General features: G+C 38.4%; 1 protein-coding gene across 5 annotated transcripts; it reads right to left on the bottom strand.

Annotated features, from left to right (window-relative positions):
- Positions 1 to 17,977: 17,977 nt before the first annotated feature.
- LOC308692012 (stonustoxin subunit beta-like) lies at positions 17,978 to 51,505 on the bottom strand. Of its 5 annotated transcripts, none has more exons than XM_081367687.1 (8): positions 51,098 to 51,505; positions 39,491 to 39,603; positions 39,263 to 39,359; positions 32,028 to 32,120; positions 26,152 to 27,876; positions 19,068 to 19,106; positions 18,902 to 18,937; positions 17,978 to 18,686 (listed from the first exon to the last, which is right to left on the bottom strand). In XM_081367687.1, the coding sequence occupies exons 2-8, from the start codon at positions 39,578 to 39,580 to the stop codon at positions 18,142 to 18,144; spliced, it is 2,625 nt and encodes an 874-aa protein (XP_081223813.1). In that variant the 5' UTR covers positions 39,581 to 39,603; positions 51,098 to 51,505; the 3' UTR covers positions 17,978 to 18,141. The 5 variants fall into 5 exon arrangements, with proteins under 5 accessions (XP_081223813.1, XP_081223814.1, XP_081223812.1 ...); XM_081367688.1 differs by having other exon boundaries at positions 32,067 to 32,120; positions 51,098 to 51,413; XM_081367686.1 differs by lacking the exon at positions 51,098 to 51,505 and adding an exon at positions 48,195 to 48,307.
- Between the last annotated feature and the right edge of the window lie 20,584 nt (positions 51,506 to 72,089).

Genomic DNA, 72,089 nt, shown 5'->3' with positions numbered 1-72,089 from the left:
TTTTTGCCAACTATCTGATTGTGGCCTACTTTTATCTTTTATCATATTCTTAGTCAATAAATAATAATGCTTTAGGAACATAACAAATAATTCTAATTTAATATGTTTCTCTCTTTTAAAAATAAAATATTTACCAAGAAGCACAATGGTATTTAACAACCTATTTTCTTCTTCATGCACACCCCAAATTATATATATTGGTGACATTAGTAAGATAAGTCCTTGCTCATATAACCAAGCTGCCACCTTGTGCCAAAAACGAGCTACATCTGGACAATACCAGAACAAATGTAAAATGTCTTCCTCTTCTTCTCCACAATATCTGCAATTATTATCCTCCTTTATTCTCCAGATTTTTTAACATTTTCTTTGTTGGTAGAATCTTGTAAAATATTTTAACTTGAAAGGCCCATAAATATGTTGAACAAGATGATTTGTACAAATTCTTAAAAATATTTAACCAAGGAAGTGGAGTATCAAACATACTCTTCCAGTAATCATGAAAATAATATGGAGAAATTGCTGTATTTTTAAATGATACAAAGAAAGTGTACATATCAAAATTAACTTTTCTATGTCCCAACCATTTATAGTTTTTTATTGCCGGACGGCAAACGCCTAGGTGTGTATTTGAGTCAGTTAATATTGTTTTCCAAGCTGGAGGAATTGCTGATATCAACTGCAGATACCGTAATTTTGAACAAAAGTCTCCATATATTGAAGTAAAGGATTCATAGCTAAAGAAATCTCCTTTATCATTCAGTAAGTCATTTACAAAAAGTACATTATTATCTAAAAATGATTGCCAGTATACAGGTTTTTTATCTATGCAAATATTTGAGTTTAGCCACAATATCTGCTGTTTAATCTCTAGTATATTATCTGGTGTAGAAAACTGAAAGCAAAACCACATAGACAAACAATTTCTGAAAAAAAGGGAGAGATCAGGGAAAAAATTATTCAAAGTTACTCTTGATTCTTGATCTAGTTGAAAAAAAGGATAAAGTTTGGCTATTGATGATGCACCACATTGAGCTGTGAATAATTTAGATGAAAACCAGTGTTGGTTATTGTATAATTGTTGGATCCAAGCACCTTTTAAGGCCATATCAAGTATTGCAAGGCTCTTCAATCCTAAACCTCCATTTTCACGTGTATTATACACATATGTACGTTTTATTTTGTCAATTTTACCATTCCAAATCAAATTAAAAATAACCTTTTCATATGTTTTCATAAACAATGTATCAGGTGAAGGCAAGGCTTTATTTGATATATTATTAATCTGGAATATTAAGAATCACAATAGTAACTGGGCTGCACATTTACATTGTGAATCCCCTTTCTGTTCACATAATCCCCTTCATTGAGGACCTGATGACAGTCTATGGTCTATAGTCTATAGTACCAATCACGTTAGTGAAGCCAGAGTGACTTATACTGTAATCGGCATGGTCATGATTGCATGATCTTCATAAAAAATTATGATAGCCTAAAAAAAAAAACTGCTTTACAACATTCACAACAAAACTGGGTCTTAAGTGGCTTGGAAAAGCCACAAAAAAAACCTAAAACTGTTTTTTAAAGCTAAAAGCGCCAGGTAAACTCCGAATGACACGACAGACAGCACTTTCCATCAAGTTCTCCGCATCTCCAATAGTGTAAAGGAAAGAGCCACTCGCAAATAATCTTAGGGCAATGCAAACAGTTTGTGCTGTAGTTTAAGCCCGACTCCGACAAGTCGAAAATAAATGTGCGTTTCCAACAAATTTATAATGTAAACGACAATCTCACGAGTCACGAGAAAAAATATATATCTCAGAAAGTGCACTATCGCGCTGCGCTGGACTTCCGTATCAGCTCCGCTTATGAAGCCGGGATCTAATCCTGTTAACATGAAATAAGCCTGCTCCCGAGCAGGTTTAAGATTGCGCACCTGTTGCTATGACAGCAAGTCCAGGATGAGCATCGAAGAACCAAACAATCCAAGATCATGCCAAATCGCCAACAATCAAATCCAGCAAACTGAGTTAGCGACGTACGAAGAACGGGCCCCAGGTCGACGCAGCTTTTAATGTCGTGGTGTGTCGAAAAATGAAATAAAAGAGAGCATTGCAGTGATGGCTTCTTTGTTGGTGTATTTACTCAGAATGAAGCATAAGAGAATATGCATAACAAAAGCTCAAAACATACATTCTCAACATGTATATCACTTTTTTTTACAGTAATGACCGTTGTAGACATAAGTGACTTTAAACATTCCATCACACTAGAAGGAAAAATATGATCAACAAGCTATTTAACACTCTCTCTGTGCAGTTCTCATGCTCTAGCTAGCCCCGAAATGACGTGTGGCAGCTGGTAGTAACACAAACAAAATAAGACTGAAACAACATCATGTACTCAGTCTCATACACTCAAATAACATCGACATAATGACCAGTTATAATGAATAGCGGGCTATCGCGCTAATTGCGAAACACTCATGCTAACCATGTGCTCAGGCATACTAAACTCATGACACACTATTAATATAGTAAATATTATGTGGTATGTCGCCAGCATGTCCACAATCACGGCACATGAATGTCCTTCTTCAAAGTAAAGTTTAATGTGTTCTACTTTCGCGTAGCAAAACAAAGTTGATCACAAATTTCTTGATTGACAGGTGTCTCGTCCAATCAGTGATAAGTACGTCATTCTCAAAATATACCTACCTTTTCCGTTTTGTATGAATTGTCATTGTGTTTTCTGAATTGTCGTTGTGTTTTCTGAATTGTTATTTTGTTTTTGTAATTGTGAATTGTTTTGCACCTCTCGGCACCCGTAATTGGGTCACCAAAATCTAATTGAAGTTAAAAGTCTCCTTTAATAAAGTTAAAAACATGACATACATTTTATCTTTATATTAGAAATTATCTTGTTGTTTTTTTCAGTTGACACCACCTATTTTGTCATGTCCCTCATGGCCTTCTATGAAAGTGTACTTGGGATATGAATAATAAAATTAGAAAAAAGTCCATAGGTTTTGCCTTTTTGCTTTTTTGTTGGTAAATTATGATTAATCATTAAAATCACATTATTTAGTTCCGTACCTCAGTAACCCCTAAACCCTGTTACACAAATCATTCTCCCCCCCAAAAATAATGAACTGATCCTTATGTGACATCAATAGGGTTAGGGTTAGGGTTAGAATTAGGGTTAGGCGCTAACCCTTGCCAGCAGCCATATCACCCTGTAGCCCAAGACTGGTTGCCCACTGAAGCTAAGCAGGGCTGAGCCTGGTCAGTACCTGGATGGGAGACCTCCTGAGAAAACCAGGTTGCTGCTGGAAGAGGTGTTAGTGAGGCCAGCAGGGGGCGCTCACCCTGTGGTCTGTGTGGGTCCTAATGCCCCAGTATAGTGACGGGGACACTATACTGCCAAAAGAGCACCGTCCTTCGGATGAGACGTAAAACCGAGGTCCTGACTCTCTGTGGTCATTAAAAATTCCAGGATGTCCTTCGAAAAAGAGTAGGGGTGTAACCCTGGCATCCTGGCCAAATCTGCCCCTTGGCCTCTGTCCATCATGGCCTCCTAATCATCCCCATACACTGATTGGCTTCATCACTGTCTCCTCTCCACCAGTAAGCTGGTGTGTGGTGAGCGTTCTGGCGCAATATGGCTGCCGTCGCATCATCCAAGTGGATGCTGCACATTGGTGGTGGTTGAGGAGATTCCCCCATCTATGTAAAGCGCTTTGAGTGCTGAGAAAAGCGCTATATAAATGTAATTAATTATTATTATTATCAATAACAGGAAGTGACATCGTGGAAGTCTTATGAACAACATTGTATGCAGACACAGGCAAGTTACCACCATCTTTTATAACTTCAACTTATTTATATATTGTGATATTGTGGTTGTCAAGCTCAACAATTCAACCCCATTACATAAAATAAAGATAGAAAAGTATGACTTGTAAAAAATGATCTTTGTTACTTTAACAATCTACATGATTTCCTAATATCATGCATCCCATGTGCTCTCCTGTTATTCACTACATGTAGAGCAGTGGCCATTTAGAGCAACAAATCACAACCCAGTCCCACTCAACCCCTGTTACTTATTTGATCACAACGGGTTTATGAGATTGTGATGGGTTTGAGCTTTTAACTCTTTGGTTCTGAAGTTATCCAGTAATTTAAATGAATTATTATATTACTGCCTAGAATTTCAAATCTCAGTGTTGAGTAAATTGCTCTGAAAGAATGTTTGATTTAATGATATCAATTTAAACATCTACAGACATCTATGAGCCGGTGATGGCACCGACAACAGCGGCAGAAAGGCAGAGGCAGTATCGTGCATGTCTAAGGGGCTGTTTACACCTGGCCACTTCATGGGTTTTCTCAGATGGGATAGCTATCCGATCGTGAAAAGACCAGGTGTAAATGCCCTCCGAAACGCATTCGAGACGGATTTGAATCCGATCGCTCAAACCACTTCAGGAGGAGGTCTGAGACGCATTCCAGACGAAACTGGACAAGTGTAAATGCATCTGGTTGTTGAAACCACATATGCAAATTGTACTCCTCCCAGAAATGCTAAAAAAATAAACGTGTGAGAGTGTTATATGCTATATGTAATGTTATAGCCAGATATGACGACGCTATTGGAACACGCGTCACCACAGATGAGAAGCTGAGCATCTGTTCATCAAGACAACGTTCAAACTATCGCAAATCAAAGTGAAAGTAAGTCGCAGACGCTTAACACACAATCATCATCATTAAAAGTAAAGAAATGAAATGATCTTACCAGGGCTGTTGCCGCTCTCTCTTATTGCAGTCTTTGATTTTGAAATTTTAGCTGATGATCAATAAAATGCAGCTCATATCTGTTGCTTTCGGTGACGTGAACTCCATTAAATCTGCATATAGCGCGGGAACTGAAGATCGGATTTAAATCCGTTTCGCAAAAACACATTTATGTGACCAGGTGTAAATGGAATCGTTTTGATAAATCAGATAGCTATCCGATCTGAGAAAACGCATGAAGTGGCCAGGTGTAAACAGCCCCTAAAAGCTGATCCTGAAAAAAGGGAGAAATACCTACAGAATGAACGCCAGAGATGGAGAAAACATTTAGAGAAAAGAAGCAAGGAGGGGAGAGAAGCACTGAGGAACTTAACCACTCCTCTTAAAGTTCAGATCAGTATATCCACGGCCAGGATCTTCAAGGTAGAGCAAAGAGCAGTTAAGAGTTTCAGAAAATGACTAGGCTGAGTGTTAGAAAGTATTAGAAAATTAAAAGTGTAGTTAAGTACCATTAGTTGTTTAGGTTGCATGTGCTAGTTTTACTGACTGAAAAAGCATCCGATTGATGGCTGCTCACTGTTTCCCCCTGCTTTTCCATCATATCTATTTCTCATCATTACTGACTAATTTATGGAATGTGTTTGTAAGCAACATGTGGAGGGGAAGAAAAAATTAAGAGAAGAAAGAAACAGTCCGAAGAAGAAAATAGATCAACTTCAGAAAAAAACTAAAAGAGGTGCCAATGTTTAAAGAAGCATTCCGATTCACCATGGTCAAAGGTGAATGAGCTAACGGCAAATTGCCCCGTAAACCCAAGAATCGGGAAGACGTTGTTGTATTACCAATGACTGATTAAAGACATCAGTAACAAATATCAGCAGACCACCAAACAAAGGGAAAGGCAACTAATTGCAAAAGTGACAACAGGGAGAATTGTCAAAAATACAGGTTACAGAGATTTGCTGAGGATTCCCTCTGCTTTTCGAGTAAGCGTTGATAACGTGAGGAGAGTCTTAACTTTGAAAGGAAGAAGACCAACAGGTTCACTGATGAATTCAAGAACAGAGTGAAGACGTTCTATGTAAGATATGATGTCAGTAGGATCACAACAGGGACCAAACAAACACTCACAAAGAACAAAGTAATGATGCAGAAAAGGTTCCTAGTGGATACCAGTGCACATAGCAGTAAGACAAAAGTGTCAAGGTCACCATCAAGAAATCTGTGGAGGGCACACAGGAGAACCTCACTGCACACCTACCTACAGCGGCTCAAACAGCATCACTTGTCAGAACACGTCAGGGCAAGAACTCTTGATACACATAGACTTTTAAGAAAATAACAGCTGCAAATACGGCTCCCAGATCCAAGCAGTCCACTTTAGGGCTTCACACCACCAGGACACTCTGCATACAGGGGTTGCATGTTGGTGGAAAACCGAGCCTGTGTGCTTCAGCACCATCTCCCCCTGCAGACATAAAGGCCCTCCAGCAGTATGGCAACCCCTCAATCCAGAGCTGGATTACCTTCAGGCCACACTTCCACAAGTGTCTGTGCCGCACTTTTTTTAGCGATGGCCCCGGTGCTCAGGACAAGCAACGAGTCAACTTCATCCTTTTTAGCACAGAATTAGACAGAAGAGGATTCTAGGCTGGCTCTTGGAATTTTTTTGAGGCTAGACATGGCAAAGGAGCATCGGGTGGCGTCGGGGGACAGCTGACATGATGGTGGCAAAGGGACGTGATATCCCAGATGCACACAAGCTGTTCAAGGCCTTGACCAAGACAAACACAACAGTGAAGAATGAGGATGTTGAGAGTGCAATGGAGAAACTGCCAAAGAAAATACCAGCAGTCCCGGGAACAATGAGAATCCACCAGGTGATTACTCTGGCCACAGCCAGCCAGTGAAGGGAATCCACGGCCACAGCCAGAAAAGGAAATCCAGTAGGGGAGTCCAGAGCAGGGATGGGCAGTATTTCAGATACATGTATTTAAAATACATATTTGAAACACAAAATACTATTTTGTATTTTGTATTTTAAATCCTTTGGAAAAAATCAAATGTAATTTGTATTCAAATACATTTAAGATGAGTATTTTTGTATTTTCAAAATAGATTAAAATACTTTTTGCCAATCAACCTCTTTATCAGGGTACTGATTTTGTCAGATCTGTTCAGACCCTTCAGACTCACACATCATTCATCTGTTCAGACCCTTCAGTCTCACACATCATTCATCTGTTCAGACCCTTCAGACTCGCACATCATTCATCTGTTCTGACCCTTCAGACTCGCACATCATTCATCTGTTCTGACCCTTCAGTCTCACACATCATTCATCTGTTCTGACCCTTCAGACTCACACATGATTCATCTGTTCTGACCCTTCAGACTCACACATCATTCATCTGTTCAGACCCTTCAGTCTCGCACATCACTCATCTGTTCAGACCCTTCAGTCTCACACATCATTCATCTGTTCAGACCCTTCAGTCTCACACATCATTCATCTGTTCAGACCCTTCAGACTCGCACATCATTCATCTGTTCTGACCCTTCAGTCTCACACATCATTCATCAGTTCAGACCCTTCAGACTCGCACATGATTAATCTGTTCAGACCCTTCAGACTCGCACATCACTCATCTGTTCAGACCCTTCAGACTCGCACATCACTCATCTGTTCTGACCCTTCAGACTCACACATCATTCATCTGTTCAGACCCTTCAGACTCGCACATCATTCATCTGTTCAGACCCTTCAGACTCGCACATCATTCATCTGTTCAGACCCTTCAGACTCACACATCATTCATCTGTTCAGACCCTTCAGACTCGCACATCATTCATCTGTTCAGACCCTTCAGACCCTTCAGACTCGCACATCATTCATCTGTTCAGACCCTTCAGACTCGCACATCATTCATCTGTTCAGACCCTTCAGACTCGCACATCATTCATCTGTTCAGACCCTTCAGACTCGCACATCATTCATCTGTTCAGACCCTTCAGACTCGCACATCATTCATCTGTTCAGACCCTTCAGACCCTTCAGACTCGCACATCATTCAGCTGTTCAGACCCTTCAGTGTCACACATCATTCATCTGTTCTGACCCTTCAGACTCACACATCATTCATCTGTTCAGACCCTTCAGTCTCACACATCATTCATCTGTTCTGACCCTTCAGACTCACACATCATTCATCTGTTCAGACCCTTCAGACTCACACATCATTCATCTGTTCAGACCCTTCAGACTCACACATCATTCATCTGTTCTGACCCTTCAAACTCGCACATCATTCATCAGTTCAGACCCTTCAGACTCACACATGATTCATCTGTTCTGACCCTTCAGACTCGCACATCATTCATCTGTTCAGACCCTTCAGACTCACACATCATTCATCTGTTCAGACCCTTCAGTCTCACACATCATTCATCTGTTCTGACCCTTCAGACTCACACATCATTCATCTGTTCAGACCCTTCAGTCTCACACATCATTCATCTGTTCTGACCCTTCAGACTCACACATCATTCATCTGTTCAGACCCTTCAGACTCACACATCATTCATCTGTTCAGACCCTTCAGACTCACACATCATTCATCTGTTCTGACCCTTCAAACTCGCACATCATTCATCAGTTCAGACCCTTCAGACTCACACATGATTCATCTGTTCTGACCCTTCAGACTCACACATCATTCATCTGTTCAGACCCTTCAGACTCACACATCATTCATCTGTTCAGACCCTTCAGACTCACACATCATTCATCTGTTCAGACCCTTCAGACTCACACATCATTCATCTGTTCAGACCCTTCAGTCTCACACATCATTCATCTGTTCAGACCCTTCAGTCTCACACATCATTCATCTGTTCAGACCCTTCAGACTCGCACATCATTCATCTGTTCTGACCCTTCAGTCTCACACATCATTCATCAGTTCAGACCCTTCAGACTCGCACATGATTAATCTGTTCAGACCCTTCAGACTCGCACATCACTCATCTGTTCTGACCCTTCAGACTCACACATCATTCATCTGTTCAGACCCTTCAGACTCGCACATCACTCATCTGTTCTGACCCTTCAGACTCACACATCATTCATCTGTTCAGACCCTTCAGTCTCACACATCATTCATCTGTTCAGACCCTTCAGTCTCACACATCATTCATCTGTTCAGACCCTTCAGACTCACACATGATTCATCTGTTCTGACCCTTCAGACTCACACATCATTCATCTGTTCAGACCCTTCAGTCTCACACATCATTCATCTGTTCAGACCCTTCAGTCTCACACATCATTCATCTGTTCAGACCCTTCAGACTCGCACATCATTCATCTGTTCTGACCCTTCAGTCTCACACATCATTCATCAGTTCAGACCCTTCAGACTCGCACATGATTAATCTGTTCAGACCCTTCAGACTCGCACATCATTCATCTGTTCAGACCCTTCAGACTCGCACATCACTCATCTGTTCTGACCCTTCAGACTCACACATCATTCATCTGTTCAGACCCTTCAGACTCGCACATCATTCATCTGTTCAGACCCTTCAGACTCGCACATCATTCATCTGTTCAGACCCTTCAGACTCACACATCATTCATCTGTTCAGACCCTTCAGACTCGCACATCATTCATCTGTTCAGACCCTTCAGACCCTTCAGACTCGCACATCATTCATCTGTTCAGACCCTTCAGACTCGCACATCATTCATCTGTTCAGACCCTTCAGACTCGCACATCATTCATCTGTTCAGACCCTTCAGACTCGCACATCATTCATCTGTTCAGACCCTTCAGACTCGCACATCATTCATCTGTTCAGACCCTTCAGACCCTTCAGACTCGCACATCATTCAGCTGTTCAGACCCTTCAGTGTCACACATCATTCATCTGTTCTGACCCTTCAGACTCACACATCATTCATCTGTTCAGACCCTTCAGTCTCTGACATCATTCATCTGTTCTGACCCTTCAGACTCACACATCATTCATCTGTTCTGTCCCTTCAGTCTCACACATCATTCATCTGTTCTGACCCTTCAGACTCACACATCATTCATCTGTTCAGACCCTTCAGACTCACACATCATTCATCTGTTCAGACCCTTCAGACTCACACATCATTCATCTGTTCTGACCCTTCAAACTCGCACATCATTCATCTGTTCTGTCCCTTCAGACTCGCACATCATTCATCTGTTCAGACCCTTCAGACTCACACATCATTCATCTGTTCAGACCCTTCAGTCTCACACATCATTCATCTGTTCAGACCCTTCAGTCTCACACATCATTCATCTGTTCAGACCCTTCAGTCTCACACATCATTCATCTGTTCAGACCCTTCAGACTCGCACATCATTCATCTGTTCTGACCCTTCAGACTCGCACATCATTCATCTGTTCAGACCCTTCAGTCTCACACATCATTCATCTGTTCAGACCCTTCAGTCTCACACATCATTCATCTGTTCAGACCCTTCAGTCTCACACATCATTCATCTGTTCTGACCCTTCAGACTCACACATCATTCATCTGTTCAGACCCTTCAGACTCACACATCATTCATCTGTTCTGACCCTTCAGACTCGCACATCATTCATCTGTTCTGACCCTTCAGACTCGCACATCATTCATCTGTTCAGACCCTTCAGTCTCACACATCATTCATCTGTTCAGACCCTTCAGTCTCACACATCATTCATCTGTTCAGACCCTTCAGTCTCACACATCATTCATCTGTTCAGACCCTTCAGACTCGCACATCATTCATCTGTTCAGACCCTTCAGACTCGCACATCACTCATCTGTTCAGACCCTTCAGTCTCACACATCATTCATCTGTTCAGACCCTTCAGACTCGCACATCATTCATCTGTTCTGACCCTTCAGACTCGCACATCATTCATCTGTTCAGACCCTTCAGTCTCACACATCATTCATCTGTTCAGACCCTTCAGACTCGCACATCATTCATCTGTTCTGACCCTTCAGACTCACACATCATTCATCTGTTCTGACCCTTCAGACTCGCACATCATTCATCTGTTCAGACCCTTCAGTCTCACACATCATTCATCTGTTCAGACCCTTCAGACTCGCACATCATTCATCTGTTCAGACCCTTCAGTCTCACACATCATTCATCTGTTCAGACCCTTCAGACTCGCACATCATTCATCTGTTCAGACCCTTCAGACTCGCACATCACTCATCTGTTCAGACCCTTCAGTCTCACACATCATTCATCTGTTCAGACCCTTCAGTCTCACACATCATTCATCTGTTCAGACCCTTCAGACTCGCACATCATTCATCTGTTCAGACCCTTCAGTCTCACACATCATTCATCTGTTCAGACCCTTCAGACTCGCACATCATTCATCTGTTCAGACCCTTCAGTCTCACACATCATTCATCTGTTCAGACCCTTCAGACTCGCACATCATTCATCTGTTCAGACCCTTCAGTCTCACACATCATTCATCTGTTCAGACCCTTCAGTCTCTCACATCATTCATCTGTTCTGACCCTTCAGACTCACACATCATTCATCTGTTCTGACCCTTCAGTCTCACACATCATTCATCTGTTCTGACCCTTCAGACTCGCACATCATTCATCAGTTCAGACCCTTCAGTCTCTCACATCACTCATCCAGGGATGGAAATTAACTTTTTTGTCCACAGGCCACTGTGGCTGGTGGATTTCAAAATCTACCAGCCACTCAATGTTTTTACCAGCCACTTTCTTGTTTTTAACCGACAATGTGTAACTGCATGTGAAAATTAATACTACAAGATCTACAATACTTAAGCAGTTTATTTAATCTCAAGTCTCAATGAAATACTGACATTTTTTCTTTCTCTCTTATATATATTTCTCTTTTTTACCTGGATGTGGCATTTGAATGATACGTGGTCTTTTATGGCTTCCAGTTTTAGGTTTTTAGTCCCAACAATGAAACTAGGGCTGGGCGATATGGACCAAAAGTCATATCCCGATTATTTAGGCTGAATATCGTTATACGATATATATCCCAATATTTTTTCCGCAAAGTGAGAGCAAATGTTCAGTCAAAGTCAAAGCCAAATATGACATGTCACAAGTAGTTTTATTGAAACCGGCTATTTTCACACACACAAATACTGTCCCCCTTTACTTAACATAAATTGTAAGAATATGACTAATAGTAAACCCAGCCCACAGACTGTTTTCTCTCCTGCCCTCCGGCAGGCGTTTCAGGTGCCTCCGGACCAGGACCAGCAGACTAAAGAACAGTTTTTTCCCCAGAGCTGTCTCTTTATCATTGATCCCACTCCCCTCATATACTGATTGACTCTCCTCTCCCTCCTCACACCTGCCTCCATTTTGTTATTTGCAATACTATAATGTTCATTTGCACTGCTGACTGTTATTACAGTAACAACTGTTTACATATGCATCTTGCACTACTACCTTGACTGGAATATGCTCAATTTGCACTGCCGACTGTTTATTTACAGTACCGACTGTTTATATATACATTGCAATATCGTACCTTAACTGTAATATGCAATTACTTTCCACTGCACTTTCACTCGGATAGCTTCTGTCCAAACTTTATTTGCACTACCTTAAATCCATTGTTATACTGCTCATTAGCCTAACTTATACATATATCTATTTGTTAAATTCTGTTTATAGTATTAGCCATCTGTATATTATGCTCACATTCTGTTATAGTAACAGCCATCTGTATATATATTCATAGTACATATCTATCTGTAAAATTCTGTTTATAGTAACAGCCATCTGTATATTATATTCAGTACATATCTATCTGTAAACATTCTGTTTATAGTAATAGCCATCTGTATATTATTATATTCAGTACATATCTAGCTGTAAACTCTGTTCACAGTAATAGTTATCTGTATATTATATTCATAGGACAATCTATCTGTAAATTTTTGTTTATAATAGTATTCAACTCTATATTTATTCAGTACATATCCATGTTCTGCACTTATGGAACCACTGTATATCCTGCACTTGCTGCTATTGCACTTCTGGTTAGACCTAAACTGCATTTCGTTGCCTTGTACCTGTACTTGTGTAATGACAATAAAGTTGAATCTAATCTAATCTAATCTAAAGACTAGTACTAATAAATAAACATTAGGCCTATGCTAAAGCTATTAAATAGCAGTCCCAAACTAGTTTTTGTTAATACAATGTTGGTATGAGCCACTAGAGTCATTTAAAAATATCACAAAGAAAAATAAAGTGGCATTTTGGGGTTAATATGGAAACGACAGTTACCATGGTGAATACACAATATTAACAATAACTGTTAATGAACCATGGAAACTGCTCCTGATGAATAGTATGAAAATCATCCCTGCATTACTTTTATTTTGTGTAATTTACAACGTAACGGCGTTGCATGCTCGTAGTTTATTTTGCACTTTATATACAGTGAGGCGATACACAGCGCGCGCCGCCGCATTTGCGCGTGCAGTTGAAGAGTGTGCGCTCCGAGCACAGGATAACGGCTGACGTGACAGGACAAGAAAGTCCGTTTTTCTGAGGTGAAAGACTTTATTTCAGCGTACACTTATGTCCTCTAAAAGTGTCCGCCGTCTGTGTGAAACAGTATATTTTTATTTACCCGCCATGGTGGCCGGTAGGTGAAGCGAGTTTACCCGCCACAACACAAAATCACCCGCATTTGGCTGGTGGCGGGTGCTAATTTCCATCCCTGCACTCATCTGTTCAGACCCTTCAGACTCACACATCATTCATCTGTTCTGACCCTTCAGACTCGCACATGATTAATCTGTTCAGACCCTTCAGACTCGCACATCACTCATCTGTTCAGACCCTTCAGACTCGCACATGATTCATCTGTTCAGACCCTTCAGACTCGCACATGATTAATCTGTTCAGACCCTTCAGACTCGCACATCATTCATCAGTTCAGACCCTTCAGTCTCACACATCATTCATCTGTTCAGACCCTTCAGACTCACACATGATTCATCTGTTCAGACCCTTCAGACTCGCACATGATTAATCTGTTCAGACCCTTCAGACTCGCACATCATTCATCTGTTCAGACCCTTCAGACTCACACATCATTCATCTGTTCAGACCCTTCAGACTCGCACATCATTCATCTGTTCTGACCCTTCAGACTCGCACATGATTAATCTGTTCAGACCCTTCAGACTCGCACATCACTCATCTGTTCAGACCCTTCAGACTCACACATCATTCATCTGTTCAGACCCTTCAGACTCGCACATGATTAATCTGTTCAGACCCTTCAGACTCGCACATCATTCATCTGTTCAGACCCTTCAGACTCGCACATCATTCATCTGTTCAGACCCTTCAGACTCACACATGATTCATCTGTTCAGACCCTTCAGACTCGCACATGATTAATCTGTTCAGACCCTTCAGACTCGCACATCATTCATCTGTTCAGACCCTTCAGACTCACACATCATTCATCTGTTCAGACCCTTCAGACTCGCACATCATTCATCTGTTCAGACCCTTCAGACTCGCACATCATTCATCTGTTCAGACCCTTCAGACTCACACATCATTCATCTGTTCAGACCCTTCAGACTCACACATCATTCATCTGTTCAGACCCTTCAGACTCACACATCATTCATCTGTTCAGACCCTTCAGACTCGCACATCATTCATCTGTTCAGACCCTTCAGTCTCACACATCATTCATCTGTTCAGACCCTTCAGTCTCACACATCATTCATCTGTTCAGACCCTTCAGACTCGCACATCATTCATCTGTTCAGACCCTTCAGACTCACACATCATTCATCTGTTCAGACCCTTCAGTCTTACACAGTCTTGACCCAGGTTTGTTTGATTTTGGTTCATTAACACTGCCAGTGATTTTCCGGAATCAGAGAGTTTTCACACACAATTCGTAAAAAATCCTGTAAAGACACGTATCATCGATGTGACCTGTAATGTCTCAGCAGCATCTTTGCTTATGAGCTGCGACTTCTCTCTCGAGAAACCACGCTTGTGCAATTTTTTCCTTTGATCCGATCATAAACTTGCGCATTACGTACCGTTTCACTAGCTAGCGAACGATCACGGCTTCATTGTCATCACTATGACACAGCATTATTACGGCTTTTGTTCACACAGCGCGCGTTCCGGGACTGAACACAGCAATGTTACTATGTAAATTGCCGGGAATTGGTTACTATGTAACTATGTACTATGTTACTAGTTACTATTTGTTACTATGTAAATTGGCAGAAGGCGTTCTGGCAATTTCCCGGCAATTTGCCGGGATCATCGCGCTGTGTGAAAGGGGCTTTAGTTACCTTTAGATGAAAAGTAGGTCAGTAAACTTAAATAAAATTGCGATATAGACCAGTGTCTGTCAATATTAAACCACATAAAGACCATTTAAATAGGAATCATGCATGTTCTGCGTGTCTCTGTGAATGAATGGTACAGACGCGCTGTTTCATTTACCACACACACACTGAGGCACGTGTGGCGCTTGCGATGTTTTCAGACTATATGAGGACACTAATGCACTTCATCAACACAGCCGCTCTGAGAGTCACTTCAGCAGCATTTCAGCTTCATTTGAGAAAAACTATCGTCATATCATAAAACACAGAGAGACTCAAAGGTCTACACGGCAACCCGTCAAAATAAAAGTTTGGTTTAACCTTTGAAGAAAATTTTGCTTAAATCATTACACTTTAAATAATTGGTTATAACAATTTAATTAAACCATTAAAATGGGTGATGCAAGAGCGAAGTAGTCCAGTGATAATTAACAGGCAGCCATGATGAACGCAATAACCGGAAGACACTGCTTCAGCAATTTTTCGCGTCTACTTCCGGCGTTCTATTGTGATGCGATAAAGGCCTATTTCATGATAACAGATGCTGCTAAGTGTAACACACCGTTGCCATGAAAAACAGAGCGTTGCTATGGACGCAGGATTCTAACCGTAGAGACGGAACAGACAATTTTCTTTAGCGGAAGCAATACAATCGTTTTTAAATCAATAAACTCCTTTTTAAATCAATATTTTGTGTCAAATTATTGATTTATTTGGTAGGTAGCCATGTAATAAGCGGGATAATTTAGAGCGAGGTGGTTGTTATAGCGAATAACTCCCTTCAGGCTTCAAGCTCCGCTTCACGTCGGGTGTACTCGCTATAACAACCGCCTCGCTCTACATTATCCCTTACATATATATAGATAGATATGTGTGTGTGTGTGTGTGTGTGTGTGTGTGTGTGTGTGTGTGTGTGTGTGTGTGTGTGTGTGTGTGTGTGTGTGTGTGTGTGTGTGACATAATGACGCCTCTCATCTCGTCCAAAGGAGCATCATCAGGATCTTCTGTGGTTTTTAACCCTTAACTGGGAAGATCGATCCTCATGAACTTAAAGGGTTAGTTCACCCAAAAATGAAAATTCTGTCAGTAATTACTCACCCTCATGTTGTTCCAACCCCGTAAGACCTTCGTTCATCTTCGGAACACAAATTAAGATATTTTTTATTAAATCTGAGAGCTGGATCACTCCTCCATAGGCTTCTAAGGGACTGAAACTTGCTGGCCCAGAAAAGTTATTAAAGAGATCGTTAATATAGTCCAAGTGACTCCAGTGGCTCAATCTTAGTTTATCAAGCGACGAGAATACTTTTTGTGCGCAAAACCCCCCAAAAATAATGACTTTATGCCACTTTTCATTTCCTTCTCTCTGGGCCTCGAGTGAGTTCACGTAGTGTTTTAGCGCAGCGCATCTGTGTTGCACGTCACCACGTAGGCTCACTATTGGCCGGCGCCGGTCATGTGTGTGATGCGTGTGACGTGCAAAACAGACGCGCTACGCTAAAACACTTTGTGAACTCACTCGAGGCCCAGAGAGAAGGGAATGAATAGTGGCGTAAAGTCGTTTTTTTTTTTTTTTTTTTTTGCACAAAAAGTATTCTCGTCGCTTTATAAACTTAAGGTTGAGCCACTGTAGTCACTTGGACTATATTAACGATCTCTTTAATAACTTTTCTGGGCCAGCAAGTTTCAGTTCCTTAGAAGCCTATAGAGGAGTGATCCAGCTCTGAGATTTCATCAAAAATATCTTAATTTGTGTTCCGAAGATGAACGAAGGTCTTACGGGGTTGGAACAACATGAGGGTGAGTAATTACTGACAGAATTTTCATTTTTGGGTGAACTAACCCTTTAAAGCAGTGCTTTCCAGTATGAGAGAAGTTAGATTCCCAACAGGTGTGTTAAGACTTAGAACTGAACTTACAGGTGTAAACAGAGGTTTATGTGAGGAAACATTTCATCTTAAAGTGCAGTAAACATACAAATGAAAGGGGATTGATTTCTAATCCTAGAGCTGAGAATATCACAGCCGTCATCTATCATTCCCATTGATATAACGGCTGGTGTTTTAAAACTGAAGCTCAGCAAACATCAATCCTCAGACTGTCCTGTTGTGTACTTTTGTGAAGTTCAGAGTCGACTAGTGATGGGAGAAATGAAGCTTTTCAAAGCTCTGAATCAACTGAACAAAATGAATCAGTGTTTTGAATGGTTGGAATCGCCACACGCTGGTGACTCCTGCTGGTCAGAACAGTGGGAATGCAATAACTCAGGCCAAACTTGCACTAAAACAGCTTTTACAAACACATTGCAAATGTTTTATTGAAAGTAAACGATTCGAAACACTGAATAATTTTGTTCAGTTGATTCAGAGCTTTGAAAAGCTTCGTTTCTCCCATCACTTAATAATCCATCAGATGCAGTGAACTAAACATCTAATAAGATTAAATATCAGGTGTCTGTATAATATCTGTTTTTCATGGCAACGGTGTGTTATACTTAGCAGCGGTCTGTTATCAAGAAATAACACACCACATTCTACATTAGAATTCAACCAAGCCATGTAATAAAAACTGATAAAAATATAATAATGTCGCAGCGGCTTCAGTGCTTGAACCCATAAAATACACCTGGATTAAAATACGTTTAACAAATCCCACTTCTACATGATTTATAAATGATTGATGTGAATCTTCATCAACACAAACAGAGCTTGAGAAAAGCACAGATACACACCGTCACACACACTGATGTCTATATGAGGATTTATTACACACATTTATTCTGACATGATATTTCAGTGACAGAAGTTCAGCTGTGTTATTAATGTAATGAAGAGAAAATAAGAGACTCTGTAACATCTCACTGTTACTGATTTATCATGAAGCTCAAAGCATTATGGGTAGAATCTCTCTACAGTCTATTCTCACTCATCAACAGTTTCAGTGATGATCCAGAACTAACCCAAAACCCCGGATAGAGCGGCTGAGTGAATGTGGTCTTCTCTGTGTAGATGAGGCTCATAGTGTCTCCGCTGACGCTGTAGAAGGACAGAGTTCCTGCATTGTGATCCACATACACTCCTACTCTACGACTGGACACTACAGGGAGAGGAGTCGCTTTGCCATTGTGTAGGAATGAGTATCTGGAGGGAAAGCAGTACAAACTCCAGGACTGATCATTATATCCTAACAAACACTCGTAACCGTCTCCCTTCCTGCAGATGCTCTTATATGACACTGATACAGACACACCATCACCACCACTCCACTCAATCTCCCAGTAAGAGCGTCCACACACACTCTCTCTACACAACACCTGAGCATGACGATCAAATCTGTCTGGATGATCAGGATACGACTGAAGCTCTCTGAGAGTGTCAGTAATCACTCTGTTCTCCTCAGACAGACGGAGGCGTTTATGCACTGTGATCGGATCCAGAGTGAGCTGACGGGAATCTGATGGAGATAAAACCCATCAGAATCAGGAATTATGAATCTGGTCTTTTAATGTCTCTGAACTCTTCATGTTCAGTATATCAGCAGTGTCTCAGTGCACTTTAATCATCATTCACATGATCAACTCTAAAACTCTTCTGTCATGTTTTCTTTCAGCTTCTACCGGAAGAACATGAACACACTCAGTGAGTTTCTCTGCTTGTTTTCTGACTTACATTGAAGGAACTCGCACCTGGTCTTGGGAACAGTGGCTGTGGAAATCAACAGACATGAAGAGTGTGATTATCAAGAGAAAGTGATCCTGCATCCATTGCTAACACATGCAGAAATCCTCCAACACAGAAGATATTTAGAAATGTCTCTGCTTGTTTTCTGACTTACATTGAAGGAACTCGCACCTGGTCTTGGGAACATCTGTGGCTGTGGAAATCAACAGAGATGAAGAGAGTGATTATCATGTCGAGAGAAAGTGATCCTGCATCCACTGCTAACACATGCAGAAATCCTCCAACACAGAAGATATTTAGAGATGTCTCTGCTGTTCACAGAGCCCAGATCCTGACACAACCACTTTTGAGGGTTTGATATTATTGACATGTCACCCTATTTGATTTGGCTTCTGTAGACATGAACTGATCACAGATTTGATCAGAGGGAATATGGTTAATCATATTAATCATATACAAAGTAATCATATTGCTTTATAAGACTTGGATTAAAGCTTAACCTCCTTTTTATTCTTTTCAAAGAGACATCAATTGATCAATACATGTCTAATGCTCAATCATTTTAATCATTCTACTGCTTATTATGAGAATTTCTGTGAATACATGAAAGCCACATTTTAGGTCTAATTATTCAAATCATAAAAATGCATCATTGATGTTTGGTTTTAAATGCTGATATCACAAAATCATATCTCTTAAATTCTTAAAAATATATTGTTATCAGATATTCATTCAGCTTTTGGTATCAATAGAATCAGCAGTATTTAAATGTGTGATTTTAACAGTAAATATCAAAAGTTTCCTTCATGTTCATAAATGCATTGTTGTCATAAATAGTGTCTACTTAAAGTCACAGAGTATGGGGATTTAATGTCAGATATCCTGGTTTTAATTATTGGCTTAAAGCACGTTCAACTCGTTCAAGTATTTGCGATAAGACAAACTGGCAACAGAGAATCCGGTGAGTTGTGTTGTCTGTAATATTGCTGTCATGATGTGGTGAACTAATTCATACAGTATATTAAGCTTTAATCTGCTAAAATATTGAATCTGTTCTCATCTTTCTCATTTTATCATTAAACAGCCTGGTCCCATTGTTAATACGTAGGTATTAATACGTCATTTTTCAGAGACACTAAAATTTAAGTTTTTTTGTACATGTGGATAGATGCTAAAATGTATAATGTGGACGTATCTGCAACATTTAAACGTAGCATTATTACATTTTTACAGCTACAGAACGTCACATATTTACAAATCTTTCATAGCATAAAGATATCTGTATCATTTTCCTTTTACCTAAACATACCCTTTTTATACAGAATTTAAACAGAATAAAACGTAATGAACAGAGATGTGGCGGAATTTGTAAAATTACAATTTTAGAAACAATATAGCATTAAAGGAGAACTTGGTAACTTTTTTAACGTAATAAAACTGTCTAGAAATCATTTGGATGGTTAAACAACCTGTTCTGGTGATATTGGTGACTTTCCCCGCTCCCCCCAGCGTTCCCAGGCGGAAAACCAACCTTGCAACTTGGGGACTACCGTCCCGGCAAGATAGAAATTGGAAGTCTCGTGAGAAGCGAGAACTAGAACGAGAACGAGCGCGAAACACAAATTGCTTTACAGCAATTCGACATAAACACACACGCATGTATGATGTATTACCAGATTACCCACCTCGGTAGACATAGCTCCACACGATACAGTTGGCTTGCTCCGATCATAACACACGCTCATGAGCAGCGGTAGAGAGGGGGAGGAGGCGCCGCAAGGGAGTTTTTTACGACCGTGTTGTGAAATATACGCCCCCCCACAGCTGTAGGGGGAGCTCGTGGGGAAAACATGCGACAACAAAAGGGAAAATCAGCGAAGAAGTGAGTAGAGTTCGCTAGAGTTACCGAGTTCTCCTTTAAAAAGATGTTTTGACCCGTTGGATTTGGCCGCTACGCCTAACACATAACCATTACTTCAGACTACGTAACGTTATGAAGAAAAACATAACCGACAGACAAGTGTAATCACAATCATTTATTTATTGTGAAAATGTCAAAAGCGCCACCAAAAGTCGTTCATATGACGATGTGTGTCAGTCGCAGTATGGATTCTAAAGATTTGGATTACAGCAAGCGAATAAAATTGATGTCTTTTGTGAATTTCTGTTGTGTTTTTGGTGTTATACGCTCAGAGGGTTTGGTTAAGCACTAGTAGAAATGGTGGTGGGAGTTTCCGATTAGAGAAACTGGAGCAAGAGAGCAGAAGGGTTTTAGTAGGATTATTTCCTTTACAATGAACTTCTGCATGCTTTGCATTAATAATGATTATTATTAAAGAATATAGATAATGAGATTTGTATTTGTTAAATATATTATTTATATTAATCATAATCATTTTGTTTTCAGGGATGACTGAGGTCTTTCTACATTGGGCTTAAAGGATTAGTTCACTTTCAAAAAAATGTTTCGCTAATAATTTACTCACCCCGATGTCATCCAAGATATCCATGTCCATGACATCTTTGTTTTAATTTATTATTATTGTATTTTTTTAATTTTTTTTTACCTTTCCAACGTGATGACGTAATATGTGGCGTATCTCAGAGATGGTACAAGACCATCTATATATTGTATATATATATATATATATATATATATTTTTTTTTTTTTTTTTTGGAAAATGACCGCTACATAAGACCCGTATTTCTCGTCTGGGATCGTGTCGAGACTTTGAAGCTGCATTGAGACGGACATTTGAACCTTCAAACCGTTGTAGTCCATTATATGAAGAAAAATCCTGGAATGTTTTCCTCAAAAACCTTAACTTCTTTTCGACTGAAGAAAGAAAGACATGGATATTTTGGATGACATCGGGGTGAGTAAATTATCAGCAGAACATTTTTTTGAAAGTGAACTAATCCTTTAAGAGTCAACAATTTTTTTGTTTTAAGTTGATTATTTGTTTTTGTGTGTGTGTTTTGTTTATGATTGTTGTTGTTTATTTATTTATTTTATTGTTTATGTCAGCTATATCATCTGGTGCTCTTTGGTCTGTTTTAGTAAAATTTTCTGTTTTGATTTTTTTTTTTTAAAGTAACAACATGTAGTTTTTCAACCTTCATAATATATTTCCAAGACCCTTGTGATGGTACATCGACTTACAATAGGTTGAATGAGACGTCTGCCAGAGCCTGACGGGGTCTGTATCGCTTTTACTGGCACTATGTAACTTCGGGGTGCGGGTAGTAACCAGAGCTCAAAAAGAACTACAAAATTCGACTGCTTTACGGCATACGTCACTTCGCCCACCACTTCCTCAAATTCGCCCACCACAGGCCAACCAGCGCGTCTGTTTTTGTGCGTCTGTTTTCGTCATGGCTGAAGCAGCAGCGAAACGTAAGAAGTCCAAGGTTTTGTCGGAGTAGAGTCGGAAGAGGAAAAGGGAGAGTGATAAACTGAAAGGCAGGACGAGGATCAATATTGGTTGAGCGTTTGCTCGCTGGCGTGAGCTTATCGTCAGACCGATGCTGACTTGGCCGTCATGCTGTTGAACTAGTAAGTAAATTGCTTGCATACTATCTTTAGTTTTTCTAATCTGTTGTCTGCCTGGCTACGTTAAGGAAACTATCTGGTCCTCCATTTATCTTCATGAATCAGCTAACGTTAGTAGATGAGCGAATGATCAATCTGGTAGCTAGTAAACACTAACATGCTAGTTTTTAGATGGTTAGGATGCTATCGCTATCATTCTCGTTCAGATTTGAGCATTGCAATCGACATGCAAATCGCAAATGTTTGAGTTAAAATGTTTAGTCTACTAAACATGTATAAATTATGAAAGGAGGAAGATTAATAATATTATCATTGCCCATATGAAAAAAACCTGCATGCTTCATAACAGCCCGTTCTCATCCCAAGTCGTCATATACTGACGCTTTCAAAATTTCTTCAATATCTGACGCACAAAGCACCCTTTAGCGTCCATATGAGACGCATAACCCTACCACAGACCTAAACCTACCCATAACCGAAGCGTCTCATATTGACGCTAAGGGTGCTTTGTGCGTCGGATATTGAAGAATGTTTGAAAGTGACGATTTGGGGATGAGAATGCGTTGACAGTAACCGTAAATCATTTTACGACAGCGGTAATGGACAATTCCGCTTCCAACCTGTAGGGCGACCGCAGAGGAAAAGTTCCATGTTGTTGCTTTAAATCACAGCTTCATCGGAATGGTACGAAACTTGGTGACTTTTATGGCATTTGGAATGTGAACACACAAAAAAACTGAGGGCATGGTTCCAGCAGGCTAAGTAGTCATAAAAATGTAGTCACACTTGTGCTCTTCGATCAAAAATGACTGACCATAGGAAATGAATGTGAAATCGACAAAAACACATTTGTACGATTTGTTCAATCAACAAATTGGCCACGATGCAGAAAAAGAGTGCTCAGCAATGAAGGGGTGAAACTCTAAAACATCAATAGTGCAAAACAGACACACCCCCCCCCCCCCCCACACACACACACACACACAGACTGTACAGACTGGTGTGACTGTAATAGAACAAATATGTAAAATGAAATCTATAATTCAACCACAATGCAGTAAAAAAGTGGACAGCAAGGAAGGAATTACATTCTAAAACATCAATAGTGCAAAACAGATCCACCCACGCACACACACACACACACACACAATTATACACACAAATGAACAGGTTGGGCTACTACCATACAGAAAAAATGAGCCAGAAGACTGAAATAAGAGGTTGGAATGAGATCAGATCCAGATGGATTAAGCTGTGATAAAGCATTCCTGTTTATTTTTGTTACATTTTTATTGAATTTTAATGTTATGTGTAACAAAATGTCTCTGTATTCAGGTTTGGCTGTAGTTATAATAATGCAAAAACGTGTACACTTCAAATCAACATAAAAAAAAAGTATTATTTGAGAAATTTAAAAAAAAAAAAAAAAAAAATTCAAATCCTCATCTTAAAGGGACACTCCACCCATTTGCATTAAGCTTTGCATTGTTAGAAACCCAGTCATACTATTGAATGGTCGTGCAACACTCTCTCATTTTCCCCTGAGACGGGAGAAATCCGTTATTTACCTCTTACACTTCCTCCTACAATGACGCAAAAATCGTCATTTTGCGTCATTGTAGGAGGAAGTGTAAGAGGGGGGGATTTCTGTTGAGACTACAAGCACTAGTTCATCATCTTTCCCAGGGGGCGGAACCCGCTCACGCTACAGACCTATTACAGATCAGTGGGTGGGACTTTACTCTCTGAAACTGAAAGCAATATCCTCCATCTTGTTTGAAGCTAAGCTAACAGGCGCTGTGGAGACAGATGTAAAGTAATGAAAATAGCGGAGGAGAGTGCTCAATATGATATAGAAGAAGAGGATTTCGAAAGTCTGATGCTTGAATCAGGTGTTTGTGGCTACCTTTACAAGCCGCATTATAGCGAAGAGCAGCCGAGGCAGAAGACCTGCCTGCCGCGGACGAGGAGCCCGGACTGGCTCGGGTTAGGGCGGACTGGTGGCGCCGGTGATCTCACTATGCAACTACGAACCGCTACGAACACAGAGATAGAGTCCGTCTGCGGCAAAGAATTTCAACGATGACAATTTCTCCTGGACGAAATCTCTGAATCAGACGAGGACACGGACGTTTGTGTTGAGAACTATCCTAGTTTCGCACCGCATATGTTCTGACTGAACATCCAGGTACCATGCAATAATTCACCTTTTCGAAAGAAATACAAACGATGAGTAATGCACTAATGAGTTCGCCAACTAACTAGACATTTTGTGTGAATGTGAAATGAATTTCAAGCTCTGGTGGTAGCTAGCCTTGTAGACGGAAGAGTGATTTCTCTTATAGGCAGATATGCGCTTTCTGGATTAGTGGGAGTGGCTTGCGGAGCTGAGCAATGTGGTGCATTGTGGGAGTTGTTGTCTTTCATACAAATGCGTCCTGAAGTTACTTTCTGTCTTTCCTCGGTCACGAAGGCACCAAATTCAAAATTTATTTTACATTTCGACTACTTATATGACCCACTTTAAATAAAAAACAATGTTCAAATGGGTGAAATGCCCCTTTAAAAGTAAGTAATTTTGTCCAAAAACTACTAAAGAATTCACAAGCCTCTCCATAGAGAGCTATACAGGCATCTTGTGGTAACACCATAAAATGACAACAGATGGCGCTAATCTGCCTTCAAAAATTGATTTAAAAGGCCTAGTCTCTATATTAATCTGAAATACTGCATTAATTGAAAAAATATTTTAAACAATTTGAATTTGTTTTTAAATTATTTTCAATGGCAAAATGGACCATTATTATTGCATAAACATGAATAATTACCATGAAATCCTCCTCATTTTACAAATTTGACAAAATAAAACAATTTCAGGTGTCCGGTCACTTTTGACCACGAAGAGAATAAGTGTGACTCCCAAATGAGGAGCGCCAGAGGGTTTTAAATGTCCTATAGAAATGTACGTGTCACTTGTTCAAGGCTTTGTATTGTTTATTGTGAATGTCATATGATTAAGTATAGTAGCCTACATTAGACATCAAATACATAATATCTCCCAGTTTAAAACTAGATTAAAGACGCATCTCTTCAGCCAGGCATTCATATAATACTTTTAATCTTACAGTTAAATCCGACCTCTAGTTCATAAACGCCAGAGGAGAACTGGCCCCCGACTGAGCCTGGGTTCTCCCAAGGTTTTTTTATTCTCCATTAGGTCACCTGATGGAGTTTTTCGGTTCCTTGCCACTGTTGCCTTTGGCTTGCATAGTTTGGGGATATTTGGGGATATTTAATTTAATTTATCAATCAACAATACTATTGATCAGCATTACCAAATGTGGATGTTCCACTAGAAACACACATTGTTGTATTATTTTAATTTAATACTGTGAAGCTGCTTTGATACAATCTGTATTGTGAAAAGCGCTATATAAATAAACTTGACTTGACTTGACTTGTCTTAATATACTCTGCGTCTTTAAGGACTATTTAACATGAACAAAGGAAATAATACGTTCATACAGTCAAGTGGGAAACACTTTACAACATGTTACACATTTAATTATAGCCACACATGTTAGGAAATATGGTTGTCAATGCAAACATTGACTGTAGATGAAGCGAAATATCTATATTTTTAAAAGATAAAGATTAATGCAAAAAAAGTGCATATAACACTTACCCGAAGACTGTATGGGGCCGATAGTGTCACTGGCTTCACTCACTCCCACTTTACCCACTATCCTGTAGCGGATCGAGTACTGCTTTCCAGACTCCAATCCAGTCAGAGTAAAGACTTCCTCAGCTGTGTTTATGATAATCCACTGTTCCTCAGCGCCAGAATCTGCTTTCACCTGCTGGTACACCACTCTGAACTGCACAGTTTCTCCAGTTGGGGACTTCTGCAGTTTCAGGGTCACACCGCGCTCCAGGACCTTCATCACTTCTGGTGGAGGAGGCTTCGACACGGGCTGGAACTGTGTGTCCTTCAGCTTCCCTTTTTCATACAGATAGATAGAGGAGCCAGGACTGGAGGGATCAGAGATGGCAGAAATAATGAATCGATATCTCTTTTTATCTTTATTAGCCTCTGAAAAACTTCTGAAAAGAGATAAGTTCTCTCTTATCTTTGAGATGACATCAGGATCATTGAACCCCTTTCTGACAGATTCTAACATGCTAGAATTGTGTTTCATTCCCACATCAAGCTCTTTAAACTCATCAGATTCCAGAAACTTCTTCATGGCTGAAAGATACAGGTCTTCATACTTCAGAGATGTGAAGGTCAAGCACACCACAGCATCAATATCAGGATTAAAGAGGATGGTGTTGAGACTGTTTGAGTCTTCAGTTTTGATTCCCTCCAGCATCTTGGTGTGAGAACTTAAGAGGTTAACTTCAGCCTTTGCATGATCTAACCACTGGTTAAGCATGTCAGCATTAAATGGGGAGCTGTAGTGGATCTTCAGGATGTCTTCCAATGAATGTTGCTCCATCTCTCCTCCTCGTATAGCAGGCAAGACCTTGGCCACTTCTTTCAGGAGCACCGTTTCGTAAGTGCTAAGAGAGCCCTGAAATAAACGGAGCCTCTCGTTGATGTCTTTGAAAACATTTACCAATGTTTTTCTGGAGAGGTCGTTGCATGTCCTCTGTACTTCTCCCAGGCCCTCTATTATATCTTCAGTGTTGGAAACCAGATGTGTGGGGATTTCTCTCTCCAACTGAGCTGCTTTTGTATCCAGTAGAGAAAGAGGATAGAGCCAGACTTTTATTGGAACTGCATTCTGTGGATTCTCCTTCAGTATAGTGGGGAGCTTCTTGTACACATCGAGGGCCTCCATGTAAGTGGTGGGGTTCTGTCTAAGGTGGACGTCACCATAAAATGTGCAGGAGATATTCTCAGCCACTTTCTTTTGAGAATCTGTCATATCTACAGCTCCTTGTTCCTTAATGGAAAATTGAGGAATCTTCTTGACCATGATATTCAGTTCTCCCTCAATCTCCTGCTTTTCTTCCTCTTCTGAAAATGTCCGATCAAACACCATGACGGCCTGGGCTCCGTATAGTACATCTGTGACCACATGAGTGGCAGTTTTCTGGTCAAAGACCTGAGGGTAGGTGAACAGTCCCAACTGAGTCATAGTGAGCTGTTCGAATCTAGAGGTTTCACTGTAATACATTGTAACTCTGGACTGTTGGTTTGAGGATTTGGTGTCACGCAGGAACTTGGCAGATCCTCCCACCTCCACCAGCCCTGCCAAGAAACTGGCCTTCAGGGAAGCACTCACATCCAGGAGACTGGACTTACTAGAGAGAGAGTCAGAGCTACTGAACTTCAAATCTGTCCTGGACTGTGGACGGCTGTCCAAATGTTCACTCAATGATGTCTTATCCCACAGAGTGACACCTGAAATGAGAAATTACTTTTAAAGTTACTAGTGCAAAATGCCCATGCAAAATCAGTTTTTGTGTGTTTTTAGTAATTGTTGGTTTGGTGTGTTTGAGTGCTCATTGTTACAATTGCAAAGCAAAAGTTCAGTGACATTTTTATTTGTGCATGGTAGAAAGCAAATACTGATACTGACATAATGACATACAATAAATGTGGATAGTTGAACTACACGATTCAGGGAGCAGGCTACACAGTGAAATCCGAGAAAACGCTACTTAAGCTCCGCTGCTTTCTTCGACCCTCTCTGTCTCTGGTCCTGCACTGTGCTCACTCAGTGTGTGTTTGAGAGGGGGAGTGGCCACCTGTGGTCACTCAAGGCTTGTTCGACTTCATGCAGCTCTGCGCAGACCGATCGGCGGCTGACTTGAAGCAGTGCATGCCGGTTAGAAATTTTGTCCGACTTGATACAGCGCCAACGCCACGTGACTGTGACGTATGCCATCAAAGTACCGCAAGAGCGATTGGAGAGTAGCCGGAGAACTCAGCCAGCGCAGCTTCTCAAGAGCGGCTGCACTGGGCTGCACCCCAGCAAACACAGAACGTTGGCACAACGTAGCCAACCTTCTAACAACGTTTTAACAACATGGCCAAAAGGTTGCTATAACTACGTTGTGTGGTGAAGTTGTTACAGCGTTGTCACAATGTTGACATTAAACCATCGTTCAGGGCCATTGCTTAAGGTTGTGCCTAGGGTGTCTTGACAACCACTGGACTACATAATGTACTCGTCACTGCCCTGAAGCGGGAAAATCAGCCTTTTAAATTCCAACCACCTGTTGTTGGGCTCATTGTGTTCTCATTCATCATCGAGCAACGATACGTGAGTATTGCGTTTAGCCTACCTCAGCTATCAAACACAACCTACAGCTTAAATTTCTAATGTGATTAATGAAGCATCGCTCGCACTGTTTAGTTTTTCCACTATTTAGTCTCATTCGTTTCTTTGCTCCTCTGGATTTGTGGATATGTTTCCCCGGTGACACCTGCTCGGCTACTGTCTGCCATACAGACCCGGTTTTGTTCATTAAATGTTCTGATCTGCCTTTGCTTTTCATGTTTTATTTATTATACTTAAAATAAATGTGTATTCGTTTATTTCTTTCTTTTTTCACAAATGTATGACTTTTGGGAGTGCAATTTGACTATATGCAATTTTAATAAAGTTGAATTAACGAAACCCATCTGTCATTTTTACTCTTCAAGTGTAGGCTACACTTGCAGGTGTTGATAGCCCCATTAAATAATATAAGTTAGATAAACAATAAACGATAAAAAGTATATAATTATCTAACAAAATACACCATATAAAAATATTGTCAGAACGTCGTCTCTCAGTTGCTGAATGTCGCGCAACAACGTTGCTACAGCCCTGTCACGTCTTACAATTCTACATTGTTACAATGTTGCGAGCACGTATACAGCGACGTTGCCATAGCAGAAATGCAACGTGCCAGAGACGTTGCCACAACGTAAATGTGTTTGCTGGGACAAGGGCTGATGACGACACAGCTGTTCCACGATTGGCCGGATTCACCGCATGACAACAATCACGTGTGTTTCGTGTTTATTCGAACACCTTTAGTTCCTCTAAAGCTCACAAATCAGTTTTTTATAACAGTAAACACTCTTTTCATGTAGTTGTCATGTTATATTGTGTCATGTTTATCAAATTAAAACTGATTAAAAAACGTAGACTCCACTTCATTGACAGTAACTTATGTTGAACTTTATTCTTGTTCAAACAGACACTGTATGAAGCAGTACATAAAGTATTGAATTAAAATGTCTGAAACATCTGTGTATTATTTGGCAAATATTGCATTTATTTCACTTCAGCTGTGGTAAAGTATGCAAACACCACATGAGCGGTCACTACTACAGGAACCAGAAAGTGTCCGACTTCCAAGTCTCCGTTTGCAGCTCCTCCCCGCCTGCACGCGGCTACTCTCGCCGATCGCTTACATCCAGCCACAACCGATGTCCAACACACCTATTGTGTCAGTGTGAGAGGGGGAGTGGCCAGCTGTGCTCACTCAGTGTCAGTGTGAGAGGGGGAGTGGCCTCACTCAGTGTCAGTGTGTGCGTCTTTTACCAATATACACTCACCTAAAGGATTATTAGGAACACCATACTAATACTGTGTTTGACCCCCTTTCGCCTTCAGAACTGCCTTAATTCTACGTGGCATTGATTCAACAAGGTGCTGAAAGCATTCTTTAGAAATGTTGGCCCATATTGATAGGATAGCATCTTGCAGTTGATGGAGATTTGTGGGATGCACATCCAGGGCACGAAGCTCCCGTTCCACCACATCCCAAAGATGCTCTATTGGGTTGAGATCTGGTGACTGTGGGGGCCATTTTAGTACAGTGAACTCATTGTCATGTTCAAGAAACCAATTTGAAATGATTCGAGCTTTGTGACATGGTGCATTATCCTGCTGGAAGTAGCCATCAGAGGATGGGTACATGGTGGTCATAAAGGGATGGACATGGTCAGAAACAATGCTCAGGTAGGCCGTGGCATTTAAACGATGCCCAATTGGCACTAAGGGGCCTAAAGTGTGCCAAGAAAACATCCCCCACACCATTACACCACCACCACCAGCCTGCACAGTGGTAACAAGGCATGATGGATCCATGTTCTCATTCTGTTTACGCAAAATTCTGACGCCAGAAATCGAGACTCATCAGACCAGGCAACATTTTTCCAGTCTTCAACTGTCCAATTTTGGTGAGCTTGTGCAAATTGTAGCCTCTTTTTCCTATTTGTAGTGGAGATGAGTGGTACCCGGTGGGGTCTTCTGCTGTTGTAGCCCATCCGCCTCAAGGTTGTGCGTGTTGTGGCTTCACAAATGCTTTGCTGCATACCTCGGTTGTAACGAGTGGTTATTTCAGTCAAAGTTGCTCTTCTATCAGCTTGAATCAGTCGGCCCATTCTCCTCTGACCTCTAGCATCAACAAGGCATTTTCGCCCACAGGACTGCCGCATACTGGATGTGTTTCCCTTTTCACACCATTCTTTGTAAACCCTAGAAATGGTTGTGCGTGAAAATCCCAGTAACGGAGCAGATTGTGAAATACTCAGACCGGCCCGTCTGGCACCAACAACAACCATGCCACGCTCAAAATTGCTTAAATCACCTTTCTTTCCCATTCTGACATTCAGTTTGGAATTCAGGAGATTGTCTTGACCAGGACCACACCCCTAAATGCATTGAATTGCATTAATGAGAAATTGAACAGGTGTTCCTAATAATCCTTTAGGTGAGTGTATATTAACGATATCTTTTGCATAATCCAAACAACGTCAAACTTGGCACTGCACTTACTCGTGCCCGTAGCAAGACACCTGTCAAGTTTGAAATCCATCGGACTAACGGTCCGAGAGATATGCGAATAACACACACACACAGACAAAAAGACGTTCCCGTAATTTATAGATAGATATAATATACAGAAGTAAACAGCGTAGGTGACTTACAGATTCAGTCAACATCCACAAATGAATAAGCGTGTCAATTCAGGGAGCAGGCTACACAGTGAACTCCAAAAAAATGCTACACTTGAGCAAACAGTTTGTGAATAAGTTACTACAAATGATGGCCGTGAATAAAATATAATATTTAGAAGTAAACAGTGTAGCTGACAGAGTGTTTATGTCAGAATGTTTATTTTTAAACCACAACTTTCTAAGTGCTTCTATTACCGATATATTTGACCATATCTTTTGCATTTCTAATCCAAACAATGTCAAACTTGGCACTGCACTTTCTCGTGCCCGTAGGAAGACACCTGTCAAGTTTGAAATCCATCGGACAAACGGTTCGAGAGATATGTGAATAACACACACACACACACACACACACACACACACACACACACACACACACACACACACACACACACACACTGACTGACTGACAGACAGACAAACAGACGTTGCTGTAATTTATAGATAAATGTACAAGGAATTGATATACTGTTGAAGAAGCATGCAGGTTTTATAGTGTTGTTAAACAAGGATTGGTAGTTAGTGATGCAATATTTGACGAAGAGGGGAAAATAAATTTTTATTTATTTATATATGTTAGGTTTGCAAAGCACCTGGAATGAAGGTATCCTTGCGGCAGTCATACAGCATACCAGGAAACAGAGGTCTTCCTAGAGCTGCTACTTCAATGGGCTGTGATGCCAGGGCTGCAGTAAATAAATAAAAGAATATTTATCATATATTAACAAAATTATATCTGATGGTAATGAATACTGTTTAACTCTTTACCCGCCAGCATTTCTGAAAAAAGTTGCTAGCCACTGCCAGCATTTTTGATCAGTTTCACAAAATTTTCATGACCCCCCAGAATATTTTGTTGTGTGAATATCTCAAACATACAAAATTTTAAAATAAAGAGCACACCCTCTGCTTTAAAAACAAAAAGGTTTTATTCTAGCTTTATGCATTTCCTTTTTAAGTAAAAAAAAAAAGCAACCATTTGAGCAAAAAGCTGAAAAAAAAATCACGTTTTTGTCAAAGACTACATCTAGATCTAATTCAGAACGATGATCAAAACATAGATGGATAGAGCAGATTGAGTCAACACCCTCAAAGCTTGCACAGTCCTATAGCTTGTCCTGGGTCGACTTTTCATTCTGCAACATTAGGCAGTTTGATTAAGGCGAGACACTACAGGTGAATAGGGTAAAAGTTTTAACTAGCAGATATCACCATGAAACTTTCCCAGTTGATAACCTACATTAAGATGAGAAAAAAAATGTATTACAAGTTTTCTGTAATTTAATGTTTAAATATGCAAATTAGGCATTATCTAATTAAATATGCGCTAATTTGTATATCGTTAGCCTAATAAAACCAGGTTAAAAATTATTTTTTCATTGTGTTCACATATTAGATGGGAAAAAAATTACAGAGGGATTTATGGATATATACTTTTGTTATCCTGTAAATCAGAAAATACTGTCAATAGCCTTAAAAAAATATTTTTGCCATGTTTTTGGGAATAAAATGTTATATAAATCAGACTAGGAATAATATATTTACAAGTCCCTCTGTTAATGTCTTATAACTAGGCACAAGACTGGAGAGTTTGGTGTATATCGGTGCTGCTGAAGTGGAGATTTCGGACTTGGAGAATGAGAGAAAAGTCATTCTGAGAAAACGGGCTTTAAAGATTTATCATCAGCCAATGAGATTGCGCATTCAGTCCTTTTACTTTCACGATTGGTTGCTGATAAAAAGGAAATGACCATATTTGGATCCGACAGGATTGTACAGGAGAGAGAGAGCTTTCCAGCGGTGTGTGTGATGACAGGGAGCAGACAGAGATCGCGGAGAAGCGTGAGGATTAAGAACGCCAACTTTTGTTGAATTTATGAGAAATCTACAGACGCAAACAGACAAAGTGTAATAAAATAAAGACCTAAATGTGTATTTCGGACTTTTTTTCACTTCTTTTCAGTCTGAAAGAAGACATGTTATTGAAGACAAATATCCCAAAATCTCAAAATTGACCAGTAAAAAAAGAAAGATGTTTTTGCCTGCTGTGTCTCGCCTTAATGTGATGTTTAATGTTGATGAATGAATGTTTCTGCTTCTTTTTCACCTGTGTTTTGATCAGGAGATTTGGTACTCTTTCAGAAGATGCTAATAGTGCCCCCTACTGTAAAACAGTGAAAACACGAAATGCCGGAAATTTCCGTCAATGGCGGGGAAGCGTTTTGTCACAAATTATGGAAATTTCCGTCAATGGCAGGGAAAGAGTTAATACTGAAAAAATCCATTTTAAAATAAAGATGCAAGCAGCAATATGGGGTCAAGCAGCAATATGGGGTCAAGCAAGCACTGAAGCCATAGCAAGCACATGGCATGGCAAAGAAAATGGTCATAGGAAATACAGAATTAAACTTTCGACCTTCAGGTCAGTATAATTATATCATATAAAATGCTTTATTTGCATGTACACATTTAAAAGACGCTTTTATCCAAAGCAACTTACAATAGAGTCTCTTACATCAATCACCAGAGCGAGCTGTGCTTGCACCTCCTATTCAGGCAGGCACAGCAGTTCCTGCTTTTGGCAGAAACCAAACTGCTCTTCCAGAGGGCAATTTACTTTCTAGCTGAAGATTTGGAAACTTTGGGACTTGTCCCTGAAAGGTAACAGCTCATAGATTCTGATCTCTCAACTGAGGATGTTGAGACACTTTTGACTTCCAGAGCTCCCACCACAAGAAAATTGTATGACCTAAAATTGCAGAGTTCCTTTGTAGGATCTTTCTGTGGTTCTGGAGAGTTTTTTATTTATTTATTAGAGGCTCCATTTGAGCCCTTAGAGCCTCAGAGAGGCTTCTCACTTTTTTTTTCTTTTTTTTTTTGTGAAATATATTTATACATTTTTAAACATTACAAAAAATTTACATCAAACAAAAGAATGAGAAAAATAAATAAATAAAATAAAATAAATAAATATGTGCCACACATTTAAACCTCATTAAACAAACCATCTAATAAGAATAGAGGATATATCTAAGCCCATATATATCAGAAATGGGTCCCACCTTCTATAAAAGAGGACATCTTTATTATAAGACGCACAGGTTAGATAATCTAATGAAACATATTCCAATATAACCCTGTGCCATAGTGACCTAGAAGGGGCTTTATCAACTAACCAGTTCAAAAGAATACATTTTCTTGCACAGAATGTTAAGAACTTGCAAAGTGTCTTTTTATTTTTGTCTAAAACCATGTCGTCGTATATTCCAAGCAACATGTGTTTTGGACCGTAGCCAATATTGATAGATAAGATAGCATTAAAGAGCAACTTGCAGGTTAAATTTATAACTGAATTAATACTTGATTTTGTCTGAAGAGGTTTTTTAAAAACACATATGTAGAAATTACTAATGAAATCTAATTGGTTGTAGAGATTTTGATGAAAATGTGCTAGGCTCTGGAATACGCCTTTCCCCCTATAGCAACGCGTCATATGACGTATGCCGAGGTAAATATGAGCTCGCGTTCAGCCAGCGCTCTCATTGTGGGTGTAGTAGTTAGAGCAGTAGTGAGCGACAGAGAAAGTTTTAGATCGAGTTTTAGAGAAGCCATAATGGAAAATTATTGTGTTTGTGCTGGTTGCACAAAATCCAGCCTGTCAGGACATCGTGTCCATCATTTTCCTTCTAGGAAAAACAAGGCTTTTCGTTCTTGGGTGCGTTTTGTTCAGGTGAAGAGAGCAGACTTCACTGCCGCGTCTGTCACCGCACACTCGGTCGTTTGTGGCGCACATTTTATCAGTTTGGACCAGTGCAGCGCGAGCCTGATCAAGCAACACAGTAACTGCGAGATCCAGTAAATAAAGCATTTGAATTCGCCACTGAAGTAATAACATCGCTGCGAGATCTAGTGAGAAATATTCACATTTCTCCGTTATTAACGGATCGAACAGCGCTGACGTGGAAACCAGGAATAAACATTGTGCAATGAATGAACGAACTATCCAGTGTCCACAGATCAGCAACATTCACCATGGCTTTACTGTAGTAACACTAACTGCAACCATGGAAGTTTGGCATTTTCCACTAAGGCCCAGTATGCATCCACCTCCCTGCAACACTGACTTTCCTCAGCTGTAAACATTGCCTCGCATTTCCCACACAAGCACCTATGGAACAAAAAAATGTATCAGGAATAAATATCTCTCTGTCTCTCGATGAGAAACCGCTAAGTTATATCACGTAACGTTAGTCTGGGCGGATATTAATGAGCATGACAAACGCCTGATCAAAGCTTAGTTTCTGTTATTGTAAGTTCCAATATGTTCTGTCTAACATTAATCCTGGCCTGTCCCTGCTCTCTTGGCAGCCTAGCAGGCTCATAATTGTATGGCTGTGGTCCGTCAACAATTTCCTCAGCGTCCGAAATGTCATTGCAATCCATATTTCCCTGTTGTTTGAATGGACCGCTCTCCCTCGCGCTACGTCACGACTCTCGCCCGTCACGCCCATTTTCAGATGCGGAAGTAAAATTTCCCACAAAAACGACTCCAGAAGCCACTGTAGCGTATTTATAATTTTTTTTTAAAGAAAATCTAGTTCCTACATTATTTTTCTATACATTGACTTGTTGGGTCTTCTAACCTGCAAGTTGCTCTTTAAGTTCTTGTTCAACCATAACCCAAAACTTCTGAATCTCCTTACAAGACCAGAAACAGTGAATAAGATCTCCTTCCTCTGTTTTACATTTCGGGCACACTGGCGAGCAGTCTTCTTTAAACTTGTGCCTCCGCAAAGGAGAAATGTGAGCTCTGTGCAAAATTTTCAACTGCATTGCTTTTACTCTGTTACATATGCTTAAGGTCCCTACATTCTTCCATGCTTCCTCCCATTGATCGTCTGTGATTTGTATATCAAGTGTAGGCTTTTCACTTTTAAGGTGGCTCTACTATTTGCATTGACATTGCTCAAAAGAATAGGAGATCTGCAGGCCCTGTCAATAGACTTTGCCCCAGGTATGATCAGAGCTATTTTGCACACCTCCTGTAACCAGCCACCCGGTCGTACTTCCCTTCGCCGCATGAATCGCCATAGCAACAGAGAGGCTGCATCTACTATAACCAATCCAGGCTCTTAGGATTTATGTCGGGCCAGTGGCGTACATTCTCCCAGTTTTTTGCAAGTGTGGATATCTGCAGGTTGGAGTAATGAGCATGACGAAAGGTTGGGGCATGCCGAATGGTAGGTGCGCGTAGAAGGGTCTTTATTATTGGTTGCGAAAGCTGTCGACCAAGGTGTGCGGCAGGGTTAGTTTCTGTTGTAGCAATTCACACCTCCAAAACACACCTTTCTGCACGCCCATTGCTCCAACCTGCAGCTACCCCTGTCTTGTTTTCTGGTCTGCTTTAGTAACACAGTCACCAAGCAGTGCCTTTCCCATTGGATTATATATGCTATCACTCTGTCCTATGAGGCTCTCATAATGGCTTTGCCTCTGGAAATCCACAAGGAGTGTAGCATCTTCTGTAGCTCTATCTAGGGTTGAGCCCTTACATAAGGTTTGTGCTGCAGCCGGCTGGCCCTCTCCGCACACATTACGCAGGATTTACAGTCTGGACATGGGCTCAACCCCAGGGTCACAGGTCCTTCAGGGTTTACCAAGTCATGTCTGCATTCAACAGTTGTCTGTGCCAGTATTACACAGCCTTGTTGAGGAGACAATCTTCCTCAGTGTGGCAGCGTTGGTAATGACATTCCCATAGTGTCAATGCCATGACAGCGTTGAGTTCCGAAAGGGAACGTTTCCGGTTACTAGGGGTGGAGCCGAACCCGAATACGGTATTCGGAATGGCACAAATAATGTGTTTTTTCCGAATACTTATTTCGAACAAATACTTTAAAAATATTTGTTTTCGGGAACAAGAAAAACTTTATATCAAAAAGCTGCGTTTCCTCATGAGACATGGCGACCGGCGGTGCTGCTGATGTGGTGGCTGTAAATCCACTTGTTGATAAGAAAAGAAATATTTTGGATTATGCTAATGTCATGTTGTCATAAGGGGCCGTTCACATAGCGCGATTTCTGCGCATGCAGATTTCAAATGTAGGCGCGTGTTTTTCCAGGCGCGTCTATGTCGACGGTTGCATAGCAACGACAGACGCCACGAGAGAGCTTGTGGAAAGGAGAAAGCGGTGCGAACTGCGCTCCATGATGACGAGGAAGTATCAGCAAAGAATTAATTGATTTCTAGTCCTTGCATTAGCTTTAGATATATTTATGGAGATGAGAAATCATTAAAGGTGCTATAAGCGATCTCACGCGTTTTTTAGGCTAAAACATTTTTTTTTCACATACCGCAAACATCTCCTCACTACCCGCTCGCTGCCTGTCCCCTGAACACACTGTAAAAAAACACGGTCTCTGCAGACAGCCCACGCTCCACAAACTGCAGCAAAAACAAACTGAGCAACAAACAGAGCGACCCGCACCACGAAACATAACAAACTGTTCCAGCCAATAACCGACAAGAATGATGTGGGGGTGGGGTTCGGGGGTTAGTGCGCGGATGAGGAGGAGGGAGGGTCTAGCTAGCCTCCGTTTTGTTTGATAATAATTCAAACATCAACAAAAGGGTTACGCCAACCGAGATCGCTTATAGCACCTTTAATATCAGTCCGTCAGAAAAGCAGTTCTAGGCTTATTCTTGGCTGGATAACTCTTAGCAGGTTTAAAAAGCCCTTTTAAAATTAAATAAGAATGCAGTTTTGGATTAAATAAAAGTACAGTCAAGTCAAATAAAACACGTTTTATCTCCTGTATAGTTTGGTAACACTACAATAAGATACCATTCATTAACATTACTTAATGCGTTATCTACAACAACACATTGAGTGAACAATATATTTTTACTACATCAATTAATGTTTGTGAATGTTATTTAATACAAACACACTGGTCATGTTTGTTCACTTCAGTCATTGTGCATTAAATAATGTTAACAGAAATAATGTTAACTTTTGATTTTAAAAATGTTTTTTTTAAATTAACCCCAAGGAGAATAATTGCGACAGTATATAACTATTGTTTATTGTTAGGTCATTTTATCTAATGTAGATAATAAAATAATACTACAGTTTCTATCTTTGTAACCGTGATATAAAAATTAATATATGTAAATTTAATCTAAATTAAGCTTTGGTACCGAAATTGGTACCGAGAACCATGGATTTTCACTGGTATTGGTACCGAATACTGAAATTTTGGTACCGTGACAACACTAGTAGCTCTGTTAGCTCGGTAATTTAGACAATAGGCTGTTGACAGAGTAACATTAACGTAGGTAATGGCTGTTATGTTATTTTCTTTTCAATGACGTTCCTTGTTACATGTTCATTGCTGGATTTATGGAAAAAACATCAACCAATATTGCATATCTATAATTATTATAATGGATATAATTAAAGAATACTTACACTATAACGTAAATTAGAAGTGTAACGCAAAAAAACTGGATTTTTACACCTATTTTGAATTTTACTCGAATACAAATACAAATACAAATACTTTTCCCCCCTCAACAAATACAAATACAGATACAAATACCGGCTACTTTGCACACCCCTACCGGTTACACATGTAACTTGGTTCCCTGAAAGGGGAACTAGATGCTGTCATGGTGTTGACACTATGGAAATGTCATTACCAACCCCTCTTAGGGAACCAGGTTATATACGTAACCTGAGACCATTTTTCCTTCAAATGATATTGAATCTGTCCAGTGATATTTTTGATAGCACATTCACATTTTGTAACAACATTTCAATCTTACCTGGATGTTTTTTGTTTCCTTCGTCTGCTAAGAAATGAAGTCCTCTGGTGTCGCTATTTAAAATCTGAAGTTCATCAGGTTTGGGTTGTAACGCTTCCTATTTTTGAAGGAATGGTTCATAAAAAAATAAATAAAAATAAATAAAACTTCCACAAAGGTTTTTTATCCCTAATCTCATGAAATACATCTGGTTACACTTGCACATTTTGTCTGAGGGAGTGCACTTACCTGTGCATTCACCACAGCTAGGGTCGCCAACCATAGATATGTACAGTAGATGCAGCTCGGCTGATTCAGGTAAGTCAAAAGTGCCGCCATCTTGGAATCGTCAACCAGGAGACCTGTTTGAATGTCAATGTGAAGGAGATGCCTGTCACGACCTTGTCTTGTTTAGTTTCATTGTCATATTCTGCTTAGTTTTCCCTGTCACCATTTGTTCTCGTTCTTTGTTTGTTGTTTCTTAAGTGTTCCTTTCTAATTATTTATAGTTAAAGGCTGCCTGCATTTTTCTTATAAAATAAAGGTAAAATTATTATTATAATTTTAATTACTATATTATATTTATTCTTAAATACTGTAATTGTATAATAATGAAATAGTGCAACCCTACAAGTAGGCACGATGTGAATGTTAAATCGCAATTTTAACCCGATTCCCCCCCTAAACTGTGCACCCCTAGTTGCTCCTGATTTCAGCAGGTTCACAGTTGTTGTTGTTTTTTTACAGGGACCAGATGCCATTGATGAGTCCTGCTGACTCCTCATAAACTTCTCCGATCAAGTCAAGTCAACCTTTATTTTTATAGCATATTTAAAAAGTTGACCCAAAATGCTTTACAGATCAAGCAAGAATAATTTTTTTTTTTTTAAATACAACATCATACATTCTATCTAGATTCGTGCGTCTCTTTTTCGTGTCGGGCCGATTTTCAGCTTTGTCGTGCGTAGTTTATCGCGCAGTGTTCATGCCGTGTACAGGGCTAACGAGAGGCGATAAACTTCTCCCGACCGGCAATTGGATGGTCGGATGAATTTCTGGCATGTCAGAAATGTTGGCCGCTCCTCGTGACTATATCGCACAGTTGAAGCAGAGCTATGAACCGATCGCCCTAAACTCAGTGTTTTTTCCCTCACTGCGCCTGCGCAAAAACAGAAGTTTCACCATTTCATCTTTAATGTAGCAAGAAAGAAAACGAAAAGAGGGAGATCTTTAAGTTCTGTAGATATCAAACTAGCTACAAATTACTGTAGATTACCTCCAGTTCGTGTTGCAGAATGGATAAACCATATTGCCCACGTCTTTCAAGCCACCTGTGATGTAGCTACTACACCCTGCCTCTTTTATTAATTTGTTAAACAATGTTCATGTTACACAAGCTGTTTTTGAAATAAAGCTGTTTTTAATTTTCATTGGTGACTGATTATTGCAGTGTTTGGAAATATTATAGACTGTTAATAATTTTATTAACTATTATTCCTATTATTCAAAGTAATCGACCTAAATGTTTTTAGACAATTTTCAGTGAGGAGGAATAAGCTTCTATGTAATCTTGTATTATCCTCACAGCATGTCGGTTATGCGGTGATGCGCTATGGAATTATTGCTTGGCAAATTAATTATAATAGCCTATCAAATTTATAATAAAAGTGCACCTTCCCTAATAATAGTAATACAATAATACTAATAATAATTTAATACATAAATTGGAAATGCTAAATCCTCTTGATATTGATAGCTGACAATATCTCTGGATACACGATATCATGGTCTATTGGCGCAACCCGGCACAACGGTTTATTGCACATATTTTACACGTATAGTGTGAGCAGTCAAGTCACAGCTCGATGATCGGACCGTATAGTGTGAGCACATAAAACGTGAGCTTTGGCTTCAGCTTTACATCTACTTGTTCAGTTCAAATCGTGCAGAAATCGCACAGTGTATGCCTGCCTTAAGGGTCTCAAAGGTCACTAATATATTTGGGTGCGAGACCAAAATAGTGCCTTGTAAACAGAAGTCAAAATTTTTAAATCCACCCTGAATTTCACCGGGAGCCAGTGTAGAGATACCAAAACTGGGGAAATATGATCCCTTTTTCTTAATCCTGGATGCTCCCCATACATTCTAAACGATTTAAAAGACTATCATGGACTATTGTATCGAATGCAGCACTGAGAATCTAACAAAACTAGGACAACAGGTGAACCTGAGTCCATGGAGAGTAGAATATCATTTGTGAATTGAGCGTCAGCATCAGTTCTGGCAGGCCAGGTAGTCAAGACGCTGCTAATGCTATTTGCTAACAACACTGTCCCGTCAGCTGATCTGCTCCAGCTGAGCTGCATTAGCTGGGTAACTCCCCTCGCTGCTCAATGGCCAAGCTCAAAGAAGGCGCCCTATTTAAAGCACTTTCAGTTTGCTCATACATGCTTGCTGCTCGCTTCTGCTGATCTGTACGCTGGTAAGAAATCCGCTCTGGTTTTAACGCAAGCTATCCGTCCCGACTTTCGGGCTATTCTTGACGCCCAGAAAGCCATGAGCTCAAGTCTCTGATTTGTTTCGCTAATCAACGCATTTGATCATTATTTTGCTCGCGCTCTGCTCAGTTTAACGCCCCTGGATGCGCTACCAGCTGTTTAATTCCTTCATCTAGCTCGTTTCTCAGAAGGTGGCTTGGTTATCTTTTCATAGCGCTTACACTGTAGACCGTCAAAACAGTTCAAAGTCAGATAATTCTAGGTAACAGCATGTTTTAGCTATTGCGGTCTTGAATAGTCATTTCAGTAATTAATTAATAATTTTTACCATAATATAAATCACTAAATTAGGGTGGCTCAGACGACACCGTTTGAGACACTCAATTTCTGTTTTGGGGGGAAAAGCTCATCTAGTCAAAATAATGTGAGCGCCCTTATGCTGCTGCTGCATCCGCTCATGCTGATAATGCTGTCCCTATATGCGGCTGCTATCTCCTCATACTGCTGCTGTCCCCTGACTTCTGCTAACTCATGGGTGGCCAGGACTCATCTGATTATAACATATTGCAAATTATCCGTATATTCGTAGATTACTAAGCATATAAATTGTTCAATCATTCTCTGTATCTCAGAGGATTGCCAGTTGTGGTTTTGTTTGGGGGGATATTTTAGCTCTCACAGTCCTAAACTGTGTGAGCGTTCCCTAATGCTGCTGCTGCTGTCCTCTGACTCTCTGCTATTACATGGTGCTCATGAAAGGTCAGAGGACTCCCTGAACAGAGCCATACTGCCAAATTTCAATTCAGGAACATCAACTTGTTTGCAATCTATTCAATACAAATTATTAAATTATTTTTATTGTCTGTGTGTTCTTGACTTAATGGACCTGACAGAACCTTCAATAATGCAGATTCAGTGCTGTGCAACACATCTGAAACCAGACAGAAATGTATCCAAAATGTTAAATGTATTTAGATTCACGAGTTCACCCTTGTATTTCTTTGTTTTGAACCATCATTTACTACCATTTCTAGTTGTTTATACTACTACATTTTACCCAACATCTCAGATTAACCTGACATCGCTAGCTTCTGTTATTAGTACCACTAGCACAAAACGCTAGTAATTCGCTAGCCTGTTAACGCGCCACCCGTGCGCTCAGCTATTTTTATTTATTTATTTTTCTCTCGCGCGCCCGCGCCTTTGAGTTCATAAAAGCTCAGGTGAGTAAGAATCAGTCAACAAACACGGTGAGTAATGTCTTGTCCTGTTATTGTCACCTGCACTTCATGTCACATGTTTAGCATAGACTTCTCTGTCGACAATATAGGATTTATATGTGATAAATGTAAGGAGACAGTTAGGTTGACAGAAGATTTCAGAATTAGAAACACGCATCCAAACTTTAATTGAGGATAGTAAGAGTGCTAGTGCTTTAGATGTTTTGGATGCGCCTAGCATAGTGAACACTTTACATGAGTCGGTTCCGGCTGAAGTAGAGCCTGTGCAGCCGGGCAAATGGGTGACAGTGAGGGATCGCTCTAGTCGCGGATCTAAAAACCACTCTTCCGTTCCGATTACCATAACAAATCGATTTGCCCCGCTCAGTGAAACACCCACTGAGAATGATTGTGCCCTAGTTATTGGCGATTCTATTACACAGAACGTGAAAATAGAGACACCAGCCACCATAGTCACATGTTTGCCGGGAGCCAGAGCGCCTGACATCAAAGCAAATTTAAAAGTGCTGGCTAATGCTAATCGTAAATTCTCTAAGATCATTATTCATGTCGGCACTAATGATGTTCGACTCCGGCAGTCGGAGATCACCAAAATTAATATTAAAGAGGTGTGTGAACTCGCAAGTATGATGTCAAGCACTGTAATTTGCTCTGGCCCCCTTCCTGTTCGCAGGAGTGATGAGATAGTTAGTAGATTGTGTTCGCTTAACGGTTGGCTGTCTAAGTGGTGTCCGCTTAATATAGAATTCATAGACAATTGGAAAAGTTTTTGGGGCAAACCTGACCTGTTGAAAAGAGATGGTATTCATCCCTCCTGGGATGGTGCTGCTCTTCTCTCTAGTAATATGGCTCATAGTCTTAGAGCTCAAACATGACAATCTGGGGCTCAGGTCAGGAAGCAGACAGACTGGCTTAACCGACCGTCTGCTAGCGGCCTCGCGTCACCCAGGTCAGATAAATCCCATCACATAGAGCCTCTTTCACCTAACTATCATCATATAGAGACTGTGTCTGTTCCCCGAACTTGGAAATCCAAAAAACGTTTAACCCATCTAAGGTTAAAATTTTTATTGATGTTCAACAAATAAAAAACAGATAATAATACAGATGAGCAAATGATAAAGCTTGGGTTGCTGAATATTCGATCGCTTACTTCAAAAGCACTCGTTGTTAATGATATGATTTCAGATAATAACCTAGATGTGCTGTGTTTGACAGAAACCTGGCTAAAACCAAACGATTACATTACTTTAAATGAATCAACCCCGCAAGATTACTGTTATAAACATGAGCCTCGTCTGAAACGCAAAGGGGGTGGTGTTGCTGTAATTTATAGTAAAAGTTTCAAAACCACTAAGAAATCAAGTTTTAAATATAATTCTTTTGAAGCATTGGTGCTTAATGTAAAAATATATAGTGTAAACGATAAATCAGGTTTGAGATTTGTGCTGGCTACTGTATACAGGCCACCAGGGCACCATACAGACTTTATCAAAGAATTTGCGGACTTTCTATCAGAATTAATATTGACTGCAGATAAAGTACTAATTGTTGGTGATTTTAATATACACATCGATAATGAAAAAGATGCATTGGGATTGGCATTTAAAGACATTGTAAATTCAATTGGAGTTAGACAACACGTGTAATGACCTACTCATTGTCGTAATCATACTCTAGATCTAATATTATCACATGGAATAGATGTTGATGCCGTTGAAATTCTGCAGCAGAGCGTGTTTCAAATATGTGAGACCTATCACTTCTGCCACTAAAGATTGCTTTATTAATAATCTTCCTGATCAATTTCATCATCTCAGCATCCCAGATAGCTTAGAAGAACTAGATATTACAACAGAAACGTTGCACTTTAGACACAGTTGCTCCTTTGCGCTTAAAGAAGATTAAAGAAAATAGTCCAACGCCGTGGTACAACGAGCACACTCGGGCCCTTAAGAGAGCAGCCAGAAAAATGGAGCGCAACTGGAAGAAAACAAAACTAGAGGTATTTCGCATTTCATGGAAGGAGAGCTCAATTACTTACAGAGAGGCTTTAAAAGCTGCTAGATCTGCTTATTTTTCAACCCTATTAGAAGAAAATAAACATAATCCTAGGTATTTATTTGAAACGGTGGCTAAACTAACGAAAAATAAAGCTTCAAGCCCAGAAGTTTCCAAGCAACACAGCAGTAATGATTTTATGAACTTCTTCACTTATAAGATTGATAATATCAGGGACAAAATTATAACTATGCAACCGTCTACTACAGTATCGCATCAGGGAGTGCATTTTAGTCTCCCTGAGGAAAATTTTGATTCGTTCGTTGCTATAGGAGAGGAAGAATTTACTAAACTCGTTAAATCATCTAAATCTACAACATGTATGTTAGACCCTATACCGACTAAGCTACTGAAAGAGATGCTTCCAGAGGTCATAGATCCTCTTCTTAATATCATTAATTCATCTTTGTCTCTAGGATACGTACCGAAAAACTTTAAGCTGGCTATGATTAAACCGCTTGTTAAAAAAATGCAACTTGATCCTACAGAATTAGTCAATTACAGGCCGATCTCGAATCTACCTTTTCTGTCAAAGATACTAGAAAAGGCAGTATCCTCACAACTGTGTTCCTTTCTTGAAAGAAATGATATCTGTGAGGATTTCCAGTCCGGATTTAGACCGTACCATAGTACTGAGACAGCTCTCATTAGAGTCACAAATGATTTGCTCTTATCATCCGATCGCGGTTGTATCTCGCTATTAGTGTTACTCGATCTTAGTGCTGCATTTGACACCATTGACCACAACGTTCTTTTAAATAGATTAGAACATTATGTTGGCATTACGGGAAATGCACTAGCATGGTTTAAATCATACTTATCTGACCGTTATCAGTTTGTAGCAGTAAATGATGAGATGTCTCATCGATCACAAGTTCAGTATGGCGTACCACAAGGCTCAGTACTAGGACCGCTGCTGTTCACTCTGTACATGCTACCCTTAGGAGATATCATTAGGAAACATGGAATTAGCTTCCACTGTTATGCTGACGATACTCAGCTGTATATTTCTTCAAAACCTAACAAAACTTATCAATTCACAAAATTAACGGAATGCATAGCGGATATAAAAAATTGGATGACTCGTAAGTTCCTACTTCTAAATTCTGAAAAAACAGAGTTTCTAATTATTGGACAAAAAACTTCCTCACGTAATAACCTAGAATACTGTCTAACACTTGATGGCTGCTCTGTTAAGTCTTCGTCGTCGGTTAGGAGCCTGGGTGTGCTCTTTGATACCAATCTTTCATTTGAAAGTCACGTGTCTAGTATCTGTAAAACTGCATTTTTCCATCTTAAAAATATATCTAAATTACGCCATATGCTCTCATTGACAAATGCGGAACAGTTAGTTCATGTGTTCATGACCTCAAGGCTAGATTATTGTAATGCTCTACTGGGTGGTTGCCCTGCACGCTTAATAAACAAACTACAGCTGGTCCAAAACGCAGCAGCTCGAGTTCTTACCAGAACCAGGAAGTATGACCATATTAGCCCAGTTCTGTCAAAACTGCATTGGCTGCCTATTAAACATCGCATAAATTTTAAAATATTGCTGATTACTTACAAAGCACTAAATGGTTTAGCTCCGCAGTACTTGAGTGAGCTCTTAACGCATTATAGTCCATCACGTCTATTGCGATCTCAAATTTCCGGCCAGTTACTAATACCTAGAATATCAAAATCGACTGCTGGCGGTAGATCCTTTTCCACTTAGCACCAAATCCATTTAGCACCAAAACTCTGGAACAGTCTTCCTACCATTGTCCGGGAAGCAGACACACTCTGTCAGTTCAAAGCCAGATTAAAGACACATCTCTTTGACCTAGCATTCACATAATACATTATAGACTTCGATAATTTAATGTTAGGCTGCATAGATTAGGTCAGCCGGAACCGGGAACACTTCCCATAAATCCTGATGTACTCTTTACATCATGAGAAGAATGGCATCTACGCTAATTTTAGTGTCTGTGTTTATCCCGAGGTTTTCCCGCAGCCTGCCGGATCCAGGCCGTATCCAGATCTGACGAAGGACCTTCACCTGGACCCGATGTCAACGCAGTGCTGAAGTGCCAACTAGTCTCTCCCTATGGAGGATCCCTCTACCACTATACAGATAAGGCGTTGTCGGGAAAATTTGTTTCGCGTTCCTACCCCAAAGCAACAAAATAAAATAAAATTCTTTGTCAAAATTTTATAAGGACAGACAAGTACTTTGTTTAGGCTTGGCTTGTAGGGAATTCCAAACCTGCGTATTTTCAAACGCACATAACTATAGAACCCATTCTAAATGCGCATGTGAACGCCAGCGTTTCTCACAGGTTCGTGTTTAAAGTCTGTGTAGAGGGAATGGTGTCGTCTTAGCGGCCCCTAATTTAATAACAAATGATCGTTGCGACGGAAGCAAATCAATCAAAACTAACTTTAGATGGAAAATAACTTAACTCTGCTATAAAGCCAAAACAATCTCTGTTACCTTAAATTATACGCTTATCTCTGTGAAGCTGCTTTGAAACAATCTACGTTGTTAAAAGCGCTATATAAATGAAGATGACTTGACTTGACTTTATTTTATTTTTTAACATTTATTATGGTACGGTCTAAATCCTGACTGAAAATCATCGCAGATATCATTTCTTTCTAAAAAGGAACATAGTTGTGAGGATACTTTTTCTAGTATCTTTGACAAAAAGGGTAGATTCGAGATTAGCCTGTAATTGACTAATTCTGTACGATCATGTTGCGTTTTTTAATAAGAGGTTTAATCATAGCCAGCTTAAAAGTTTTTAGTACGTATCCTAGAGACAAAGATGAATTGATGATATTAAGAAGAATTAACATTCTGACTCATTCTGCTAGCACAGGACACACACACATACAAACACACACACATATATACAGTATATAACAGTAATAAAAAAGGTAAAAGATAATATGATAGTTAAATACAACTTTGCACTTTCTAGTCTCTCCAGTTTCAACTTCATGGTTTCACAATTTCTAATGTCTATCCTCTGAAAATTTGCATTAACTTTTCCTTTCAGTGAACATGTAGATTGATTTGCTGAGCATTGTATTAACCTTCTCTCAACCTTTACTCCAACACACACTGACACTGCCTGTTGATATTGTTATAAAATCACTTCTTACCTGGAGTCTCTGTTCCTGATATGGTAAGAAGTCTGAGGCTGTAGTTATAGTTAAAGTTCTGCTACTGAGGAAATGTCTCATGAAAAAGTGTGTTGTCAGAAAAAAGTGTTCTCAGAAATGTTGAGAAAGGTTGGAGGGGAGGTGCCCCAGTGGCCACTCCACTATTAAAGGCACTTCATTGGCTGCCAGTGCAATTTAGAATACATTTTAAAATGTTATTATTTGTTTTTAAATCATTGCACAATCAAGCACCTGGCTACCTATCTGATCTGCTGCATCAGTATTCCCCCTCAAGAAGCTTAAGATCTGGAGACCAGAATCTTATTTCAATTCCACACTCTAGACTCAAACGTAGAGGTGACCGTGCCTTTTCTGTATTTGGCCCGCGTCTCTGGAATGACTTGCCTGTGGAAATTCGAATGGCTCCGAGTTTGACCATTTTTAAGTCTCTCTTAAAAACCCATTTGTTTTCTTTGGCATATTAGGTTTTTTTCTCTCTCTCGTTGTTGTCTAAATCTGTTTGTTTTGATTGTATTATAATGCTTTTTCCTCTGTTGTGAAGCACTTTGGTCAGTCTATGGCTGTTTTAAATGTGCTATACAAATAAAGTAAACTTGAAACTTGGTCATTGCCCCTTTGACCTTGAAATGCTTTCTGGCAGTATACAATCATTTTTGGCAGTATTCTGTGTTTGTGTGGCGCTACAGTGCCAGGGCTGAATTTTTGTCCCAGTCCGCCCCTGCATATAGGCCTACAATATACTTTATATTCTGTATCAGATTATGTTATCTTATCACCCACCTGGATTTAATAAATAAGCAAATATAGCAGACAAAATAATCAGGCAGATTAAATTACTGTAAATTTCTTGGTCATTCGGCCAAATAAAATCCAATATACATATGTTTTATGTCATTGTAAAACCTTTTTTTTTTTTTTTTTTTTTTTTGCTGCTTGCAACAAGTCCAAGCCCATTGCTCTATTCACCTCGTTTCTGGGTTTCACTCTTGTACCGATCGGTCTCTCTCTAGCCAGAGCCAAGCCAAAATCACATTTGTCATGCGAACATGTATATCGAAATGGAAGGCACCAATCTTCTTGGGAGAGCGGGCCGGATATGTCCATACCTGATTCTCTTGGATCAGACGCTGGGTCACAACTTTGAGTTTTCCAGAGAGCCCCTCGAAGTCTCAGTGAGCATTTTCCAAATATGTGTGAACATATGCTAGGTTGTGAGAGTTGCGCACCTGAACGGTCTGTCCCACGAGAGTTTGCGTCTGGCGCATTCTCACTCTTTTAGGCCTAATATGAGTTATGAATTATGGTACCGAACGGTACATTTCCAAAGCCGCACTCTGAAAACTTATTCCATACAAAAAAAATAGGCTCATCACGATCTCATTGAGACAGTCGCTGATTGTTTGTCTATGTTTACGAATGGGTCATTTGGTTGTTTTTACTGTGACACAAGGGTGAGTAATGTGCGGAATGTAAAAAATCTCACAAATATGAACATCTTATGCACTAAGGCTCATATTTGACTGCTCTGGTAAATTTTTTTTTGCTCTTTCACTATTTTGTGGTTTCTATGTTTACGAATGGGTCATTTGGTTGTTTTTACTGTGACACAAGGGTGAGTAATGTGCGGAATGTCAAAAATCTCACTCTGTTCCACAGAACCCCTTTTTCCTTGGCCCACATCCCTCAAAGAATGACGGCTCTGTAGTGGCCCAAAGACAAGGGCCACACACTGGCCATAGCTGGCCCAAGTCTCAGCCAGTTAATGACCCACAGCACACCCCTGTTTCTCACACATTTCTCATTTAAACACACCTTACCTGAAACATAGCATCAATTAGCATTTTATATCAAAGAAATCAGGACAGAAGTGGGTGAAAGTGAACAAAAGAGACCAGGTTTAAACGTAAATGTCTGTACTTGTGATCAGATCGACTTAAACGCATCTTAATACCAGGTGGAAACAGGGCGTGAGAATTAAAGATCGATCGTTTGAGTTCAGCAATAAGCATCAAACGCTTCACAGGTGGACGTGCACAAACAACAGGTCAACTTTTATTTATTTATATAGCACATTTAATAGCAACATAGTTACCCAAAGTGCTTCACAGTTATAAATAAAACACACATTTATAAAAACATTTACCAATAGCAAATGAAGGCATAACTACACACTCGAAGACATACACCCTCATACAACTGTATAGTGAGATCAGTTTTGGGAGAAAAATAAAAATAAGTTATTACTTCAATAAACATAATACCCTTAACTAAAAGGTAAGTTAAAAAGATAAGTTTTCAACTGAGACTTTAAAATCTCTATTGTTGAAGCTTGCCTTCTTTGCTGCTTTTTAGACTGCCCCCTACAGGTCTTAAATATTCATATTCAGCTATTTTGTTGTGGCCCAGTTCCGCTCCACACACACCCCATTTCCCTCGGCCCACATACCACAAAGAATGACGGCCCTGTAGTGGCCCAGATCTGGATTAAAGACTAGGACCACAAATGGACTATAACTAGTCTTAAGAAGAGATTCAAGTCACTAAAGTGTTGCTTCACTGCTGCTGTATTGTCAGTAACTTTACCCGAAGTATCTAGTGCAATTATAAGTAGAAAAAAAAAGTTTGTTGAGACAAACTTTCAGTTGGCTTGAGAAAGCCGGACCAGAGAGTTTGAAGTAGTTAAAAGTAATTAAAAGTTTAAAGTAGTCAGAAGTTTTAAATAGTTTGAGGTTTAAAGTAGTTTAAATTTTGATTGATAAATTAGTTATAAAGAAAGAATAGTTAGAAAGAAAGAAAAAGATTAGTTAGAAAGTTAGAAAGAAATATTAGAATTGATAAAATATGATATCAATTAATAAAATAAAATAAAAATATAAACATACCTTGCTTCAGAGAAAAAGTTTAGCAGTTCTGTGCAAAAGATATTCCAAGTTGGAATTTTTGACCGAGGTCAAAAGATATGCTTGATTTGACAAACAACTACAGTTAGAGAGCCTCAAATGTGGAAACATTGCAGTGAGGAAGAAGAAATATAAAATAAAAGCAAAACATTATAATAAAAGGACGATTGATATATTATGTTGTAACAACTATTAATAGCCAGATAAAAAGTCATAAAAAAGGAAACAGGTTTCTTAAAAACGTACAATTGTTTGTAAAACTATGTGCACTGTAGACTGTAGATTTCAGTTTGAAGTCAGAATAAGAAGCATGTTAAGGGGGAGTAATGTTTCTCCTGGTACAGCCTAGCACGCAGAGCTCACGGGAGTATCTCAAGGTCGCTCAACAGCATTTTTGCGAGACAAACCCAGCAATACATAGAGAAACAGGGTTTGATTTAAACTGTTTTGAAAAACGGGAAAATAGACTGCCAGGTAAACTAACTGATTTAGCTCTAAAGCTTTAAAAAAAGGTGGGGGGACTTAACCTCTTGCATAGATTAAACCTTTTCCTGAATATTTTAGCCCAACCAGACAATTTTAAAGAAAACACAGTGATATGATATTAATACAGCTGATAAGCTAGCTTGACTTAAAGAAAAGTAATGAAACTGAAACAGAATGTGAAATATATAACAGATATTTGACCAAATTTAACATTAGTGAGAATTTAATTTTTGAAGTTTTGACTGGTAACAAGATGTTCCTAAATGGGAACAGACATTATAATATTACTATTGTAAATGTTAAAGATATAATACTATTGTATATGTTAAAGATATGCAACAATTATAATGTTCAAATTAGAGTTATTTAAAAGTCAAATATGGAGGTTGACTATAGTGAACAAGAAATAAGATATTAAAATAATTAAGTGGGTTACATCTTATAGTAGTTCATGGATTTTTAGGAAGTCCTAGCGACTGGCGTTGCATGAGTGCACTCTCAATGCTGGGGCGCACAAGGAAAGGAACTTGTTGTTAACCCCAATGCCAAACAGATATGTGGATGATCCACTGTGGTGACCCCTATAACGGGAGAAGCCGGAAGAAACATAGAGAAAGTGGATGGATTGTCGGATTTAATTTAGAAAAATTTATTTAGAAAAATTATAATGATAAAATAATAATGTACATAACAAAAAGTAAATGTATAAGTATTACTACAGTGGAAGAAGATAGTGACTGCTTTAGACTGACCACATAGTTTTAGAATATTTAGAACAAAGACAAGGTTTGAATATTGATTAATTGAAATTAGTTTTGATATAAAATATTAAGATATGCAGCAGAGTGATCAAGATGCAAGAACAGCTGTTAATAGCCTACTAATAAACGTTGCAGGCAAAATGTGATAAATGAAATTAATATTTTTCATTTTACAGCTATTTAACAAACTGAAAATCAACAAGTACTGCATACAAAGTGACTGTAACAAATGTCTGAATAAGATTACATAGATTAAATAGATTAGCCATTTACAGATGTAAAAATAATAATAAAAGTGAGGATAGTTGACTAAGAAACTTGGAGTTATTAGAACATTTCCTCTGATTTAAAAGGAATTTAATTCTTGCTATAAAAAATGGTGACAAATGAAATTTAACAATGAAAGTATGATTAAAATAAAGAAAAGCTTAAGTTAAAGATAACTAGAGAGGTATTATCAGGACTGAGGTTAATTTAATGATAAATTGACAAAGATGATTGTCAACAAACAATGAGAGAACCTAGTGTGTTGTTGTCTGCCAGGAATGTAGGATGAGTTTCTCAAAGTAATAATGAATGACCCAGTGGCTATCGGCGAGCACATGGATGCACAGGCCTGTTTATGTAACAGGGTTGCAGTGGACTAAATGCGGTGAATGTTTGAAAGACATTAACCAAAGTAATTTGCTGGTATATATGGCAATAGGCATAGAATTTGGGGCATGGACCTTTGGTGATTTAACCATTTAGGGCAAAATTACAGATCAAAGGTGTACAAAGAAATCAGACTTGGAAACAGCTGGGTATTTCTAGTGTCGTAAATATGCTCATAATGTATTGAAATAAATACAAATGATGTACAAAGCAAGTGGCTGCTGGTTTTGTCCCAGGAGACTTGGGAGAACACTAGAGAGCCTAAAATCTTGCTTTGAAGAAGGCAAAATATTCCAACCAAAGTGAGAAATGATTAATGGAAACAATTGCTAAAAGCTATTTACAATATAGCGTAATAATGTATCACAATAAAAAATCTCCCAAAAAGGGGGAATGTGATTAAATGCATAATATATATATTTTTTTTAAAAAGGAAAAAAGTCCCAATGACATGATTGAAAGGCAGAGCTGATCCTGTGTGCCAGTGAACTTCTGGAAGGGGGAGAGCCTGCTAGCAGAGGTTCACTCAGCACCACAGGCTGGTCTTCAAGGAAATAGTGGAAAAAGGACCACCAGCAAAGCACCTCGATTGCCTGTGCCTAGAGAAAGAGCTGGCACAAGATTAACAAAACAGTAAAATATTAAAAGTTTTGATGTGGGTAGAGTGATACTTTGGAATTTACTTATCAAAAACAATTAAAGGAAATAGTCCAAAAAGAGGAAGAATAATGCTGAAATATAGAAAAATCCTGCTAATATAAATCAACTGCTGTGGGTAAATGATAATTATTGATTGTTTAAATCATTATGAATGTAGCAGCAATTTAGCATTTTGTTGATTTTATTGTAGCCTAACTGTACAAGCGATTTAAGTGAACTAAAGCTTTTTGGGAGCAAAAGAAAGCAGGAAGTTGTGCTATAATGTGGAAAATCTACAAGAATAAAAGATAGAAAGTGGGAAAATATATTTAATAGTACATAAAGGAAGAACATTTGAATAGTGCACTATGGAACTACTGAAATTATGGGATTCTAATATGTGCATAATCTTGCCTGATGAATCCACTGTATAAAGCACTAGAAAATAGGTGAAGTAAATTAGGGTCAAAAATTGGAGAAAATAAAAAAAACCAATGATATTAATATTACAAATGGAAAGAACAAGATGTTTTAAAGTGAATGTCATGATAGAAATATTTAATAGGAAGGTAAACACAGATTATTCACTGTAAGGTGAATCTACCCTAAAGGAACATTACAGGAAATTAAGATTTTGTCGATAAGAGCGAAAAGTATACATTTGGGTAGAACTGGAATATTTGGGGAAAATGGAAAGACATCTGTAAACACTGCAACTGTATAGTCAGTCTTAGCAAAGTTTAAGAAGAACATTCATGGACAAATTAAATATGAATTGTGTAAGAATGTAATTTAGAAAATGGCATAGAAGCAAATCCTAGAAGTCTTAATACAGTTATGGAGACTTATTTGGTGATGATGAAACTAATATTTTGAAAACTATTAAATAATGTGAAGAATATTGAAGAATATTCTAGCATTGGCTAGAAGGAACAATAACCAAGAGATAATGGTAATATAAGATAAAATAATACATGGATAGGAGGCTAATACCTCCTACTTGTAGTAAGAGTGAGAAATAAAAAAATGATATAAAATGTGGGTTATTTTTAAACATCATCCTAAATATCATGATACAATTAAAAATGAAAATCAATTTTGAGAAAAAATAAAAAAATAATAATGTGTGCATGTACTTGGCAGCAGAAACAAAGAGTGATATTAAATCACGAATACATGATGATAGCATATGGAGCATGTAGGCCAATGATATTTAATGAGGGTCACATAAAATAGATTAGGATTATGGAAAATACTGCAGTATCTGTTATATTAAAGTATTCTAATATGCAGAAAGAAGACTAGAAATACTAGGAAAATTGGGAGAGAAACTGGTCAAGGATGGTCAATCAACTTGTAGAAGAGTGGAGAAAACAACTTAAAGTTAATTTAGTATGTTTCCATACCAAACAAAAAGAAATGAATAATTGGAAATTAGCTCATTATGAATAATAGGTGCTAGTAGGCATATTGTAATGTTGACCTGATTGACACTCCTGGATGCAGGCTTATCATGCAGGTGTTTGAGAACAGCAAGAGAGCAGATGAGGACAAACAAGCTCTCATTATGGTCCATGCAAGAGCACCAAATGGCCTTGACTGAATCGGGAACCCTTCCGAAGAAGGGGGTGGAAATAGCGGAAGAAGTCCTAGTTTGTATGCCTCTTATTCAGTCACAAAATAGACTGTAAAACAAGATAGACTGTAATAGCAAGAAACGGCCGCTCTGCATCCACCAGCACTGAGACCTTAGCTGGGGCCAGTTAAACCTTTTGGGAAATCCTGGTAAATATTATTACTTTATTATTTTAATGATTTATAAAAAATAAATAAAATAAGAACCGTAGAACTTAAAGGATTATTATGAAGTGGGTGTTTGAGATTGTAAACACGAATGTACTTACTGTATGATAAAATGTAATAATTGTATGTCATCTATAATGCCAAGTGTTTATGGTTTTTACTGACTGATAAATACATGTTGATTTAAGAAAACGAAATATATTATTGTAAATGAATAAATCATATTTTAATTGTATTATGTGAAAAGGTATTATACTATAGTAACAAAAAAATCTGGGTTTAGAAAAGATTATACCTTTTAGATTTAATTAAGGAGATGTTTAGGGGGAGAACTCCTGATAAGACGTTTTAATTATTGGGTTAATTTTTGAGGATTTAAAATGTGTGTGATGCCACCAAACACTGATGTAACAAAGTGTGAACCTTATAATGGGGATGTAAAGATAATTTATAGTAAGAAATTACTGAAAATAATGTTGTTGTTTTTGCTTTTGAAATATTTTTAAATCTTTATGAATTAAAGAATTCATTGGCTTGAGTGGGCTTTGAATGTATATAAGGAAATTAAAATATATGCTATGCTAATTGAAGAAGAAACTCTTGTGACCGTAGGGCATGTTAAAAGATGAACTTGTAAATTTAATTTAAAATATAAAATGTTTAAAGATGGACATTATTAACTTGAGAGATTGTTTATAAACTTTACAATGGGAACCTTATGTATAACAAGGAACAAATTGATTTATTGACTTATTTAATTTATGTTTGAACATATATAGTGTTCTCAGAAATTAAGGGAAACATTAGAAGGATTACTCTGGATACAAAGGTTTAGTTACTGGATTGTTCTGATTATAGTAAATGTATGAAATGTAACCATAATTAACCAGATAAATAATTGTAGGATGTGATATGTTTATGCAAAAATTACTACAAAAGGGGTTTGTTATATTTGATGGTACAATTATGATATCTGAGAATCTGTTAATGCTTAAGAAATGATTACTGGGTTTAGTGTAAGATATCTGAATGAGAAAATGAGTTGCTTGACAATATTTGACCCAGAGGTTTGGAACTGGACGTTTACAAGCAATAATAAAAAAGAAACCTTGTGCACTGTTTGAACATTGAATACATTTCAAGACTGGTTCAAACCAAAGGGGAGGTTAAATTTTGTAGTTGGGGCAAGAAAACCCATCATACCCCAGATACTAACTTTGTGCCCTAAAGACCCTAGGAGATGTAAGCGGCTCACGTTTCCACGTTTCACCTGGAAGCGCATCCGCTAGCTGGTGGAGCCGCGACTCCTGGGGAAGACCGGGTGCTTTAAGTAATGGATTCTTTTTGAGATCCAAATTGGCCTAATATATGATAAACAAGCAGAGCACACAGTTTTGCCCCTTGATAAATAAATAATTTTAATACAATTACAAAAGAAATATAATTGATTATTTCTGTTATGGGAACCAGAAAACAAAACTGGGTGAAATATTGCATGAACTGTAACAAACCAATCTATTTAAGAATGATGGACAAATGTCCATGTTATTGGTAAAGTTTGATGAAGTGAACAAAGTTTGTGCTACAATTATGAGAATGAAGGATAAAGAGTCAGGATAATTGCATGAAGGGGCCCATACACAACAGAAATATATTTGAAATATATTTTCAGTATATATTTTGGAATATATGCAAATATTTGAAATTGGCCCAATAAATATATTTCACACTTAACATCATATATTTTTGTTATATTTCAGAATATATTTCAATGTGTTTTTTTCTGTATGGGTCCCCAAAAGTGTCAAAATATATGTGGCATATATTCCAAATACATTGAAATATATTCTGAAATATAACAAAAATATATGAAATATAAGTATGAAATATATTTATTGGGCCAATTTCAAATATTTGCATATATTCCAAAATATATACTGAAAATATATTTCAAATATATTTCTTTTGTGTATGGGGGGTGTTGTATAATATCAAGAAAATGCAATTACCTGCCTCCTTGTTTATTATAGATGCCTTTATTGTTACACATATTTAGCCAATGTATTGGATATAACGCATTGCATTCAATGTTGTTATTTATTCTGTTTGTAAAAGATGGCTTATATTGTTTTGGCATAGATGTACAGTAATTGGTTTATGTATGTATATGTGACTGTGCCAACCCATGTTAAAGTCCAACTGAAATCAAAATGGACCCTATTTACTTTGTTAGCGCATATTACTAGTCTTGTGGTGAACAATTAATCCGTGCAAGTTAAAACACGGAAAAAAATGTTTTGGCTTATTTATTGAAGTCTTTATTTCGAACATGAGAGAAGAATATGTAAAATAAAATACAAAAATGTTTAAAGCATTTTTTTTAAAAATAAAAGAAAAAAAAAGAGAAAAAATAACACCAGATAAGCCGTAACAAATTACAATTTTTTTTTTCCTGTGTGAACATACTTCTATCTCATGTGCGAAAAGGAGTAGGAAGAAGCTAAACTTCACGATTTGCTTGGCTTCGTAATCTTTAATCAAAATCTGAAAATGCCCCTCCTCTCTGCATTGGAGGACCTTCTCTGATGACGTATGTTTGACGGCTTGGGTTGAGAAACGCTTAACCACTCCCCTCAAACCGTTAGTCTGTAATGAGCGAGAGATGGAGAGGAGGAGCACTAGAGTAAAACCCTGCCCTCTGTTCAATATTCCTTTTCACTGGGAAATACGTCACAGCACTGGAGAAAAGTCGTTTGCAACTTCCGGTTCACGCGGACTTTAAGAGGAGCAGAAAAGTGTGATTATTTTGCGCTAGAGGACTCCTAGAACTTAGCCATCTTAGTTGAGTTTACTGTAGTTCAAGGACATGAAGAGGTGGACCGCTTGCACCTGCCTGGAGAAGGATCTGGGAAACTTTGGAGGAGTGTCAACCTAACGTCTGTTGAAAACAACAGGAGTATAAAAGACTGATGAACTGACTGCCTCTGGGGATACTGATACGCCAGAGCCCCCGACGCCTAGAAGCCCAGAGCTGGGGACAAGAAACCCCAAGCAGAAGATGAGAAGCCCAGAGCTTACTACACCTTTGATTCAAAACATGATTATTGTATTTTATACTTAAGCGATGAAGTTCTATTTGCCTCTATATTTTTGATTATTATAAAAAGAAAAGTAACCAATTAAAATAAATGTAATTGATAACAAAATCTGCCTACTGAGACTTAGATTTATGATGCTGGAAGACTTTTAATGAGAACATACCACAGAGAGGAGTCTTCTGACCAAATTGTAAGTACCTTTTGAATGCTTACGGTTTAGGTCAGATTTGACTTTCTTTACCTTACCTGAGAATAATAAATAAATAGGTAAAAGGTGTTAAGAGTAAAGTACACACCGTAAAACAGTCATAACTAATTGATCAAATGTTTACATACACTTTGCAGAATCTGCAAATTGTACATTTTAACAAGAGGCATAAAAAACAACAGCGTGATTTTGATTTATTTGTGCCATGAATAAACTATTTCATTAAATGAAAGAGTCCAAAAAACAAAATGTCTGTATTTAAATTAATTATTCATTAAATCATTTTTTTTTTGTAAAAAATAAAATAAAATAAAATAATAATAATAATAATAAACAAGTAATAAAAACTCGGTGAGTGTTTTAGCGCAATTTTCTCACCTCATGGGATCACAACACTAAGAGATAGTAAATCTTTTCCTGGATTTTTTTTTGTGCGTTCCCGAGATTAGACCTTCCTTAACATAATGCCGAAAACCCTAAGTCTCTAGGTGGTCTGGTTGAGGAGTAGATAGAAGTGCACGATTGGTGCGCACAGACGCACAGAACAGAAATCATGAGTTAACAATTGCAATTTGTCCGGTGGAAAATTGCGCTAAAAATGAGTTGCTGTCTGTTTAGAACACAGAGGTGAGGACATAATGAGAATATTTACATTTTTGGGTGAACTATCCCTTCAAGCTTTATATGACAAAGACACCTTACAAAAACATACATTCTAATTCATGAGCCTTTGGGGCTTTAGACATCCTCTGGTGGCACCAGGAAGATTTGTCTTCAAGGGTACTGTTTAAACACAATTACCCGACAAATATTCTGGAGTAGTCATTCCCTCAGTGTGAGGATGATCCGTGTAGATCCACTCTGATGGACAACAAAGTTGCACTCTAATTGGGAGCACTGGGAGCATTTTGGGCAGGCAGTGAATCAGTGTGCAAACACCCCCAAGAGTGAAGAAGAGACTAGAAGCGGCATGTCTACACTGTAAAAAAAAAAATCGTAAAATAACGGTAAAAAGTCTGGCAGCAAAGTTGCCAACCACTTACCGTAAAATTAAAGTAAAATATCTTAATTCCAATAAAGTGCAAAAACTATAATTTTACAGAATTTTTCATTAAAAGTTTTAGAAAAAAATACTGTTATTTTACAGATTTTTCCTTGTTTGAATTAAGGTATTTTACCTTAATTTTACAGTAAGTGGTTGGCAACTTTGCTGCCAGACTTTTTACCGTTATTTTACGATTATTTTTTTACAGTGTAAAACTTTTATTTTATGGATTTTTCCAATATTATAATGACCAAACACCTTTAATAAAGTTATGGCACTAAAAGTTCTACTGAGAAACACTGTTATTTTACAGGTATTTCCTAAATTATTACAATCAAACTCCTTTAATAAAGTGACGGCACTAAAAGTTCTACTGAGAAACACTGTTATTTTACAGGTATTTCCTAAATTATTACAATCAAACTCCTTTAATAAAGTGACGGCACTAAAAGTTCTACTGAGAAACACTGTTATTTTACAGGTATTTCCTAAATTATTACAATTAAACACCTTTAATAAAGTGACGGCACTAAAAGTTCTACTGAGAAACACTGTTATTTTACAGGTATTTCCTAAATTATTACAATCAAACTCCTTTAATAAAGTGACGGCACTAAAAGTTCTACTGAGAAACACTGTTATTTTACAGGTATTTCCTAAATTATTACAATCAAACTCCTTTAATAAAGTGACGGCACTAAAAGTTCTACTGAGAAACACTGTTATTTTACAGGTATTTCCTAAATTATTACAATTAAACACCTTTAAGAAACACTGTTATTTTACAGGTATTTCCTAAATTATTACAATTAAACACCTTTAATAAAGTGTCGGCACTAAAAGTTCTACTGAGAAACACTGTTATTTAACAGACCTTTCCTAAATTATAACGATCAAACACATTCAATAAATTGTCAAGACGTGCTCAAGAATGTAATAAAACAGTTTTATTTTAGAAGACAAAATAAGTCTGTAAAAAAACTGTATAAAACTGATTAAAATCATCTCAAACTTTAATTTGCAGCACTTGTGTTTACATATAATTTATTAGTATTTAAACAATGTAAACTTGTAATCTAAATAAAATGGAATTATTCAGACCCCTGGGGGTCACATAGTTCTGCATAGCTCTGATATTAAATATTATATGGTCTTTACATTCAGAATCCTTACTATACAAGTTTATTAATAAGTTAAATCAAAACATACAACAAAAGTGTACCAGAAGTGACAGATACAGCAAATAAACAGCAATCCAGCAAACGGCCAGTAATCAGCTTGGTGCATCTGGGAATAAGAAAAAAAAGGACACACTATGATTCTCTCAAAATGATTTAAATGATTTTTGTTTCCTTTAAACAAGCTTAATACATTTTTATTTAAATTGTCTGTTTGTCTTCTGATTTGTCTGGTATCTAAAACTTATGTCCGATTGAAAAATGTGCATCACCAAAAGAAGGAACATGTAGATTCACAACAATGGACATTCTTTTTCATTGCAAGGTAAACGCGTAAAAATGCCAATTTGTATTACAAAATAAAACCAACAATATTTGTATTAAATGGAGGTGTTTTCAGACTGCTGTGATATGGGTAATGAGGGTCTTTCTCTCATTCTTCAGGGAATTAAATATATGATATGTGTTTAAAAAAAAAGAAGGTATATTCTCATTGTGTGAGATTATTAAAGTACTTGAGATAGTTCACCCAAAAATGAAAATTCTGTCATCATTTACTCACCATCATGTCTTTTCAAACCTGAAATGTCTCTCTTTTGTCAAGCATTAAAATTATATATTTTTGAAGAATGTTGGCAACCAAAAAATGCATAAAGGTTTGGAACAACATGAGGGTGAGTAAATTATTTGGGAGAATTTTCTTGTTTGCCTGACTGAACTATCCCTTCAGGTCATGTGTGCCAAACTCCTGGAGGCCAGTGTCCTGCAGAGTGTAGCTCCAAACTGTTTCTGGTTATCCTGAGGATCTTGATTAGCTGGTTCAGGTCAGTTTAATTAGGGTTTGAGCTAAAATCTGCATGACAGTGGGCAAATTTCAATCAAAAGTGAGCATCCCTTTGCCCTGGGGTTTTTAATATATGCTTAGTAAGGGGCCGTTTACACAACTCAGTTTCCAACTAAAATCGTCTCGGTCTAAACTACTGAAATGTGAATCTGTGAAAACGGTAAAGGCATGCATCTGCGTATTATGTGTTTAGTCTATAGGCATGCTCAAAAATTCAAAACTCAAATTATTCTGTTAAATTGAACTCTTCCACAATATCTAGTTTTAAAATGAACCACTGGGACTTGCCATCCTAGGTCACATTACCATAAATATAAAATAAAATTACTATAAGATAAAATTACTTCAGTTAAAGGGATAGTTCACTTTGAAATTAAATTTTAATTAATGGTAAATATATTTGGTAAAATACCAAAATTTTATTTCAAAGTGAACTATCCCTTTAATTTACCATCGCATGTACCCTTTGCTAACACATTTAGACTACTCTCCCTTATGCTGTCCGAAAGGTATATGATTTTCTTTCTTCAGATGAACACAAATTTTTGAAAAAATAAACTAGACTTTTAGAAAAATTATCCATCTCTTGTGTTCGTGTGTCGAATAATGCAAGTGAATAGACAACAAAATGCTGAAGGTCAAAAAAGTCCAAACACACATCCTGACAATAATCCAAGAGCATTGTAAAGCTCATATGATAAGTGCATAAAACTTCCTGTGTGAACAACACAGCAGGCTATTTGTAGGCTGCATGTAGTTTCTGGAGCATGCACTTGCATTATATTGGCTTACAATAAATGGATAATTTTTCAAAAAATCTCTGTGGAAAGAAAGTCAGATATACATCTGGGATGGCACGAGGGAGAAAAAAAAAGAGAGAACTTTTTTTGTTTTATATACTGCAGTGGATACTTACTACTGAATGATGGGCTTGTTTCTCTGTTGGTGCTTGGTCTGCTCCGTAAACATTGTTCCAATGCTTGATCTAAAAAATATAAAAAAAAAATATTTAAAGTGTGTTAATTATTACATGTGTGTTAACAGACTATTGATCAGGGTGACATAGGACCATTTTATTTTTTTATGTGTTCCTTAAGTGTTATATAAATCTGGAGAACCCTTACTAACATTAACCAGAGTTTTGCTATACTAACCAAATGGTAATAAAGTACTGTAATCAATCCACCATAAAACATGGTTTCTAAACTTTTACTATGATAAAAACCAAGGTTAATTTAACAAAGGACCCTGGGAACATGTCATTAAAAGAACAGCTCATCCAAAAAATAGAGTTCTCTCTTTATTTAGGCCTACTCCATGTTGTTCCAAAACTGTATGAATCTCTTTTGTAGAACCTTAATTAAGATATCTTGAGAAATGCCTTCATTGTTTTGTTTTCCCATACAATGGGTTCCAATGTTGTTTTATTCCCAACATTCTTGTGTTTCACATAAGTCATACAGGTTTGAAAATACTTTCATTTTGAAAGGACAAATTTTTGGGTCAGCTAGGCCTGTGAACTCAAGAAGATAGATAAAATATTGTCTGGAGGGTTTGAACCAGTGTGCCTTTGAGCAGAGATTACATGTTCTGCCTCTATTTCACGTGTATTTTAATATAACAATACTCACCGCATCTGAAGATCATGTGGCTGGATCATATTTATTCCTGGATCATGAGGGAAACACACACATACACAGCAATATTAGCTATTTGTATATTAGCATTTTACTAACAGAGACATTTGCGAAAGCTTGCAAAATTGTACTCACCAACTTCAAAACATATTATGATGACTGATCGGTAACGTTAGGCCTAACGTTATAACGTATCCCGCGATCAACAACTCAAAAGCCTAGTTTGCGTATCCTTCTAGAGTCAAAGAGTGTGGTTCAAGTCCCTCTCCGTCTAAAGAGACAATGTTCTCAGTCATTGCAGTCAAAAACTATGCCGAGTTTTTTTTTTTTTTTTTTTTTTTTAACTAACGTTAAGTTAACAATATTTACACATGCTAGCAATACATAACATTAGCCTAATACACTGAAACATGTGAGTATATCGATATAGCTCTAATCGCGTTTAGATTCTCAATTTAACACACTATATTTTGATGTAGCAGAATTGTTTTTATAAAATATAAAGTTATTAACATTACCTTCCGCAGATTGCAATATGTCCGTTAGCAGTACACGTTGTTAAAATGCGTTGTCCATATTCCTCATTTGTTCTTCATTTACATCCCGCAACTCGCTCAAAATAGAAATGTAGCAGTCCGATGTAAAATAATCCATGTTTTAAACAATATTTGCCACAGAACCGACGTATGCTAGTACTGAAGATCCCGAGCAGCAGCACATATACACACACACACACACACACACACACACACACACACACACACACACACACACACACACACACACACACACACACACACACACACACACACACACACTCCAACAGACATATTCAAACTTGACCAGTAAAAGGCGCGCATAGTTGTCATTGGCCAGATTCCTGGATGACAGTCTGAACAACCAATCATGCTCAAAATAACTCGGAGAGACAGCCAATAGTGTGTGTTTTTTTTTTTTTTTTATTAATGCCAAGGTTTCAAAAATTTAACTTACATAGCAAAAATGTACAAATTACATACAACGGAATAAAAAAAAGCAAAGCAGCATAGTACATACTCATAAAAATAAAATAAAAAACAGAGCAGAAAGCTTTAATGAACTAAATGAAAAAGTTTAAACAATTTTATTGTCTTAAGAGCTTTAAGATTCTTAGATGACGAAATGCTTTGGATGTATTGTTGGATCTCTTTTCTAAAAACAATGAATAAGGGATTCTGCTGAGTGAATTTACTACGGTGAATGTGAAACTTTGCAAGGAACAATAATAGATTAATAATAAAATACTTATTAAATTTAGCTTTTTGTATACTAAAGAAACCAAACAGTACATCCTTAAAAAGCAAAGAGAAATCCGGAAGCACATTGCACTTAATAAAATTAGAAAATTCAACCCAAAATAACTGTGTGAGGACAATCCCAGAAGATATGAAAAGCAGTTTCATCAGGGGCACCACAAAAAGAACAACTTGTGTTAATATCTGATTTAAACCTTTTCAAAAAAGCTTTAGCAGGGTAAATTTTGTGTAATAATTTAAATGAAACTTCTCTAACCTTGTTAGTTATTATGTATTTCAAAGGTAGAGTCCATACTTTTTTCAAATCAATATGATCAAACAAGTTCTTCCAATACGAGGCCACATATGGAATTGTTACTAGCTCCTTTTGAAAGAGAGATCTAATTCTATTATTACGCGATAAAGGATTTGACAAAAAACACAATTTTCCTATTGGGAGTTCAAATGGGTCTACAGAAGGAGGAAAAGTGCTCGATGATCTAACAGAGTCCTTTAGAAGCATAACAGCTCCTTTAGGGATTGCGTCCATTACAATGGAAAATTCCTTGGGAGTTACTGGGAAATTAAATTTACATAAAAATTCTTCATAATTTAAAATAAAACCTTCTGAATTGAGTAATTGGGAAACAGTCAAAATATTTTTCTCAAACCAATTACTAAAAAACAAAGACTTCTTCTTATATACAATATTTTGGTTGTTCCAAATGAAGTATCGATGAGGGGAAAAGTTGTGTTTAAAGATTAATGACCATGCAAGTAATGCTTGCTTATGGAACTTAGATAAATTGTAAGGGACTCTAGCAATATTATAATTGCAGACCAATAGGAAAGGAAGACCACCTAATTTGGAAAAGAAGTGATTAGGAATAAAGTTCCAAATTGAATTTGGACTACATAAAAACTGTCTAAGCCAGTTAATTTTGAAAGTGTTGTTCAGAGATGAGAAATCCAAAAAATTTAAACCACCATTATCATATGTATTCATTATTACCGACTTCTTAATATAATGGATTTTGTTCTTCCAAATAAAATTGAAGAGGATTTTATCGACTGACCTACACATTTTGTTGTCCACATTTAGAGAGAGTGCAGGATAAGTCAACCTGGAGATACCCTCAGCCTTAGTAAGCAGTACTCTGCCTCTCAAGGTCAAGTCTCTCTGCAACCATGCATTAAATCTTCTTTGGGCTTTTACTATAACAGGGTCAAAGTTCAAGGTACTTCTGTTATCTTGATTTTTAGTGATCACGATGCCTAAATATCGTGACACAGTATGACACAGTATGACACAGTATGAATGACCACGGGACTTCACTTCAGCAGCAAAATGGACATGATAACACCACTCCGCCACAACAACCTCTGCTCACGGACACAATCTCAGCTGAGCCCTGCCCACAGAGCTCACCACAGACAGCCATATCAGAACTGCTTGAAGATTCAGCACCCAAGGACGACTTCCTGGAAAACAGCCAGGGAAGCCAGGACAGCATATTACAGCCTCCTATAACACCAGAGCAACAGCCCCTTTCACCAGACACTTTCTCCCTCTCCCCTGCAACGCCACTACTCTGCTTCTCACAGAAAATGGAAGAACTGGTGCATGCTGGAACCAGACTATCCCACTCTTTTGCTGCAAGCCCCCAGATACCAACTAAAAAAAGACAGGCACCACTACCACCAAAGCCTGCGGGCCCAGCTCGCCCTCCCCCTCCTCCTGTGAGAGCTCTTCGGCCTCTGCCACAACGCCAGGGCCCACACCCTCCTCCTTCTGCTCGAGGTGAACCAAAAACAACTGATACCAGCTCTCAGTGATATGTGTCGGGTGCCCGCTCTGATAACAGTAACTTTCTCAAATGTTTACAAAACAAGCGGGAACCCAGTGTGCCTGTATCTTTCTCTATTGCTGTTCTATTACATGATAGAAAGTCTAAGGCCTTCAATAGCCGTACAGCAAACCCAACTAATCTGGTGCCTATTACACGTCAAACTAATATTGCTGTGGGGAAAAGTAAGTCTGTTAAGTTAGCTCTTTTAAACATTCGCTCACTTAAAAATAAATCACTTCTAGTCAACGACTTAATAACCACAAACAACCTGGATTTTATGCTTCTAAATGAAACCTGGCTAGAAGACAGCTGCAGTGCAACAGTCCTCAATGAAGCAGCCCCTCCTAACTTTACTTTTATGAGTGTCTGCAGAGCTGTAAAGAGAGGTGGGGGTCTAGCTGCTCTTTTTAAAGATATCTATCAATGTAAGCAAATATCATTTGGGAATTACTTGTCTTTCGAATATCTGGGTATTGTGTTAAAAGGTGCTCCACGCATTTTACTTTTCATTATTTACAGGCCTCCAAAATACTCTCCAGCCTTTGCTGAGGACTTTACAGAACTGTTATCAACAATTACCTCAGAGTTTGACTGTTTTGCCATTGCTGGAGATTTTAACATCCATATAGATAGTGCAGAGAACAATATGGCAAAAGAAATCAAAACTGTTTTAAAAACTTTTGATCTGACTCAGCATGTACATGGACCCACACACAATCGTGGACACACTTTAGATTTACTTATCAGTAAGGGTCTAAACATTTCATCGATTGTTATTAAGGATGTAGCACTGTCTGATCATTTCTGTATTTTCTTTGATATATTGATCTCTCCTGCCACTGAAGCGAGATCTGTGTCTGTCAAGAAGAGATGCTTAAATGAGAACACTAGTGTCCTATTTATGAAGGCTATATCCTTAACACCAAGCATATCTGCAGACTCTGTTGATTCTTTTAACTCAAAAGTTAAAGGTGTAATTGATGATATTGCTCCTGTTAAAGTCAGGAAGAAGAGTGGCAGACAAAAGGCACCTTGGAGAAACTCAACAGCAGTGCAAAATATGAAAAGACAATGCAGAAAAGTAGAGCGCATGTGGCGGAAGACAAAACTTGTAGTCCATTATAACATCTACAAAGACAGCCTTCATGCTTTCAATATGGAACTAGGCAAAGCTAGACAGACTTTCTTCTCAAATATTATAAACAGCAATTTAAACAACACACGCACTCTTTTTGCTACTGTAGAGAGACTGACAAACCCCCCAAGCCAGATTCCCAGTGAAATGCTCTCAGACAGCAAGTGCAGTGAGTTTGCTTCTTTCTTCTCTGAGAAAATCAATAATATCAGAAAGGTGATCAGCACATCCTTGAGTTGCGCTGGGGTCAGACAGATCAAACCACCTGAGAAAGTAGTTACTATGTCTGATTTCAAAGAAATTGATGGCAAAATTTTGGAAGAAACCGTACAGCACCTTAAAACATCAACCTGCGCTCTTGACACACTTCCCACATCGTTTTTCAAAAGTGTGTTAAACAGTTTAGAAGCAGATATTCTAGAAGTGGTAAATGCCTCACTTCTCTCTGGGAGTTTTCCAAACTCCCTGAAAACTGCAGTTGTCAAGCCCCTCCTGAAAAAGAGCAATCTGGATAAGACCATATTAAGCAACTATAGACCGATCTCAAATCTTCCCTTCATAGGCAAGGTCATTGAAAAAGTTGTCTTCAATCAGCTGAACAAATTCTTATGCTCGAATGGATACTTTGACAATTTTCAATCTGGTTTCCGACCGCACCACAGCACAGAGACAGCGCTCATAAAGATAATAAACAATATTCGCTTAAATACTGACTCAGGCAAATTATCAGTGCTGGTACTACTCGACCTCAGTGCTGCATTTGACACTGTCGATCACAACATACTTCTGGACAGGCTGGAAAACTGGGTGGGGCTTTCTGGGATAGTCCTAAAATGGTTCAGGTCATACTTAGATGGGAGAGGTTATTATGTGAGTATAGGAGACCATAAGTCTGAGTGGACATCCATGACATGCGGAGTCCCTCAAGGCTCAATTCTTGCACCACTCCTGTTCAACCTGTATATGCTCCCAATGAGCCAAATAATGAGAAAGAACCAAATCTCTTACCACAGCTATGCAGACGACACACAGCTCTACTTAGCCCTATCGCCTAACGATTACAGCCCCATTGACTCCCTGTGCCAATGCATTGATGAAGTCAACAGTTGGATGTGTCAAAACTTTCTTCAGTTAAACAAAGACAAAACTGAAGTCATTGCGTTTGGAAACAAAGATGAAGTTCTCAAGGTGAACGCATACCTTCACTCTAGGGGTCAAACAACTAAACATCAGGTCAAGAATCTTGGTGTGACACTAGAGTCAGACCTTAGTTTCAGTAGTCATATCAAAGCAATAACTAAATCAGCATACTATCATCTGAAAAATATAGCAAGAATTAGATGCTTTGTTTCCAGACAAGACTTAGAGAAACTTGTGCATGCTTTCATCACCAGCAGGGTGGATTATTGTAATGGACTCCTCACTGGCCTTCCCAAAAAGACCATAAGACAGTTGCAGCTCATACAGAACGCTGCCGCCAGGATTCTGAGCAGAACCAGAAAATATGAACATATCACACCAGTCCTCAGGTCTTTACACTGGCTCCCAGTTAAATTTAGGATTGATTTTAAAGTATTATTACTGGTATATAAATCATTCAATGGCCTAGGACCTCAATACATTGCAGATATGCTCACTGAATATAAACCCAACAGATCACTCAGATCATTAGGATCATATCAGCTAGAAATACCAAGGGTTCACTCTAAGCATGGCGAGTCCGCTTTTAGCTATTATGCCAGCCGCAGCTGGAACCAGCTTCCAGAGGAGATCAGATGTGCTCCTACTGTAGTCACATTCAAATCCAGACTCAAAACACATCTGTTTAGCTATGCATTTACTGAATGAGCACTGTGCCAATGTTCGTCCGACTGTTTGTACTGTATTTTATTTTGTATTCTTCTAAACTGTTTTAACTATTCTTATTTCTTTTTATTATTTTAATTTCTTCTATGTAAAGCACTTTGAATTGCCATTGTGTATGAAATGTGCTATATAAATAAACTTGCCTTGCCTTGCCTTGCCTTGCCTAAATAAGTAACTTCAGGTTTAACTGGAATATTATAAAAGGAGGGTGCTGTGCAATCTTTAATAGACATTAACTCACATTTACTTAAATTTAGATTAAGTCCTGAAGCTTTAGAGAACAGTTTTATACAATCAATTGCTATAGGGATTTGGGAAGCATCTTTTAAAAATAAGGTGGTGTCATCCGCCAATTGGCTAATAAAAACTTCTCGATCTGCTATACGGATACCCTGAATACCGCTCTCACAGATAAACGTTGAGAGTAGCTGCACACAAAGTAGAAATAAATAAGGAGAAATGGGACACCCTTGTCTGACTCCTCTAGATAAACTGAACCTTGGGGAAGTGCCATTCTTTAATTTAATAGAACAGCTTCCATTATTGTAAAGGGTTTTGATTACTTTGCAAAACATATCTCCAAAACCAAATCTATGTAATGACTTAATAATAAATTGGTGCTCTTAAGAATCAAACGCCTTATAGAAATCTAAAAAAAGAATGAAGCTGTCCTCCTGTATCAATTCAGAATAATCTAAAAGATCAAGAACCAATCTTATATTATTAACAATATGTATTTTAGTCATGAAACCAGATTGTGTTTCATCTATTACCGAATCCAATACAGATTTTAATCTTTTAGCAAATATAAGAGCTAAAATTTTATAATCATTGTTGAGCAGAGATACAGGACGCCAATTGTCAATTAAAAGTAAGTCTTTCTTGGGTTTTGGAATTAAAGTAATTAATCCTTGAGTGAGAGTTGGGGGGAGAGTCTCATTCTGTATACTTTCTTCAAAAACCTTAAGTAAAAAAGGGGATAACTCTTCAGAAAATTGTTTGTAGAACTCTGCACTTAGCCCGTCAGTTCCGGGCGATTTATTGTTTTTAAGTTCTATAATTGAGTTATTGACTTCTAATAAAGTAATTTCACTATCACAGATGTTTCTGTCATTTCTTGAGATAACCTTGCAGTTTTTAACAGACTCAAGAAAAGTACAGGTTGCCTCTTCAGAAAAATTTTGCTGGTAAAGATTACTATAAAAATTAGCGCAGTAGCTTGCAATTTCTTGAGGGTTATTAGTCACTGTCCCATCAATATTTAGAGTTTCAATTAATGAGGTTCTTAGACGACTCTTTTCTAATCTAAAAAAATATGCTGTGTTGCATTCTCCTTCCTCGATCCATTTTTGTCTAGATCTTATGTAAGCGCCCTGCGCTCTATAAGTGTACAGCTCATCTAATTTACATTGCAGTGCAGCATACTCAAGCCTATCAGATTCAGAAAGCTGCTCTTGGGGTTTGGAAGAAAGTATTGCAATTTTAGACACCACTTTATTTTCTTCTGCTCTTTTAAATTTAGCTAAGTTACTACCAAATTTTCTGAAATATTTACCGATTTCAAACTTCAACAGCTCCCACTGGCAACAATATGAATCTAACGCTAAAGCTCTCTTCCAATACTGCTCAATCAATAATGTAATATTTTTTTTTACATCTTTAAACTGGAGAAGAGAATTATTCAATTTCCAATAAGAAGGAGTTGCGCTGAAATCAGGGGATGCTGAAAGACTAACCTTAAGAGAGATAGCACTGTGGTCTGTAAGAGGCGTAGCATGAATGCTGGTTGAGTTACAACTGCTTGCTAGACTTTGGGAAATAAGCCAATAATCTATACGAGACTGTTTAGAGTGGTCCTTGCTGCTCCAGGTATAGAGTCTCTGCTGTGGATTTGTTTCTCTCCATACATCAACAACACTAAATCGCATCATAAATGCATTCATAATTGGACACACAGAAGCCACTCTTGAAGGAAACCTATCCAAATCACTATTTAATACCATGTTAAAATCCCCACCCAAAATAAGACCAGCATTTGGGTATTTATTTATCCAGTACTGTATGATCACTAATCACATCCATTAAGGTGGTATTTTCCTTAGAAGAATTATATCCATATATATTCACAAGAACTGTGGTGGTCTGACCAAGTAAAATCACTAACAGAAGAAACTGACCCTTAGGGTCACTGACTAGGTGAAGTATTTCACCAGCAAACTTATTTTTCAAAATAGCGACACCTGCTGATCGCTCTGTACCATGAGACATCCATATATCACTGCCCCACTGGGACCTCCAAAATTTAGCATCATCCTGCGTGGAATGGGTTTCTTGAAAAAAACTAAAATCTGATCCGTGGTTTTTAATAAACAAAAAAAGGGCTTTGCGTTTCACATTGTTTCTTCCCCTGGCATTAAGAGAAATGAACGATATCGACATTAATAAATGAACAACAGAGAACAGTTATTAACAAGAATCAGAACAAAGGCAAAAAGT

This window comes from Scardinius erythrophthalmus (genome assembly GCF_964197995.2).
Source record: "Scardinius erythrophthalmus genome assembly, chromosome: 6".
NCBI classification, from domain to species: domain Eukaryota; kingdom Metazoa; phylum Chordata; class Actinopteri; order Cypriniformes; family Leuciscidae; genus Scardinius; species Scardinius erythrophthalmus.
This window is presented reverse-complemented; position numbering and strand designations above follow the sequence as displayed.

Excerpts from the sequence above, each read along its gene's own strand:
- LOC308692012 (XM_081367687.1), bottom strand. The coding sequence starts at position 39,580 with ATGGCGGCACTTTTGACTTACCTGAATCAGCCGAGCTGCATCTACTGT. Across the intron at positions 32,121-39,262 it reads AGGAAACAAAAAACATCCAG|CCCTGGCATCACAGCCCATT; the intron begins GTAAGATTGAAA and ends TATTTACTGCAG. Across the intron at positions 19,107-26,151 it reads CGGCCCCATACAGTCTTCGG|CCACAGATGTTCCCAAGACC; the intron begins GTAAGTGTTATA and ends TGATTTCCACAG.